At 35.2% G+C, this 70,400-nt stretch overlaps 7 protein-coding genes, 1 long non-coding RNA gene and 1 other non-coding gene across 17 annotated transcripts in view; 4 read left to right on the forward strand and 5 right to left on the reverse strand.

Moving 5' to 3' along the window:
* Nucleotides 1-7,661: 7,661 nt before the first annotated feature.
* LOC129320927 (glycerophosphodiester phosphodiesterase GDPD1, chloroplastic-like) lies at nt 7,662-10,369 on the reverse strand. Of its 2 annotated transcripts, none has more exons than XM_054966613.1 (7): nt 10,204-10,369; nt 9,928-10,110; nt 9,083-9,150; nt 8,711-8,992; nt 8,505-8,600; nt 8,216-8,412; nt 7,662-8,115 (listed from the first exon to the last, which is right to left on the reverse strand). In XM_054966613.1, exons 1-7 carry the CDS (start codon nt 10,298-10,300, stop codon nt 7,884-7,886), a joined length of 1,155 nt encoding a protein of 384 aa, XP_054822588.1. In that variant the 5' UTR covers nt 10,301-10,369; the 3' UTR covers nt 7,662-7,883. The 2 variants fall into 2 exon arrangements, with proteins under 2 accessions (XP_054822588.1, XP_054822593.1); XM_054966618.1 differs by having other exon boundaries at nt 9,083-9,142; nt 9,929-10,110; nt 10,204-10,368.
* A 13,375-nt stretch (nt 10,370-23,744) lies between these two features.
* LOC129305163 (uncharacterized) lies at nt 23,745-25,019 on the reverse strand. The gene is made up of 2 exons (XR_008591917.1): nt 24,357-25,019; nt 23,745-24,279 (listed from the first exon to the last, which is right to left on the reverse strand). It is a non-coding gene; the product is annotated as an uncharacterized LOC129305163 (long non-coding RNA).
* LOC129296586 (U6 spliceosomal RNA) lies at nt 24,428-24,530 on the reverse strand. The gene has a single exon (XR_008589842.1). It is a non-coding gene; the product is annotated as a U6 spliceosomal RNA (small nuclear RNA).
* Nucleotides 25,020-26,939: 1,920 nt separating the features above from the next.
* Nucleotides 26,940-31,461, reverse strand: LOC129322198 (probable protein S-acyltransferase 7). Of its 2 annotated transcripts, none has more exons than XM_054968343.1 (5): nt 30,677-31,461; nt 29,476-29,658; nt 28,362-28,658; nt 27,815-28,048; nt 26,940-27,724 (listed from the first exon to the last, which is right to left on the reverse strand). In XM_054968343.1, the coding sequence occupies exons 1-5, from the start codon at nt 30,773-30,775 to the stop codon at nt 27,194-27,196; spliced, it is 1,344 nt and encodes a 447-aa protein (XP_054824318.1). In that variant the 5' UTR covers nt 30,776-31,461; the 3' UTR covers nt 26,940-27,193. The 2 variants fall into 2 exon arrangements, with proteins under 2 accessions (XP_054824318.1, XP_054824326.1); XM_054968351.1 differs by having other exon boundaries at nt 29,476-29,585; nt 30,677-30,718.
* A 5,046-nt stretch (nt 31,462-36,507) lies between these two features.
* On the reverse strand, nt 36,508-42,145 carry LOC129316858 (uncharacterized). The gene is made up of 7 exons (XM_054961231.1): nt 41,454-42,145; nt 40,501-40,663; nt 39,886-40,086; nt 39,561-39,806; nt 37,789-37,936; nt 37,357-37,579; nt 36,508-37,246 (listed from the first exon to the last, which is right to left on the reverse strand). The coding sequence occupies exons 1-7, from the start codon at nt 41,788-41,790 to the stop codon at nt 36,909-36,911; spliced, it is 1,656 nt and encodes a 551-aa protein (XP_054817206.1). The 5' UTR covers nt 41,791-42,145; the 3' UTR covers nt 36,508-36,908.
* Nucleotides 42,146-42,347: 202 nt separating this feature from the next.
* On the forward strand, nt 42,348-45,305 carry LOC129316846 (exocyst complex component EXO70B1-like). The gene has a single exon (XM_054961221.1). It carries the CDS (start codon nt 42,444-42,446, stop codon nt 44,457-44,459), a length of 2,016 nt encoding a protein of 671 aa, XP_054817196.1. The 5' UTR covers nt 42,348-42,443; the 3' UTR covers nt 44,460-45,305.
* A 2,324-nt stretch (nt 45,306-47,629) lies between these two features.
* Nucleotides 47,630-55,867, forward strand: LOC129313807 (uncharacterized). 5 transcript variants are annotated; one of them, XM_054957231.1, is made up of 8 exons: nt 47,630-47,996; nt 50,275-50,359; nt 51,364-51,611; nt 52,024-52,162; nt 52,269-52,391; nt 53,419-53,558; nt 53,641-53,676; nt 54,546-55,867. In XM_054957231.1, the coding sequence occupies exons 2-8, from the start codon at nt 50,284-50,286 to the stop codon at nt 55,338-55,340; spliced, it is 1,557 nt and encodes a 518-aa protein (XP_054813206.1). In that variant the 5' UTR covers nt 47,630-47,996; nt 50,275-50,283; the 3' UTR covers nt 55,341-55,867. The 5 variants fall into 5 exon arrangements, with proteins under 5 accessions (XP_054813206.1, XP_054813211.1, XP_054813217.1 ...); XM_054957236.1 differs by having other exon boundaries at nt 52,275-52,391; XM_054957222.1 differs by having other exon boundaries at nt 47,631-47,996; nt 50,206-50,359; nt 52,024-52,143; nt 52,235-52,391.
* A 5,903-nt stretch (nt 55,868-61,770) lies between these two features.
* On the forward strand, nt 61,771-62,492 carry LOC129303949 (glutaredoxin-C3-like). The gene has a single exon (XM_054943578.1). It carries the CDS (start codon nt 61,834-61,836, stop codon nt 62,206-62,208), a length of 375 nt encoding a protein of 124 aa, XP_054799553.1. The 5' UTR covers nt 61,771-61,833; the 3' UTR covers nt 62,209-62,492.
* Nucleotides 62,493-65,434: 2,942 nt separating this feature from the next.
* Nucleotides 65,435-70,400, forward strand: part of LOC129308851 (membrane-anchored ubiquitin-fold protein 3-like) — a 5,103-nt gene continuing 137 nt past the window's right edge. Inside the window, exons 1-4 of one of the 3 annotated variants that reach the window (XM_054950239.1) lie at nt 65,435-65,892; nt 65,995-66,264; nt 69,769-69,936; nt 70,198-70,400. The exon at nt 70,198-70,400 is cut by the window's right edge and continues 137 nt beyond it. In XM_054950239.1, the coding sequence (XP_054806214.1) occupies nt 66,135-66,264; nt 69,769-69,936; nt 70,198-70,253 (354 nt within the window). In that variant the 5' untranslated portion in view covers nt 65,435-65,892; nt 65,995-66,134 and the 3' untranslated portion in view covers nt 70,254-70,400. The remainder of the gene's footprint in view (nt 65,893-65,994; nt 66,265-69,768; nt 69,937-70,197) is intronic. The other 2 variants (XM_054950243.1, XM_054950235.1) reach the window with 2 other exon arrangements.

Here is a 70,400-nt window from a genome sequence, read left to right on the forward strand (position 1 = left end):
GTGCTTAAGCTATTAACAACACATCTTGTAATTTTATAATAAATTTATTAGCTTGGCTTGCATCGCATGCAACATATATTGACAACTATCCATATCATATTGACAATTTATGCTTGGACTCTTAACAACACATATTGCCATTTTATAATAGATTTATTAGCTCAACCTGAACAACACATAACATATTGACAACTTATACTCTAGCTGCTAACAACGCATCTTGCTATTTTATAATAAATTTATCAACTCAATCGAGTAGCACTATAATCTCAAATACACTATTACAAATGCAAGGTCAATGACCACTTTCAATAGACATACCACATAGAGAGAGAGAGAGAGATGACTCACATGACTTTATTTGACCAACAAACAATGAAAGACCAAATTAAATGATTGGCAGATAATACATGCAAGCTAATCTCATCATTTACCTTGTCTGGCATGGTCATGATAACACTAAAACTGAAGGTCAAAGCTGGGCTTTCTTCCTTGATGAACTCCTACAATTATAGACACTGAACATACTTAGAGGATCGAAGGTACAACAATATGGGAGGGGAGGATGACAATGAATTCACATTTTGGTTAAAAATGATCCTACCTAGCTCACTTTATCGAAGACAATCGTGAGAGCTCAACTTATTACCTTCATTGCATGTGAATGCTTTCTCTTTCTTTGTTCTTTCCTTCTGATCCAATTAGGAAAAGTGAGTAATTTTACTAGTCAAACTATTCACACCAAAAGGATTAAGGGACTGTAGAATATTTTTTTTATTTGGCGAGACTTAGTTATATTTTTATATTTGCTATATGGGACTTGTGTATGATTTTTCCCAAATTATATTATATCATATTTATTATATTTTTTATTATTAAAAAAACTTTTCAATAAAGCCATGTATTTTTGGGAAATGAAGGATTACGAGTTTAAATCCCACCTTATTAACTCGATTGGAGGAATAAGCATATCGTTGATAGGCCATTGTTGCCAGTGACCTCACCATCCACGATGTCTCCATTCTTGGTGAGACGGCGATGACGGTGAATTAGAAAAGTATTTTTGAAAAATAAAGAACAGTAAAAAAACACAATTTCAGTTCAGATCTTGAATATTGTACGATATTTCAAAAGCTAATGGTTTTTATTTCAACTTTGTTAGCTGTAGGGGTCCTTTTATCAAAGCTCTCCCTTTTTAATTTATAAGAATACTCTTTAAATATTTTTCCATTTCACTATATGATCTATACCGTATTGATTTGGCGTGTTGCATTAAACAAAACGAAAAGGCAAAACAAGTTTTCATTACTCAACATCTCAACCTTAGGGGCCCATTTGGTTTGCTTAAAGTGACGAGGAAGAAGTAGAAATGGAAATGCAACTGAAACCTTAACACATTTTGCTTGCATGCGTGACTTTGAGCTTTCATGTAAAATTGCATGACTTGGCAACTCAGCGCCCCAACCTCAAGTTTTTCACTAGCCATGGAAACATATTGAAAAGTAGTTTACTTTATTAATAATAAATTTGATACATTTCAATGAATTTGAAGAATGAACCAAAAAGAAAACACCAAGCCTATATTTGTCCTTTTAAATGTCCTTTTTTTTTTCAAGTTGCCCCTGCGTGTCAACTGTCCAGTGTCAAGTGATTGACGAAATAATAGCTTACACAACTTTGGTAGTTTCAATTCCCTAATTTATATCGATTCAAAGATAACATCATCATTGATTTAATTAATAAGTAGTTGTGTTGTAAATTCTCTTAAAAATATTCTTTTGCCATTATAGAATTAGATATTCTTTCATATATTTCATCCACAATCATGTCAATTAACTTATCATTTAGGAATGTTCGTGGCACAATTATGGCCTTCAACTATACCAATGTTGCTTCCAAGCGCAAGTAATTAAATATAAGAAGCACCACCATTGAATCATATCCAAAAAAAAAAACCCACCCTAGGACAGCTAAAAAGCTTAAAATAATCCTCGAGATTTTACATTTGGCGTATTGTTTTAAGGCATTTGTGAGCAACCAAAATATTTGCACGTTACTTGATTCTCAAAACCAGAATATAGGATACATGACATAAAAGATGATCAACTTCACAAGAGAAATTAATTTTCAAGTGTAACTTATATTTCATGACAAAAAAATACAAATATTCAAAGTTAGCAGCAAATCTCCATAAATGCAGAGGTGGAAAACATGATAGAGTTGAGAAATAGACAAGCCCAACCTTTAAGGGTTCAGGTTCTTGAGCTTGATTTTTTAAAAAATGATCAATTTTTGAAATCTAATATTTATTTAAAAGGCCTAAGATCAGGTTTGTAAGCTTATTTTTTTAAGTTAAAAAAATAAAAAATTTAATAAAATAAATAAATATAAATATAGAAATAGAAGCTTAATTAAATTTTAAAATGAAAATAAATTTTTTTAATCTAAATCAACCTTATTAAATTTGATAAATGTAAAAACTCATGTATTATAAAGCCTAATATTAATCAAAACTAAAATATAGTCCTTATAAAATAATCGCATTTATAAGTTAATAAAAAAAATATGTCAAAATTATAGTAAAATAAATAACAAAAGAACCGACATTAATTTTTTTGATAACACAATATTTAAAAAATTATTAATTTTTTAATAAATAAAATTTTAAGAGCCATTTAAACTCATGCCTTTTTTTTTAAGGGTTGAGTATAAAAGTTTAATTTTTAAAAAATTATTAATTTTTTTAAAATAAAATTTTAAGAGCCATCCAAACCCGTGTTTTTTTTAAGAGATGAGTGTGAAAGTTTAATTTTTATTAAATATTAATTTTTTTAAATTTAAACTTTTATCTAAATAAAATCTTTAAATTTAATCCTTATCTTTGACTTCATGGATGAGTCACGAGCGGCTAACTGGCGCAGGGACTTTTTCTGCGTTTCGGCGGATAAAAGTAAATGTCAACGGGGCTAATGATGGATCAAGAATAAAGCAAAACGACAAGAAGGACCGTGTTTGACACTCTATCCCTTTGCTTATGATTCTCGGTGTGTGTTTGAATTGCTCATCAATCAATTTTTTGAGGGAAAAAAAAATCGATTTTGCAATTAAGAATCCAAACGGCAATTTTTTCAAAAAATAAACTTTAAAAAAAGGTATTTTTTTCACAAAGCTATGGGAGGCAGCTTTTGTATTCAAATTACAAAGATATATAAAAAATTATAAACAAAAGTTAAAAAATTATAAAAAAATATAAAATTTAATAAAAATAAAATTAAACTCTCTTCTCCTTTTTTTTTAATAAAATTCAAATTTTAAATCCTCAATAAAGTTATTACTATAAATTCTTATCAACTATCACCCTCTACTTAGCACTTATTATAAAATTAGTTTAAATAAAATATTATTTCGTAGAGGAAATTAATTTATTTTAATTTAAAATTAAAAATTATTACAAAAATTGCTACAAAGGTCTACAGAGAGAGAGAGATTTTGGGTCATTTCTTATATTGCTACATTTTTTATGTTATTAAAATTTTTATACAATGCTTCACATTTTCGTTAAATATGGCTCATATTCATGATACTATTAGAGATCAACTTGTACATTATCATCTTTATTAGTTACTATAAAATTGATGTTTGGTATTTAAGAATAAAATCTTTCTCTTTTATTAAATTTATTTAAATTAAAATATATTGAGTTATTTATTTATGTAAATTAAAATTATTAATATTAATATAATTTAAATGTTTATAATTAATCAAATATATAATTTAAATAATATATTTTACTTTTTAAATATTAGATACGAATTAATCAATAATTTAATTTTAAAAAGCAATATTCTTTACGGTAATTTAATTAAAATTGATTCTGAATAAATTATTCAAACATTTTCAATTCTAAAATTAATTTTTAAAAATAGTAACCAAACAGATTGGTTATAATATACATAATTATAATTAAAATCTATCATTTAATCAATTATATTCAATAAAAATCCAACTGAGCATTCACTCTCCCTTGCAATCTTGAAATGTTAAAGAACTCGCACTTCTGCTTCCGTGTTTTTAACATTGAACGCACCATCCTTTTCCTTCCTTCCTTTCTTTTTCCTATTCAAGTACTAAGTTAAATTTAAGCATTATTTAGTGCAATTGGACATATGTATTTCAAAAACATCATTTGTATTCATACACGTTCAAACGCAAAATCTGGTATTTAGATAGTTGGAGTCCCTTTTGTTACAGCCAGTTTTTTCTCAGTTTTTCATAATCAAGTTTTCCTTGTCCGTTTTAGAAATAATAATAGTTAATTATACACTCCCCAAGTCTTTGTCGTGGGGACGATCAATACAGCATTGTTCTCTTCTGCTCTTGAAATTGCCAATGCAATAATATTCAATACAGATTCTCTCCCATTGATCGTCGTGATCTTTAAGCCAGAGAACAAGTGTTGAACTTATCTACGTTGTGTCTTGGATTAACTAAAGCCTATCTTAGAATAGTACGGTTACTTTAATAGACGCTAGCTAGCTCAGAGTTGCCTCTTCCACTTATTTTCTCAATAATTAATGCCTTTGAAAGTTTAACTCGACATATCATTAATTAAAGCTGCGCGCAGACTCTATATATGATCTAGAAAAGGGTCATTAATTAGTTATAGCTCGAAAGGAACAAAGAATATATTGGTAAAATCAAATCTATTTACGGGTACGCAGTGTTGTGGCCAGACCACAAAGATAGATAGTGAAAGTGAAAGTTGATGGGTCGAATTGAATCTGATCCCAGTTGCAAGGGGGATGATAATAAGATGCCAAAGAGCCTTTGCGTCCAGGCACTTCTCAAGTGTAGGCCACGAACTAGGAACCCCACTAATACACCCTTGTCATTATATATAGTAACATGCCATCACCTTTTTGTCTGAGTATGAATCTCCGGCTTCACATTGCTAGAGAGGAATCTGAAAAGGGAGGTGGCCGCATATATTGCAGGCGATGGATCAGCTAAACTAGACTAATAGAAGCATCTCGGCGTAGGCTTAAATTAATTATTTTGGGTTTGCTGTTTTGCTTCAGTTTTAAGAAAAGAATCTTAAAAAACTCTTCAGGCGTGGTAGTGGACTTTTGGCTCTCAAAAAATGCCGGAAATGACATGGCTTTCCAAGTGATGAATTGCTGATTTATTAATGCTTACGACGATTCAAGCCCAACAGGATGAACATATCAGGAAGTTAAGTGTTTAATCCTGTACACTATGACGTGCTTTGAACTTGCTAGTATCTCTCTCAGGTATTCTTCTTATCTCTCTCGTAATATAGTCGCTGAGGTCAGAATTTGCCGTTTGGCTCATTGCTTTTGGTGTACTTAGCTTGCAGCAATAAATATGAACACCTCGGTGAAGTCAACAAGTTGCTGCGGCTCATGGAAAAAATAAGCGAAAAAAAAGGCTCTTGAGAGTTGAAATATTGTCAGGAAACCGTCTAGGATATTTAAGAAAATATACCACCAAGATGAAGCGAGAGTGAAGAAGTAACGTCCCAAGGAACCTAATACTGTTTTACTTTAATTGGCCACAGTTACTTGGAGGAGTTCATAATTGTAGGTCGCAAGAATCTGATGCCGATTTTGTATATATGATGTTTGCTGGCTTGTTTGTTGCCTGCCTGATTCAGATTCTTCTTCTTGTTGCAATGCAACCACAAGACAGTTGAGGTTTTCTTGCGATTTAAGGAACTTTCTCCCATCGTTGCTTGTGATCCAGATGATTCGTCTCACTGTTACATATATATAAGCTTTAAAATGGGTCTTGCTCATGCTGTTAGTTTTGCAACTATCTTGCCGTTGGAGTCAAAACCATGTTCACAAAGTTTTCTCATACCTCTTAATTAATACCTTTCCAGCCGATGACAACAGTAGAATTGGCCAACTTTGCAGAAGTAAATCTACCTTTTAGGGCAGAAAGATGGAAGCAGGGGTTAGCAAGGAAAAGAAAGAAAAGATGAGCACATAGCGACAATAATGAGAAAAAGGGTCTGGCCCAGAAAAAACAAAAGAACGAGGAGGGACGGAATTGGTTTGGAATCTGAGCAAACTCCATTACCCCCCACAGAATTGATCCATCCCCTACCCTCCAAGGAAAAACGAGGGATTAACTAAACCCCAAAAAAAAAAAATCAGATAATAAATTATGGATCACCAATACAAAAGACAAAACAAGATGGTGTGAGCCAGCTCAATTAGCATTGGTGGTGTGGTTTATGAATGCATAAGATGATGGATGTGCTGACGTTATGGCTGAGGAAGCTCATAGTATTGATCAGTCGTTGTTAGCTGGGGCTCCCCTAGACTGTTTTGACTTTTATCTTTATGAAATTTATAGGCCCAATAGGGCTTCTAACTGTAACTCTAAAAAATCTATACCATCAATAATAATTAACAGCTATAATTAATATCTTACGGGTTGCCCAAACGCTATCGAATTTTCTGCTAAATGCTTTTAGAAATGTCATTTTCTCTGAAAAATTGTTAAGAGTCATTACACAAAACTAATAGAATACATGTGCGGATGTGCTTAATGGTTATGAGGTGGTTTAATTGATATCTCAATATTTAATAAATTTATTATGCCTTTTTAATAATTAAAGATATAAATTTAAATAATTATAGCTATCCCACATTCTACATCGATCTATCTATTATGTCATTCACAATTCATAATTTGTATTGACTTTTCCAAAACTCCATTGTTTATCTTAATAATCAAAGATTCATACCCAGTAAAAAATATTATAGATTGGGAAAAGCCGAACGGATTTCTATGCGTGACCCAGCTCTAGCAGCGTTCAAATGGCCAACATTTAGCATGGAAATCCATTTTTCAACTTTTCAAATATAAAAATTGTTTGAGTGCTTTTCAAATGAGCAAAATGATTTTTTAAATATAGGTTGATATCAGGTTTAGATGTGAATTTGCAAATTCTATTTTTTTTTTTGGTGGATATTCAAATTACAAATAAGAGTTGAGAGCAATTGTGAGACTAATAACTTTGTGCCTACTTTTATAAATAATCATAACATCCTTATAAATAATTTATACCTACTTTTATAAATGACATATCTATTTTTTTATTCTTATTATTTAATATATTAAATTTTATGTTAATTTAATTTTTTATATTTTTAAAATATTTTTAATATATTACATTTGTATAATAAAAATAATAAATTATCATAAATTGATATCTTTTTTAATCATTACAACTTTAAAAATACATTTTAAAAACACAAATCATCATTAATTTAAATAATTTTTAATTTGTTAAATTAACTTTTACAAAATATATCCATAACATAAACTTCATTATAACAACTTATTTTCAGTAAACCAACCTTTGCTAAATGGAGTTTCAACAAATAAACTTCTAACAAATTAAAAATCAAATAAACACTTAAACATTAATCCAGTTTTCGTTCAGAAAAGGATGCCAAATCTGAAGCTAAGCTATTACTGCTGATTGATATGTCGCAAAGCAGTTTTTAAAAAAAAAATCATTGCTTAATTTTCAATTAATATCGAACTTCCGGCTTGCCGGTGTTTATGTTGGTCTCAATGATCATGAGCTCAAGGCCTAAGATTGAAATTTTTTCTTCGCAATTAGATACAGCACAAATCAACACCAATTCAATTGGGAACTCCACGTGTATTTGGGATACAATCAAACACGAGTATATGGAGGACAACCAAACTCTAGTTACATTCATTCTCTACTTCTTAGGAAATAAAAAAGAAAAGATATTTACAATGGTCAGGGTATAATGGTTTTTAACCAGTGGGTCAGGGTATAATGGTTATTGGTTACCTCCATTTTTTTTTTTTTTTGCCTAAATCTGTATCAACTCTGGGATTAGCCTCAAAAGAAAAGTCAGCTCCTGCTGAGAGAATTGAGGCTTTGAGTTCCCCTTCCTCTTCTCTTCAGTCATGATACCCTCCTCTTCAGCCACCATTGATGGCTTTATCATATCCGAAACCGCCTGCGTTATTTCTTGGACCAAATCCACAATCACACCTTCAGTCCCCATCAAATGTTGCATGAAAACTGCCTCGGGAACATTACTGCGACACAAACCCAGAAAAACTTAGTTCATGTTAAATCCGTTTCTTGCCAGGATTGACAAACAAGCAAGAACAGTAGAACACAGGTGAGAGGACATACTTCAATCTGCCGTAGGTAATCAAGGAAAGCTTAGATTCTTTTATCTTGGCTACCACTCCAGGATTTCTGAAGACCGCTCTGACCTCGGACACGATTCCCTGCAGGCCGTTCTCCAGACAGTGTTTTAATGCCTCCTCCAAGGAATTTCTTCTCACATCATAATAAAGTTCATTTCCTCCGTTCGTCAAGAAGTATACCTGTTATGACCCAAAAAGTAACCATTAGACACTAAGAGGTTTGCGACCGATAGCTGAATTTATTCGCTAATATAAAGTGGCAAGGAGCATACAGGATAGGTGCTCTGTAATTTACGAAGGAGTTTTGCTGCATCGGGATGAAAACTTGAGAAGATAATGGGTCTGTCCTTGGCATACTCAAACACGACCTGTCACAAAGGTTCAATGAATCAAGAGATGTATCCAGAAAAACACGAGAAAAGCAAAGTTCTCCCAAGACTAGGAAGGATCAAAATACATTTCAAAGCAAGTGTTATACCTTCAAAACAGCCTGGAGGACTCGAACGAGATACTCGTCCTCGTAGACAATGTGGTCATCAAATTTAAGCTCGATGTTAAAACCCAGAGTGAGCTCCACCTTCTGGAAAACTTCTTGGAGGGTGCAGAGCGGATCATCTTGTTCAACATCCCACTTGAGTATTTTTCCATCCTTAGTTTTTCTTAGCAAAGGCTTTCCTTGCTTTCCGGCGTCTTTCTGAGGACCATAGGACAGAAACTCTGACAAACTCAGGTCGGTGACTCTCTTCTCAAATACAGTTCCCTGAAAAATCCCAGCACAATCAACGAAAGATGCAAGACGAAAACAGTGGAAGCGGACAATGAAAAAAAATTGCGAGGACGACGAGCATACATTTTCTGCAGAGAGAATGAAATCATCGTGGAAAATCACTGGGCAGCCATCCGTAGTCACCTGCAAATCATATTCGCTCTCGCGTCAGGTTTGAGTAAAAGACCGCCAAAACAAAATGGGTAAAATTGTAAAAACATAGCCCCGTGGCACATCAGCACAGCCGTAAAATGATATATATATATATATATATATTTTAGTGATAAAAAAAATGATAAAAACGCAAGATCCACGGCGCCTTTTTGGGGCACAATATATCATTACACTTGATTACGAAAGAGGACACACGGGCCGGACTTTCGACTGAGAATTTACTATAGAAACATTTTTTACCGAAAAAGATATTCACCAGGCCGGCCCAATAATATGGAGCAAAAACCCAATCCTTCCGGGCTACTAGCCTACTGCATTTTAATATGTCACGAGCTGATATTAAAAAAAACCACTATGTCATGAGTTGTAATCAATGAACAGATCCTCTTCTACCCATAAAAAAAAAAATTAATGAACAGATGAGATGAGGGGGATCCATAAGGTGGGTCCCACGACCCTCATCTCCTAAGTCCTACGAGATGTATCTGGATCTCACTGGCAAGGAGAGACGCGGCGACGGTGCACCGCTAAAATCACCAATTAACTAACGTTCTTTCCATTTCCGATGATATCTCTTGAAAAGAATATATCGAGGTTTGAAACAAGAAAGAATAAAAAGTCGAGGGAAACGTGAGAAGTTAAATCCGTCAGGCCCAAAAAAACAGAGGGAAGTTAAATCCGTCGACACAAAAGGAAAAAAAAACATCGGCGGGACAGGACACCGGGCAGAAAGTAAAAGATGAGACAACAAATGACCTGAACGTCAAATTCAATAAAGTCGAGGGGGAACTTGGCGGCGGCATTGAAGGACACGATGGAGTTCTCCTTGGCAGCTCTCGTTCTCCGATCCGACGACTGCAAGACGTTCATGCCGTTCCCCCGGTGTCCGATCACCAGAAACTTAGGGCTGTTTGACCCGCCCCGACTCAAATCCACGCCTGCAATGGAAACGCCATATTCAGCTAACGTTGATTAATTTTATGAAAAATGAAGAGCGAGAGAGAGGCGGGATGGGGAATAGAAGAACGAACCGGTGGGAGGGCGGGTGGAGTAAAGGGAAAAAGAGGCGTTGTCAGGGACGTGATCAAGGGAAGGGACGTCGGAGACATGAACGGCCTTGAGAGCCATTGTCAGACTAGGGAATTAGGGAGGGAAGAAGGCAGGAGAGAAGGATACGGGAGGAATTTTGGAGTTGTTGGGAGCGAGAGAGTAGCTTGCGGGTATTTAAGGGACGAAACGGGGACGCCATGGGATCTTCCCGCCGAATATTCTCCTTCCATGTCATATGCCGCGGATATTCCTCCACCCCCTTTACCGTTCTTGCCGAAGTCGTTTCGCTCCGTTTGTCCTAAGTTTTGTGGGAATGACAAATAGGCTTCAAGAAATGCATTTAATCTCAATAAATTCTCAAAAAAATTCTAAAGCACTAGTAAAGTCCTTAAGTCCTTAAAATGGATTATATAAATAAAATCAATTTACCTGAATACCTTTGTTCAATTTTTTAAAATATCATTCTTCTTCCTCCAATTCGTTCACATTTTAAATTCAGAAACCAAAATCGAGAGACCATAAAAGATGCATATCTCACCTACAACACTTACTCTCAAGGCTACTTTATTGATGACATAATCCTTTGGCCAAGGATTTCACTTAAAAATTAAAAAGAGAATTGTATTCTCATAGTTTGAACTGATATCGCTATCGTCATATTCTGCAAACCTAGCAAAACTTACCCAAACAAACTTGTGGGCCAAGCTCTCTTCAAACATGATGTGGCTATCATCATAATTGGCTCTTGCCCAATCTTTATAAAGAAGTCTCTACTTGAGATAGTGTAAAGATTATAATTTGCTCTGTCTTTATAGTCCCTGTAAACTCTAGTTGATGTTTTTATTTTTTTTTTAATATAGCAACCCCTCTTTTGTAAATTTAAATTCATACTTTCATGTATGTGAAGTACTTATATATGTAAATGCACTAGAAGAATTGATACATGTAGTTGATATGTACAATTCATATATTTTGTTCTCACTAAAGTGTTTCTAAAATTTTGAAATGGAGTTGCAAAGTTTAGTAAAGAAGTTGCAAAATTGAAAATCTTAGTTGCAAAACACTAAAATTTTCGTTTGAAATAATAACTTGATTGCTTTGCAACTGAAAAATAAATAAAGTGTTTCGTGTCAAAATTTCAAACTGAAGTTGTAAAATTTAAAAAAAAAGTTATAAAATTGAAAATTTCAGTTGTAAATTATTTGAGCTTTCTCTTGAAATAATAATTTAATTTTTTGATTTGCAACTTCAGACATTAAATAAAGTGCTTCCTATTACAATTTTGAAATAAAGTTGCAATATTTTCATAAAGATGATGCAAAATTGGGAATTTTAGTTGCAAATTACCATAGCTTTCTCTTAAAATAATAAATTGATTACTTTGTAACTGAAAAACAAATAAAGTGTTTCATGTTAAAATTCCGAAACCAAGTTGCAAAATTGAAAATCTAAGCTGCAAATTATTAGAACTTTTTCTTGAAATAATAACTTGATTTTTTGCCTTGCAACTTTAAACATTCAATAAAGTGCTTCCTATTAAAATTTTGAAATGATGTTGTAAATTTTTCATAAAGAAATTGCAAAATTAAAAATCTCAATTGTAAATTACTGAAGCTTTCATTTGGAATGATAACTTGATTGCTTTGCAGTTGAAAAATAAATAAGGTGTTTCATGTTAAAATTTCAAATTGAAGTTAAAATTTTTTGAAAAAGAAGTTGCAAAAATGGAAATCTTAGTTGCAAATTACTAAAGTTTTATTTTAGAATACTAAATTGATTTTTTGCTTTACAGCTTCAAACATTCAATAAAATGTTTCCTATTAAAATTTTGAAATGAAGTTGAAATTTTTTCGTAAAGAAGTTGCAAAATTGAGAATCTCAATTGCAAATCACTGGAGCTTTCTTTTAAAATAATAACTTAATTGCTTTGCAAATGAATTGTATATATTAACTACATGTATCAATTTTTCTAATACATCTGTACATATAAGTACTTCACATATACAAAAGCATCAATTTGGATTAACAAAAAAAGAGTTGCTATACAAAAAAAATTTGAAACTATCACTATCACACACACACACACACACATGTTAACTAAATCCAAGTTAATCTAAGCCCAAATTAAATAAACATCAATCAGAGTTCATGGAGACTGTGAGGACAGAGCCAACTGTGATTTCTATATTAGCTCAAACAGAGGCTACTCCATAAGGATTGGGTTGGAGCCAACTATAATGCCATTCACACTATCTTCAAAGAGAGCTTGGCTCACAAGGTTGTTTAAGTAAGTGTCGCTAGGCTTGTAGAACATGACAGCAGTGATCAGAGCACACTATAAGGCTGCAAGCCTCTTTGTAATTTTTTAACGAAGTTCTTAGCTAAAGGATTGTGCCCTCAATGAAGCATCATTGAGAGTGGGTGTTGCAAGTAAGACCTGTACCTTCCATGAATTCATGATTTTTGTTTTAGACTTTGAGATGTGAATGAATGGGAGGAAGAATAATGATATTTTGAAAAATTAAACAAGAAAGATATTTAAGTAAATTAATTTTGTTCATATAATTTGCTTCAAGGACTTTGAGACCTTCCTCGTGCTTTGAAATTTTTTCTGAGACTTTATTGAAATTAAATGTATGTCTTGGGACCTATTTATCATTCCCCCTAAATTAATCCGTCAAGTCTGCGTCTCTTTTTTTAATGCCGTGCCCATCTCGTCCGTCAACTTGTCAACTAATTGACAATGCCCGAGGATGACTCGTCCCACCTAGTGTTCAAATGCAAATCACCTGACACGATCCTGTTTTTCTAATTTCTTTCGCCATTTATTAATTCCTAATTTCACGGAACGTGATTACTCAGACAATCCATCATTCCTGTTTTCGAAAATTATTGTAAACAGTTTGGAGCCGGATTTGTAATTCTAGAAGGTCGACCGTGGAGAAGCAGTAAAATTATTCCATAAGATGAGGATGGTTCTCCAAGTTTTGCCCTGTATTTTTTTTTGAAAAAAAAAAGTAAAGATAATTTGCTAATGACGATTCAAAATAACTGGTATTAAAAAATACCAGTGTTTGTTAGAGCGACAGGCGTCAGCGGAGACCAGCATCGACGGACTATATTTACAAGTGTCGTTTATTTGAGAATAGAAAAGAATTTTATTTTGAAAGACGGAACATATTTACAAGTCTCATGAGGAATATATTAACGGATTAATCTGAATTGACGGTGATATTATTATTATTTGGGAAATGGAAGAAAGAGTGAGGTATGCTTGGGGACGCGGATTGGTGGTTGATTAAAAAGAATGAAAATAGGAAAGGAGAGAGAGAAATGAATGGGGGGTGACGGTGGAATGAGGTGGAGGATGAGACGAGAAACAGGAGTGGCCCACCATATCCTCTTAAATTGGAGCATTAATTCTTAATAGTAAGCCATAGCCCATACCTAAGGTTGAGTGCGGATGATGTGGAGCCACCAAGACATCAACCTCTTGCCACTGCTGGCAAAATTTTTGACGATCGCCAAATCTTTGAAATCTTTCGAAGCATTCAACCAGGTTTCATAATCTTTTAAGATTTTCAAATTATTCAATTTTAATTTAAACTGATTTTTAAAATTTGATTCATAATTCCTAAAGTTTAACTACAGATTTTTAATGATATATCTTTAAAGATCTTCAAAACAAGATTTTATATTTTACTAAAATGTAAAAAATCTTTATGAATTTTGAAACAGTTATATAAAATTTTCTCACTTTTAAATGTTTAAAATTAAACCTCTTCAATTTTAATTTTAATTGTTTGTAAAAAAACTTAATTTTAATTTTCAAATCCCTTACTGTTAATTACTTTGTTATGTTATTAAAAGAATTTGCCATGTCAAGTTAAGAAAAGCCACATAGAAGCTTATGTGTCATTTTATATAAACAAGTAATATATGTATGCTCCATTCATAAAAAATGTGAGATATTTTTTAAAGTGTCTCTAAAGAATAAATCACTTTACATTTATTTTATATATATATATATATATATATAAGATAGTAATAGTTTGAAAATAAGTAAGTAACTATTTTATTGAGAATTACATTTGATTAAAAATATCTTATATTTTTTAACAAATAGAGTAAAAATTATATTATTTTTTAAATATTTATTTCTGCACTAGTTCTATTCATATTTTTTGTTATGCAAATTTTTCTTGTATTAAAATATAAAATTTTATTTATATAATTTTTTTATCAATAATAGAATATTTTTCTTTTATTTGTTCAATATAAAAGGATGTTTTAATTAATAGAAAAATAATAAAATTATAATTTTTCTCTTAAATTATATTGACGGTGGTGAATAATGAGAACAAAATCTCTTGACTAAAAAAATAGAGCACTATCATACATGCTAAAAGTAAAGATTGCAATTTTGCACCTCCTTGGATTGTGTTAAAAATTCAATAAAAATATTTTTTTTTTCATATCATGTCATTAATTTGATATGAAAAATTCTGCCAACAACATAAGACAGTTAATCAAGGGCAAGGGGCTTCAAAAAACAAAATTAAAAATTAGAAGAATTAATTTTAAATATTTAAAGATAAAAGAATTTATATACAAATGCCTCAAAGTTAAGACAGATTTTATTTATCTAGCGGGAGACATTAGGGACAGAGTCACGTGGGGCTGGGGCAAATTTCTCATTCTCCATGTCCATCACAGCATCTCTTTTACATACTTGCATTACATTATAGAGACAGACTCAGGCCTGATACATTATTTGATCATGATGGTCCAATTAAAAACAAGTGTGAATGTTATTAGCGTCATACTCTTAGTATTAGCAGATCGACAAATAAAAATTAAGCAGCAGTAGTGATGACAACCAAATTTCCATTGCCAATGCCCATGGTGGACGCACATGCTGATTAACAAGTTCAAATGGCCCTCCCATCAATATTTATGTACATGGATACATATCTCTACGTGTGTATAAAATATTTGTACAAGCTATAACGTAAATCACATTTTTTTTTCTTTCACACCTAGTATCTTAAAACGTTTGAGTATATTAGATTTATTGTCTTTCTAATTCACTCCAAACTAATCTAAATCCCCACTTAGATGAGATTTTCTTTGAAGAAATTTCACAGATACTATTGACAAAACATGTTTTACGTGCCTAGCAATGCTATATGTCTTGAAATTCAAACATAAAACCTCAAATTATACTGTCCAAATCCTTTGATCACTTGAACAAAGACTCGTTGGTGTATAAATCACGTTGTTTCAGGCAAGTCATGTGTAACCATTAAAGGAATGAATATGATGGTGAGCAGAGTCCGACTTAGCAGGGCGTGGTGTCAGAGAACAATACTTTTCTTTTCGTAGATGGGAAGTCATGGGTTAATAAAAAGAGGTTGTTAAGGCTTGGGGGCCATAATTTACCACGTGAGATGTGATCCTTTGGTTTACCACTTATGTGAGAGATTCACGTAATGTAGTGTTACTTAAGCAAAATGCCTTTTGCTTTTCTTAATTAGCTAGAACAAGTGAATAAACATAGCGGCTGCTCTGTGTTCGTCTTCCATACTGTTGTGTGTTCAAATTTGAACCTATACTTTGCATGTAAATATTTGAACCTTTGCTTGTCACAAGTATAGGTTCAACTACTTATAATTCGAAGTTTAGAAGATAACAAGTTTTAATTTCTATGATTCTCTAGGGTCCACCAACCTCATTTCTAGAGATTGCGGTTACTGTCATTCACTCAGAGACTTGGTTTGCGAGATTAGAGATGTGATTCCAGTCTATTGTTGTGAAGCATTCACCGCTGGATTTGAACAGATGAGCAGATACCATTGCAAGACAAGCTCAGGAAAGCAGCAGCAAACATCTGATCTTTTATTCTTGCCCAGCTTTTTGTATTGATTTGTTAATATTTGATAGACTCAGCCATAATTAGGCCTATACCTTCGAGCCTTGGCTTGCCTTTTGTACTGAAAAAAAGTTTTAACTTTTACAAATTTTACAGCAGGTTCCAAAAAGCTCAGAAATATGTATCTAAATGAAGGATAAATAAACCCCTTTCAAGGTTTTCTGCGTAACTCTAAGTCAGTATATGGAGAGCTTATACAGTACAAAAAAATTAGAAAAAGAAAAGAGGGCACTGAAAATGGTCAAGTAGGAAAATGAATACCTTACAAGGTGGGAAAATGATCCAAGCATTTTTTGGCAGAGCCTTCGTCGAAGCCGAAATCAAGAGCTCTCTAAATGAGTTTTCAATGTTCTGGGAAGAGGAGGGAGAGAAGAAAGGTAATGAGAGGAGGGAAGGAAGGAAGACAAAGAAAAAGAGGAAGAGAGAGGAAGAGGAGAGGAGGAAGACAAGTTTAGCTCATCCAATATTGGTTGATTTTGAGAGGAAAAAATGACTAGAGACATTCTAGATTATATTGGTCTTATATTCAATTTTTTCTCTTCTGAAAGCTTTAGATGAGATTCTCTCATTTATATTTAATTGTTTTTTTTGCTCCATTCTCCTTTCATCCATGTTCACAATTATCTGATAGTGTAACACTCTTATTTTATTTAAATGTTATATTTTCACAGTTCTTTTAAGAGTATGATAAGAAGTTGTATATAAAAGAAAAAAAGGAAAAAATGTCGTCAAATACGATTCATGTAGTAACAATAAATTAAGATTTTTTTTTTTCCTTTAGACGATATCAGTTATTTAACCATTTCTCTACGAATTTGATGATTTCGTTAAAAACAATTTATATAAAAAGCGGAGGAAGTGGCTTTTATATTTATACTTAAAGTGAGTTTGGATATATAGAATTTTAGATTTAATTTTGGAGTCTGCTTGGATACTCCAAAATCACCTATTATGGGATCCAAAGCCAAAGTTTTGAAGAAAAGAAAATTAAGAGCCTGTTTGGTTTTTGTTATCGTTTTTTATTTTTAAAAATTATTTTATAATACAATTTTTAAAATTATTTTTAAATCAAAATAAAATAAAAATTTGTTTGATTATATTAATTAAAAAACAATTTTAGAATTTAAAACATAAATTGATGGTAATGGTTATAAGAAGTTACTGATGATGATTAATAATAGAAATTAGTTAAGATAACTATAATTTTTAATAATTAAAAATAGTATATTTTAAAAACAAGAAAAATAAAATGAAAATAAATTAAAATTATTTTTATTTTTTATTTTTAAAAATTAAAAATTAAAATAATTTGGAACCAATTAAATGAAAAACACTTATCCAAATAAATTTTTAAAAATTATTTTTTATTTTTAATTAAAAAATAAAAAATAATTTTAAAAAAATAGAAAACAAACAGGCCTGAACATCCATACTTCCATTGTGCTTATCAATATTTACATTATAAAAAATATGTCTTTTATTGTTATTTGAATGTTTAAAATTGATTTTGAAAAATCATCCATATATTCAATTTTATCAAAACTAATTCTAGAAAATATTACCCACACATCATCAAGTTGAGTTAATCAATTTTTTTTTCAATTGAAATCCAAACACACATTGAATTTAAATCAAATCCTTCATCTAGATACATTAATTTCTTTATATATGAATTTGATCCAAATTCAAGTTCATGTTTTATTACAATTTTCTTGTAATTTCAAATTCTCTCTAAATAGTATATATTTTAAATTCAAGCTATTTCAACCCTTCATTTTCTTCATTTCTTTTCTATTGATGCCTATGTTATTCTTGCTGCTCTAATCATCTCTCGTTTTTGTCCATCAACGATTGAGATGTAAGCTCCTCACTTCCAATATTTTGTTTGTTTGCTTTTTTGTTTTTAAATTTATTTTTTGAATGATGTGAAAAATGAATTTAAAAAAAACAATTGTTTTTGTATTTTTAAATTTTAAGATTATCATGCATCTTGCATCATATTTTTTAAAAGAAAAAATTGAAAGGGGTTTGTAAAATATTTACTTTCATTATATCTATGATCTGTCTCAGGTCAGAATTTTTAATCATTTAACATTAACATAACAATTTTATAATATATTAAATCACAGTTATTAAAATTATGGGATAAAATTAGAAAAGGTGGAGGAGGAGGAAACCAAATCTATTTATTTTTGTTTTGAGCTTTTGATTAGCAATCCAAATTGACAAATTAATGCGGTGGAACTTTATCAATGAAAGTTATGTCTAGTAAAAGAGTTTAGTCCCTTAGAATATAACAAATTAATATTTAAATTATTGTTAAAAGTTCTTACCAAAAAAATTTATTTTTAAAAGAAATATTTATATTTAATGTCTGTAATATTTCAAGTAAGATTAGCTCTACTGCGCAGGGTAAAAATACTCTTTTATCATAACTATATTTAAAACACTTGTTAAATTACATCCCAGATGTCACTCCCGGGTGAGGCAAGTGATGCACGCCAGTTGTGTAAATCAAAATAACAAAATAGTGCATAGGTTTTCTTTTTTAGCAGAATATTGCATAGCTATTTACTGCTTTTAAATATAAAGACGAGAAAATGTTTCGTGTGATACACGAAATTTAGAGTAAATTACATGCTTATCCTTTCTTCTTTCATTAGTCTCTAGATATTATATTGATATGTATATTTATGAAAGATTTTGATATAAAAAAAAAGTTTAAAAAAGTTGGATCTTAAAAGCTTCTTATACTTAAGGAAAAATTCTACTTACTAGAATATGACTTTTTTGTCATAAAAAAAAAAGAATGCGCTTTTGTATTGTAAAACTTATGTATCATAGATAAAACATACACATATTTCTAGTCTCACAATTTTGAAATTACAGCTTTGTGGCTTTTAAACTTTTGAGCCGGAGACTCTCCTCATATAGATATGCGAGGAAATATGTGGCTCATGAACACAAAATATTAAAAGAATGATCAATGATCAATTGAATGTCAAAACAGAACTTTTATCATTTATTATCTATTCGGAAAATTAACGTACGTGATCGGGCATTTCAATAACAACTTGCTATTTGTTTAATTTATTATTTTTATGCATACTAAAAATATAAATAGCTTATTTTGTTCTTGAACTTATTATTTATGAAAAAAATCTTAAAGTAATTTCAAAATTATATAAATAAAAAATATATTAATATTTAATATGATACCACAAAAATACGACATAAGAATATGCTTTGATTTATGAAATGGAAAGTTGAAAAAAAAAATTATATGGACAAAAAGACAAGAATGACAAAATGTTTTAAAAACAATTGAAACAAAATCATTGCAAAGCCCCACTCGCCACTACAACGTTGATTTTGCTGTCTAGTAAACAGTTTAAATAATTATACTTTAGGAAGAAAACAGTTAAATTTTAAAAGAATGAATTAATGACATTTAAATATTTGATAAAATTTTTTACAAAAAAATTATAAATATTAATTTAAACAGTTATAAATAAAATTTTTTGTCACAATCTAAAAATTATATTTAATATTTAAATACTTATTTATAATTAAAACTCCTATATTTATAATAATTTGAATTAATATTTTTAACTTATTTTTAAAAAAAGTTGTCAAAAATTTAAATGATATTAATTTAGTATTTAGAAACCTAACTGTTATTCTACCTACATTTTAGTATATATAAAATATGTTATTTTAGAATTTATTGTTTCCATGAGCTCCAAGTATTATAGATTATTTTAATAATAATGTGTTATTTTTTAATAAATTACTATAATTTTTTTATTTGTTACTCTTATACATACCAAATATGCAAATATCTTGTTTTCTGGAAATTATCACCAATGTTAAACTTAAATTAAAAAATGGTTGAAGACTACCTAATTTTTTTATTAATATGACATTATAAAAATATAATATACTCTTATTTGTTAAAGGTTGAATATTAAAAAATATATCTTTTATAATCATTATAAATATCCTTATAAATGACTTTTTTATTTTATGATAAAGCATCATATCAAATAAAAATAAATATAAAAAGATAGAGTTAATTTAAAGATAAATAATTATTTTATTAAAATAAAATTTAATTAAAAATTTTTTATATTCTAAAACAGATTGAGTATTTAAATTATATATATTTTATTTTTTAAAATAAATTTTAGAGAGATAGATAGAGAGAGAGAGAGCGCGCTATTAAAATTGTTTAAAAAACAAAAATATTCCGCCCAATGCTTCTAGGTCCTCCTGTTTTTTTTTTTTTTTAGACCCTGCTTTATAATGTGCCAAGAAAGATAAGATGAGGTCAAGGTTGGGGAGAAAAATTATGGGCACTGTTTAAAACAGCGAAAACACTGTAGAAAGAAAATAAATTCAACGACCGAGGAGAAGATCATTGCCAAACTGCATTCCCAACAACGTTGTTGCATTATTGATTCGTTTAACTTCCACAGTGTCCGAGTATGTTTTATGCCTCTATGCCTCTGTTGTAAACGAATCTGACGTCGTTCTTAAATAGACGTTCCACGTCAACAGCTTAACATTATTCAGATTCCAACAAGAGCTGTTGAGTCAGATGACCCAGTCATCGTCCAAGTCCTCATCCGCAGGCTTCGAAGTTCTTTTCTTGTCTGTCTGCTTCTTCCGAAAGGCATCCGAGTTCAAAACTACAAAAATATCAGAACTAGCCTCCACTGAATTCTCCTGTCTACAGCACTTCATCATGAAAGGTATAGCAAAAATTAGTGAGGCCCACATTACATCTCCCACTATGGACCTCCTTCGTTCTGTTTTGGAGGCATGAACCAGCGAGGAATGACGAAGTTAAGCTTAATTCTTAAACCCAGGGTTTGAATCGCAGCCAATGATTACATAGGAAATACTGAGGAACGATGTATGAAATGGTTAGCTAGACAAAAAGATATATCCCCCTATCTCACTTTGCTGCTCAAAGAGACGAAAATAAAAGGCTGGGCCTTGAAAGATCCTGGAAAAGAAATACTCATTAAATCACCTAACCAAGACTTTGAACCTTGAGAACTTGAACGCTTGGCATTCCAAATTGGAGAATTTAGAGAACAACTAGCTTCAGCGAAACCAACTGTCTCTTGAAACACGACCTGTAAGATACAAGGGCAAAATTTAACGAATGCTAATCGATCTGAATTCCAATTTTTTATTGCGTGAAAAAAAATCTTAATACTTATTGAGTTAGCCCAAATAAATAATCAACTCATTATTCTGTCAAGTTTCTATGTCATTAAATAATGAATGTAAATGGCGGGCCCGAGAATGTGATCATAGGGTCAAAAGTCAGGTTCTATGGCGCGATCATACAATCCTACATTAAATTACCATTTTAAATGGTTTGGTTCTTTTATTAAATTTTACTTCGTCTGTTCCCAAGTTATAGTTTGCCTTCATTAAAAAATATAAAATATTTTATATTTTTTTAAAAAATTTGATGTTAAAAGATATATAATATTTTTAATCTTTTAAAATGTAATCTTTACATTTTTTTAAATTTTTTTATTAATAGTGACTTTATATTTATTATAAGGTATTTAATGAGAGTAAATATGAAAAGATAAGGTTAAGTTAAAAGTAAATAACTATTTTATTGAGGTAAAATTTGTTTAAAAATATCTTATATTTTTGAACTGAGAGAGTATATTAATAAAATATAATAATTTTTTATAAATTTCTTTTTTAAAACAACATTATAAAATTTTAAAAATATTCTCACATATTTAATCATTACATTATAATATCATTTTAATTCATTTAACGGATAATATTAAAAAAATATTATTAATAAAATTTTATTTTTATCAAATTATTTTATATTTTAAAATAACAAAATAACTTTAAAGTTGTTTTGTAATTTGCAATGAAAGGAGTATATTGTATATCAAATTAACAGCATAAATGAAGTGTGCTGGTTAAAAAAAAAAAAAAACAGTATACATAAAGCATACACTACAGAGATGAGAGAATAAATGAGCAAGCCCTCCAACTGATTATATTTCACAACAAAAGGAACTAAATGATTTTGCAATCGTAATAACATTTGTTTGTGGTCAATAATCATTGCAACAAAATTATCAAAAAAAACATAATCGTTACAATATTGATGACAAAGGAAATATAATATACTATTAAGGGCCTGTTGATTTTTGTTTTCATTTTTTATTTTTAAAAATTGTTTGATAAAGCAGTTTTTAAAATTATTTTTAAAATAAAATAAAATAAAAATTTATTTAATTATGTTAATTAAAAAATAAATTAATAGTGATGATTTTATCCAGTTAATAATGGTTATTAATAATAAAAAGTGGTCAAAATAATCATAATTTTTAATAATTAAATGTAGTGTATTTTAAAAACAAGTAAAATAAAACAAAACAACTTGAAGTTGTTTATATTTTATATTTTTTTAAAAAAAATGAAAACAGTTTTAAAAATAATTAAATAAAAATATTTATTCAAATAAAATTTTTATATTTTTATATTTTCAAAAATTAAAAACAGTTTTTAAAAATTGAAAATAAATAAACCCTAAATTTCGATTACCCATTTTCATTTTTTTTTTGTGGGGTGTTTATGAAGTTGTCGTTTCTAAACGAACGAATAGCACCACAATAAACTTTGGCCAAAAAAAAAAAAAACATAACACCACAATAAATGCGAGGACGTGAATAAGTTGGATTATCGTGATGTGGCCATACCAATTTCTCGAAGCCATTCAAGCAATTGCTTGAAGCCCATAATGCCATGTGTCTTTTGTTGATTTGCTGCCATGGCATTTTACTATCACTGTCTGGATTTTTGTTTTTGGGCTCATGGTACTATCAACTCCCAGTTGCCCTTGAATCATTACAAACCAAATTCCAGCCTCCGTGTTCTGTCCGGGGCTTTTTAACTAAAATGTTGCGAGTTCAAACCCAATTTTACTATCATAAAATACTTTTAATTATTTAATGTATCTTAAAATATATTAATTTTTTAATATTTAAAAAATGTATATTCATTTTTACCTTTAATTTTAAATAATAATATAATTATATTAAATACTTTCATTTTAATTAAGAAGGAATAAAATTCAAAGAACAATCTAATTATTATAAAATATCTTATATTTTAATTTAAAAAATGCTTTATAAATAGACGTATTTCCCATCATGCTACAATACAATTAGAACTTGGCTTCAAGCCTTCAACAGGACCGATCTCCAACCAAATTAAAAACGTGTGACATCACCCTCCCGACTATTTATTTCTTGTTTTAAATTAGATTTGCGTGGCTAAATTTGTTCTGGTAGCACCCGGAACCGAATGTTGTTGGGATGAAATGAATTTGGAGAAATTGCATTGTCGGTAACTGATCACCAGCTAGAAATTCCTCCACCATCAAAAAGAACAATCTCTTTCCAAAGGCGAATATTTCATTTCCCATTCTCTTTCTGGCTTTCATGTTGCCCTCCACTCCATCTCCATGCATGAGACTTCTCCTATCACTTTAAAACTCCACATAAACAAAGAGCCTAAATATCAAAATTTCAGACGAACCATCAAGATTCCACATTGAGCTTCATATATGTGCTAACACGCACTTGTATTGTATCAAAACAAAGGGACTCATCATAATTGCCAAGACCAAGAGACTTTGCTCAGAGTAAACAGAAATTTGACTTGTTTCAGCAATTCCTTGAATTTGATTTTTCTCATAATCTATTCGTCAACATTCTCTTGTTAATAAATGTTGAACCACAGGACTACTTCGCACAAAGCTTCAGCTGTAATTGCCCAAACTAAGCAGCACCGCAACCGAAATTTATCAGATCAACAGCTTGAAACCAAGGCCAAATACAATGCTTTTAACATACAGTACCAAGAGCAAACGCACAAATTTCGTGTTCTCTGCTGCTCAATTCTTTTCATGAGGAAAGTAAATAGAAAGAGAGAAGTGAGAGAAGGAACGTCAAAGATTTTTTAAAGGAGGACCGTGTCTACCAAAACAGCGAAAATCACTTAACTACAGTCACAAGTTTCAGGCAATGGAGACCACGAATCGGAGGATTGTTCTTCACATGAAGAGCACCTACACTCGGATTTGTAATAAGCATCAGCCAGCAAGCTTATAAAATACGTGCCATTCACAGTGTAAATGAAACTTACCACCGCTCACGCAAAGCTGCTTCTCTCTGGAAAACCAAGAGCGGATGAAAGACGGGGATGATTTTTGGCAAAAAAATTTGAACCATTTCTCGATTTGTGCGTGTCATCCTTGCGCAGGGGCCATGCTAATCTTCTCTGTATCGTTCCAATTTTATCGGATGTCCCCGAAGGGACGACTTTAGCGGTGCACTAGTCCTATATACACATTATAGCTTGTCGACGCTTATCCGATGTGGGACTGGTACAGAAGGAACCCTATACACTACTCTCGCACAGAGTCCAACTTCAAGGAGACGAAGAAGGTCGAAATGGAAATCAACTAGCCAGGAAGAAGATGAGGGTCGTCGCAGACGGAGCCGTGGAGGGAAGGTGTTCGTGAGAAAGATAGAAGTGAAATTGGGTGATTCATTTGTTTTTGGATAATAAAAGAAGTCTGTGTAGGGCAGGCTAGCTTAGCTAGGGCAGGAAGTAGGCTTTTGTTCACATAATTCCTCTGCAGACTGCAATTCCGCAGCTTCTCTGTTATGTCTTGTCACAAATTTTAAAATTTCAATTTTATTATTATCATTTCAAAACATTCTTAATCATGTTTTAATGAGCAACTTAAGCTCAATCGTGACGTCAAATCACCATCAAACCATCAACCAGGGTCATCATTCTCTCTCGTTTCGTCTACTTTACCCACATTTTTGAAATACATTTTTATTTTTTTTCTACAAAGAGATACTCTTTGTGAGCGCATTAGCAACTCGACTTCGACGTCAAAATACCAAAAATATCGGACCTGTTTGATGACCTGAAACAGTTTTCTATTCTTCAAAATAAAGAAATAAAAAATCTATTTAATAATATATTTTTAAAATGTGTTTTAAAAAATAAAAAAATCTATTATTATTTTAAAAAATAAAAAAATAAAAATAACTTTTAAATATTTTGAGATTATTATTCTAAAGAATAAGAAAGAATAAAAAAATATTTATTTTCATTATTTTTTTATTTTCAAAACATATTTTATAAAATACTAATTTTTAAAATAATAAAATAAAAATAATTTCAAACAGTTCCATCATCATTCTCCTTAAGTTTTTAAAATTAATATATTAGCAGGAAATCGAATAATTAGAAGATTCATTTACAATTACAATTTGCACCCGTAGGCAAGGACTTCCTACAGCTTCTTTTTTTTTTGGACCTGAAGTACGTTAGTATGATTTCATCAGATTTTGGCCAAAAAAAACAAAATGATTTCATTAGATAGAAACAAAATACAACTGCCAATGCCAAGAAAAGAAAATCAAACCAGGACAAGACCGACAAAAACACCCCAAAGCCACACAGCACCTAAAAATAAACTAAACAAATAGCCGAAACTAAAACGCTGCATGTCTGAGGATAGACTAGTGTTATGGATGATATTTTCGTAACCGTGTAAAGACCAAGATAATGAACGGTACGCTGGTTAGCCTCGCACGATATGGGTAAAGGGGGCGACATTAGCATTGGGGGTGTTCTGCCTCAGTCTTCGGACTGTGTGCACAACTGGTCGGGGGCTAGTGCCGCCTCCCTGATGAGCCCATGGCAGGGCAAAATCAATGTGATCCGTACGTGGTAAGGCTTGTCCTGAGAATTATGGGGTCCTCCAGGACGCCGCACGGGCGCCGTGTACTGCGCCAGACTCTCAACCCGTGACACTAAGCTCTTGTCTAACATGATCACAAGAGACAGGCAAGTAGAAAGTGGTTGTCTGAGCACATGCTCAGTGGAGCCTGACTTTTTTGACGCCAATGCCGCACAGTAAATTGCAGCTCAAACAATCCTTCTGAAAATAGAGGAAAGGGAAACCTAAAAATTAAAAATAACTTTATGATCATATTAATTAAGCCCCCCTTAAACCATAGACAAAAATAATCTATGAGTAATGGCAGAAATAAAGACAGAGGGATACAAAACACAATACACAAACAAAACAAACAACAACAACCTAAACAAAGCAAAAAAGGCAACAAAAGAAGAAAAGTTCAACCAAAGAGCCCTACTAAACAGAGCCTCATGGGCCATGGCCTTTGGGCTGCTGCAAGACGACCACCAAGCTTCACAAAATTAAGTCGTCCTTCCTGCAGCAGATTCACATCTTCCATATTGGTCACTTTCCCTTTTCCTATCTCACTCTCCGTAGGACCCCTCCCTCAGCATCCAAATCGACAAAATAGGATCCCACTTCCTACCCCCTTGCCTCACCATTGCAGCAGCCTTTGGATCTCTCGGCCAAAACCACTATCGATCCCCTGAATCCGCTCTCACTCAACAATAATGAGAGAGAGGACCCACTAAAAACCTTTGCCGCCATCACCAAAACCCTAGCCATGACCAAGGAAAGAACCACTCAAACGGTAGCAGAGAAACTGTCCCGTACAGGGAGAAAAAGCTCACCCTAAAAGTGAGAGTTGTTCGCCTTCTTCCGACAACTCATTCAAACTAACAATTATAAACAAATACTTCCACCACCAAAGTCTGGTATGTGCTCCATGCAACTCCAGTAATGCATTTGGCAAACGTGCAGATATACAAGAACAGAGGACGAGGTAAGTTCAGGGATGCAAATTATAATTAGTTGGCAGGTGTGTAATACAGCACCAGGGCAAAATAAAAACTCACTCTGGAAACAACACACAACTTCTATCTTATCTAAAAGCACCATGTGTGACACAACAATGACAATCCACCAGCAAATCCCCACAACGCCCATATTATGCATGCAAGTACAACTATTTGGATGCATTGTTTTCTTGTTCGTCACAGCCAAATTAAATCCTTTTACGTCCACTAACAATTGACTACTACATATGGCGGTTTTGGTTCTCATTTGGTAAGCTGGCGCTGCTGCTACCTCCACCCACCCGGTTTGGTTCCCCCACTCTGGCTGCCAAGGCAAGAACTTCAGGTGACATTTCCCAACTTCCAGTTTTTCTTCCCCAGCTGGATCGCCGGGGATGTAATCCACCGCGATCACTCGCTTCATCAACCGTTGCTCTCAATTCAGCAGGCAAGTCGCTCAAGTCACCATCTTTGATAGTCACACGTTCATTGTTTAACTGACCTTCACCACGATCCATTCCACCTCCCATGTCCCCCCACACTGTTTTCCTCCCCATTTCTATGTCATCCACAGCTTTTCCCATGCTTGGGCTCATAAACCCTCCACCTACTGACCGGGTTGGCAACACCGGTTCCCTTGACACCTTCGCCCTGAAATTGTGCTTTGATGGGGGTATGGTACTGCAGAATATCTCTGCAAAATTGTTCAACACTCCTTTGTTGTAAGGGTTCGCTCGTTGATCATATCTGTATCTGAAGTTCTCATAAGTAGTCTGCAAAGGATATGGAAATACTCGTGAACAACTAATTTGGGAAGGTAACTTTTGAAGGATAGGGATAATATCTAAAGATACAGGAACTACCTGATTTGTGCTTATCAGGTATAAATGGAATGCAGTAAGGCCACCAACAAACCAAATAGATATGAAAGTGTAAGCTATCAATACTATGGAGGCCGGAGTTTTGCTCATTGCCTTCCAGATTGTTGTCTCCTCTGACTTCATAATTGTTCTAATATAAACCCAGCAAAATGCAAAAACATATATACAAAGTAGTGTGGTTGAGAAGACAAACATGAAGAAGAAGCGGTAGTTACGCTGCATGGCAATAATACAATTCATTAGGAAGGACATGAAGAAGGGGAAAAAAAGCAAGCCAAAACGAGAACAGAACAGAAAACTATAGCCAAACCCTTTTTAGTAAGGGATGCAAAAAAGTTCCAAAAGAAAAGAGAATACTTTTAACATACACATGATCCACAGAGAGTTCTTTTAAATTCTCCATTAAGCACTAGTCAACCTAGGTAGTTGAATTTTGAAAAGATTTGTAAATGGAAACAGTTTTCCATATGACCGAGGAAAGCCTCATAGGACACCTAATAAGAGATAAAAAGTAATAGGGTCAACTTACCTGCCCAATACACTGCCCAACCCAGGGGCAGTGGTGATCAAATCGTTCTACACAGTTATTACAGATTGAGCAGTGTGAACACCGAGGAGGCCTGTATAGCATGCAAGTATCACAATACTTAATTTTAACTATCATACCATTGACCTCCACTTCCTTCATGCGAGGAAACCGCAATTGATGAGTTTGACCAGACCCAACATCTAGATTACCATCAAAGCCTTCTGGCTCTGGAGGATGTGCATTTCGTGGAATTATACCAGGATCTCTGCCAGATGTTAACAACAGAAGAACCAAAACCTGGAAAGATCATAGCATCAGCACAGAATTGGAAATTAGAGCACAGCACCGTCCAAAACTATCGCCATCTATTAAAAAAGGTAAACTAGAGCCTTCTACACCTTTTTAAGACAAAATCACCAAACACCAACGAGGCAGCAACTAAAAATTCAATGGATGTGAGTAAAACTTTTCCAGCATGACATTCAGCAGTCAAGTTGAAAGTCCAGCACCAAAAGAAAGAACTTACATGATATGTATCAAATTTAGCCATTCAAATTAATTGATAAATCATATTTGCCAACTTAATCCTTCTAGTTCAAAATTAAGACATCTTAAAGTTAGGTCTATCACAATCTAAAGCAGAAACAGTTGAGAGAATCATTATTCTGGAAGGAATACTTCGCTTGTCTAACAAAAAATGCAAGCAGATTCCACCATATAGTAAATTCTACTGTCCCACAGTTTCACAATGAAAATGTTGACCAGATAACCGCTTAACCCTTACATTCTAATATTTTGTTTCAGCACAACAAATGAGCCAAATTCAAGTATCTCTACATATCTCAATGCCTAAACAGTCATTTGACTCAAAAGAAGATTTATAGACGCAAGAATCAAGCATTGTTGAGAGAAAGCAGTTCAGTCATTGCAAGGCATTCAACAGCAATAGATTCCAATAATACTCAGTTTCTTGTTTAAACTTGAACATGCAATCAAGTTCCAGGGAAATACTTCTTGCAATGAAATATGATAATAATAATAATAACATAAAGAAACATAAATTGTGCCTATATCTACTTGAGAGAGAGAGAGAGGGATAGGGATGAAGACCCACATAAACTGTAAAAATGACAGCCACAGCCATTATGGATATGCCCCAGTGATCAGAAAAGTCATCCATCAGTTTTCTCGCGACAAAGACACAGAAAACTGCGACAGGAGCAACTATAAGGAAAATTGTCAGTGCCAGTGATCTTACATCTGGTCCAAATATGAACCTCCCCTGAAGAAAAAATTTCTGCAAGAAAATTTTCACATTCACAAAGTGGTTAGACCACGGCAATATGTTTCCACCAACAATGCACCAAAGATGTCGAAATATTTTTCTTCATTTATAAAATAGCGTGACATTCAAATGATCAACTATGGCAAATCAAATAAAATTTACATTCTAAAGAAAAAAAAATTGCCTTAATATAATAACTTTGACCTCACAGGCCACTGCTATCCACAAGGGTTCAGCAAGAGAAAATCGCTAGCAATTTTTTTCTGGTTCACAATTGAAACCTGTGGCTGATCAATCTACTGTGCTTATCGAAAAACTCTTTACAATATTAAGCTTTTCCAAAACTCAGTCCTCAGTCCAGTCACAAGTGCCCAATTTCAAGATTCAGAGACAATGGTCCAAAATCAAGGGCCATATTAACTCTATGGCTATTCATGTATCTTAGAGGAAAGTTAGTTTTCCGATATTTCATCAAAGAGAATGCATACCCCACAGCAGCAAAAGAAAACCATGGAAATTCTTTAACGTGATATTAAAATATGCAACAGAAACGTGTGTTGATCCGGTTTCCAAATCATACAAAAATATAATGAACAACTTACTTCTAACAAATTAATCAAGCAAAAGACCTTTCAACAAATATTGTAGGCTTCAGAGCTGCCTAACAGAAAGAGCACCTTCTAATATCCTTATGAATAACCTAAGAGGAGCCCGAGAGTTCCTTGACAGATTTTTTCCCCTACTACACAATTTTACTGACACTCTGCAGAGCCTATTTCACCATCCGATTCCTGGGTTACATCATTGATATCAGATAAATTCCAGTACAAACATAGAAATATAATCAGCAATGGAGGAGTAACCTATATCTTAAAGAACTGCATGTGCTTGAACAAAGAAAGAAAGAAAGAAATAGCTGTCCTGTAACAAAATCATGCCAAGCTTAACAACCAATTCGAATATTCAACACCAAAGAAGAAAGAGACATGAAATCAATGCAGAAGAAATAAAACCCAGAACCAGGACTCACATTACTGCCTTTCCACGCTTGGTATACCCGCAAATCACTGGGCCCGCCGGTGGATCGTGAAACCAGATCGGTCCGCTGGGGCGGAGGAACCACATACATATCTATCGTAAAGGTATAAAATTTACCCAATCGCTTTCACTTCCAACTCCCCAAATAGTTTGTAAAATCTGCAGGCAAGAACCCAACTCCCAGAAGAAACCGAAATGCTGAAAATGAAAAAGGTTTGAGCTTTTAATTCTCTTCAAGGTTCAAAATTCATGGGCACGGCCAAGAACCAGAACCGGAAAGCTCTAAAAGCTTCCCGGCGAGCTCAACAGGTTGGGGTGGTTCGCCGACAAGGCGTGAGGGGTCGGAAAGGGTCTTTTATCGCTGGTCATGAGTTGTGGTGGTGGAGGAAGCTTGCTTTTGGTTAATCTGCGGGGATTCTTCTCTATTTTCTCTCACAGTATTGCTGCCACTGTTTGTGTCTGTCTGTGCTTTACAGCATAGAGCACGTGACGTGGTGGCTTTTGGAATCAAGTGTTAAGCTGAGTCCTGCTTTGATTAACAATTAATTGAGGCAACCCTTACCCTCCCTTCTATTCTTAGCCTTCTCTCTCCCCCTCTCAATGTGATGTGGATAAATAATGTATCAGGCCTGAGTCTCTGTCTCTAATGAAATGTCAGTGTGTGAAAGAGATGCTGTGATGGATATGCAGAATGAGGAATGGCCCCAGCCCCAAGTGACTGTCTCTCTAATGTCTAGTTTCAAGTTAGATCGCTCATCGGTTAGGTTCTTCATTCGCTATTCTGGATGACCCTTTTCCTGATAGTAACTAGTTTGACAGCGAAATTTCGATTATTTCGCTCTGTTGTTATGTGGAGGGGAGAGGAAAAGCAGAAAAGAAGAGGCAAAATATATAATGAGTTAAAGCAGAAAAGAAAAGTTTAGCAGAAAGTTTGCAAAGCCAAGTGGATTTGTTTGTGAGCTTTTTTCGAGGGAGGATGGACCTCGTAATAGCTTTTCCTTTTCTCTTTTGAGATTTTTTTTTTTTAGTTTTGTTTTTGAGGGATGGTCCATTGAAAAAAAAGAGAGAGTCGGGGGTTGGGAAAGAGATGATTTTGTCTGGGGATTAATCATGACGGTCCAATTAAAAACAGGTGTAAATGTTATTGGCGTCATACTCTTAGTATTAACAAATTGATAAGGAAAAATTAAGCAGCAGCAATGATGACAACCAAATTTCCACTGTCAATGCCCATGATAGACGCACCTGCTGATTAACAAGTTCAAATGGCCCTCCCATCAATATTTATGTATATGTATACATATCTCTACATGTGTATAAAATACTTGTACAAGCTACCAAATAAATCACGTTGTTTCCGGCAAGTCATGTGTAGCCATTAAAGGAATGAAATGATGGAATATGATGGTGGGTAGAGTCCAACTTAGCAGGGCGTGATGCCAGGGAAAAGTACTTTTCTTTTCGTAGTTAGGAAGTCATGGGTTAATAAAAAGGGGTAGTTAAGGCTTGGGGGCCATAATTCACCACGTGAGACGTGATCCTTTGGTTTACCGTTTATGTGAGAGATTCACGTAATGTAGTGTTGCTCAAGCAAAATGCCTTATCCTTTTCTTTGCTGGCAAGAACAAGTGAATAAACATAGCGGCTGCTCTGTGTTCATCTTCCATGCTGCTCGTCGCCTTTTCAATGCACGCAAGCAACGGCGTATTGGCCGGTGCCCACTGCCCCCAGTCAAGAGATTCACATCTCGTATACTGTTTCAATGGTCAGATATTTGGATTGGAATTTTTTTTTTTCATTTGGTAATTGGCTTTTTGTATTTCGGAAATTGCGTGTGGCTCACTTTTCATGGACTATAAATTATAAATTAATCTGTGTTTCTTCTGTGTACATCGGATACGCTATCAACGACACTATAAGAACTCTTGAATGGTATTAAAAATCACACCCCCGAGCACACAAGCCATAGAGACTTTATTAAATCCTTTTAATGACCAGAAAAAATTAAAAAAGCGATGTAAACATATCGACTTCATTTTGTTGAATTTATCCAATTAAATAACTAAATTAATTTTAAAACACTTGAATAGACGCATCAATATATGCTAAGTGTATGTCTGTAATTGAAGACGACGACTAAATCGAATTTTAAATTAGATTTGCAGTTCCAAGACTCTCCCTTTGCATCATTTAACTATTCATAAATCAAAATTCGCTTACGAGTACGGTGGTGGTTAAATTATACTATTGCAATTCAATTGATGTACGTGCAAATCAATATATCAAAAAAAAAAATTGCAAAATCAACGTATTCAAACACATGCAAATCAATATATTAATTCATAAATTAATATCCATATATCTGGTCTTGTAGATTTATTTTCCTAATCTTCCAACCATTTTCCTTCGGTCTCTCATCGGTGGGCCTGCCTGCAAACAAACATCATCGCCTCACCAAGCTCCCTGTCATGAGGGAAGAAGTTGTATCCTTACGCATCGGCATCATTCATATGATCATATGCAATCACGCACTACCTATATATCTGTGAGTCATTGACATTACCCACTCAGCAAGACATTTCTCACGGCCGCGATTTTGATCGTAGGCTTTGCGTCCAGAAATAAGCTCCAAAAACACGATCCCGAAACTATAGATATCAGACTTCGGTGTTAATCTTCCATTGGTGATATAACCCAAGGAACTTTGGTGGAGACATGTGATTCATCTCCAGTCGGACCAAAGTTCGCAAGCCCGAAATCAGACAGTGCTGCAAGAAAACCCTTATCCAATAATACGTTAGAAGATTTTAAGTCCCTGTATATATGACTGGCTGGTTTGACTGTTGATGCAGATAATTTAATGCTTTTGCAGTTTCAGAAGCTATCAGAATTCTTGTATCCCAATCAAGTGTCGCATCATGAGGCCTAAGGTCTGCACAAATATCATAATCAGATCATCACGATTACAGTATGGGAGTAATAGAACAGAACAATTTACAGGAGCACGAGATTTTGAATCACAAATGAAAGCGATGCCATGGGGCCAAACCCAGATGCTCGTATCATATATATATATATATATATATATTACCATGTAGGTGAGCGTTTAAGGATCCCAAAGGTAGGTACTTACCTTGGCCGATCAACAGGTCCAAATCCACGAGCTTGCCCGATAAACAGGTCAGGACTAAAATTTTGTGTTGCTGCGGCCAGCTCTTGGTCCAAATACCTCATAATTGGTTGACGAATCCGTCCCTCGAGTTGCAGACGATCGCGAATGCAGTCCTGTGTTAAAAAAACCATGCATCGTAAATGCGATTATTGCTAATAGGTAAAGTTTATACCTGTTCAAATCAATGATTGTTTCCACAATCCGCTTTCCACACCCTTCCTGTCACTTACTCTCTCTCTCTCTCTACTAGTATTAGTAAGTTGTACTCATTGGATATTAATGTTGAAAATTCAAGCGTGATCAGATAATGCCATGCATCACAGTGTCGCTAAAATGAAAGTCAAAGCAGAAATAAGAAAAGATAATTTATTTTATTTAGACTCCCTTCCCTTTGCAAGCAATTCATGAGCTTCCCCTTTAAGTAGGGGATCCTATAAGCAAATCACTGGACTTGTAATTTCTTTCGGAAGCGGATAAGAAGAATTCATTCGATTACCGGTGGATTTTGGATTAAATCTGTATCTCACCCTAATCTTAATCTCTTGAATAGTTTGAGGATACTCAATCACGCGGCCAATAAAGGCCTTTGTACCTGAACCTAAAATGCCAAAATTATTGAAAAATCGCAAGTTTCGAGAGATGCATTCTTGTCGTGGTGCAGTGACTTTTGCGACAGTCTGAAGCCCGAAGGATGTAAGCGAAGAAACGAACGTGTTATCATATAGATTTTAAATAATATAATAATAAATTATTTCTATAAACTAAAAATAAAAAAAGTATCATAAAATTTAAAAATAACTAGCTAATAATTATTTTTTATTATTTTAATCAAAGATAAAGGAATATCTGTTTTTGATAAAATCTCTATAAAATAAATCTCTTTTTATAAAATATTTAAACTACTTAAAAATTATTTATTTTTAAATTTTAAACTAACAGCTCCAAAATGCACTATAGTTAAAGGTCCATTTGTTTTAGCTTATTTATTTAAAAAATCACTTATGTTTGCAAAAAAATCTATCTTGTGAGTTCTATGGTGTTTGTTTAACTTTTAAAAATAATTCAAATCTAAAAAAAATATATTTCTGATTATTCTAAGAAGCTACTCTAAAAATAATATAATACTGTAGATGAGAGTGTATGCTTTAAAGAGATGAGATATGCAAAGTTATTATAAAATTTTAAAATAATATAATAATAAATAATTTTTATAAAATAAAATCAATGAAGAAGATATAAAATTTAAAAATAATTAACTAATAATCATTTTTATTATTTTAATCAAACATAAAATAATGTATATTTTTTATAAAATTCCTATAAAATAAATCTTTTTTTATAAAATCTCTAAATTATTTAAAAATTATTTATTTTTTAATCTTAAACAATCGTCCCTGATTTTTTTTAAGACAAGCACCAAATGGAAAAATCACCATGAGGCGGTATCCAATTTTACTAACTGATGTGCCTCCAAATTTGAGGATGTTTCTGTTATTTAGGCCATTTAGTATGAGTAAAGGGTAAATTTTAATTCCCCCGCCCTATAATTCGACCTAAACCCTGTTAATTTTTTAGAATATTTTGTAGGTTTGAAAGTTTTCAACGTAATTGGTTGCACTTTATAAAGAATTGAAGATTTATTTAAAATGAAAGATCAATTAGAAGTCAATATACAAAATATCTTATCAATTTTACATTTCCTAAGTTGAACTTGCGTTATCTTTTAAATATTATTAGATGTTAAAAATAATTAGCTGCAGCTTAATTTATTTCAAAATTAACAGAAGTTTAGTTTTCAACCCTAATAATATAGACATGATGGGGATCAAAATTGCGGGACTTTAGTATTTTTGATACCCCATCTTTTAGCTGATTAAGGATGGTTGGTTTATTTTTTTTTTTTTTTTGTTTTGGCTCCTATATTTGTTTTTACATTCTGTTGAATAAATATTTCATGTTCATATTCGAAAAAAAAAAATCGCGGGGCTTTGAGAATTTAAGTTGGCGTCCTTCCCTCAACTCGTAAGTCATAACAGAGCAACAGGATCTTTGAATGGAGGAGGATTCCTTGCGAGTCCCATCAGCTTTTTTATTTTTTTTGGGCTCTTGACCATCGTCGCCATTGACCTATCTATGGTGATAAAGCCTACTTGGAGCATCAGATGTTCCCAGTAGGAGAGACACAGAACGAGGATGTGGAAAAAGGGCGCCATTCCAAGGACAAACCAGAAAAGGACGTGAATTTGTCATCCTAGTCAGGCAATTGACTTAAATTGGTCTTTCCTGCAAAAGAATGGACAGATCCACGTGGTCAATGGCGCAGACTGGGCCTCCGACCCCCCCCCCAAAAAAAAGCTTAAAATTGTGGTATTCAAATAAAATATTTTCATTAAGTTACTTAATGAGATTTACCCACTAACATTATCTCGAGCTTACTCTTGAACCTGTAAACAAATTTGAATTTCAATAACAATACACGTATGTGCAGCGTGCACATTGATTGAGTGCAGATCAAGAATTAAAGAGGGAATAACCAGTGTGTAAAGTTTTCCATATTATCTGGCCATCAAGGAGTAATTGAGAGAAGGAAAGAAAAATGAAAAAACAACAGAGAAAAAGAAACAAGAAATTTAAGAAAAATATTAATCAAGTTAAACTGAATGGAAAAAAATACATGTATAACAGTTATTTCACAGACAAATGTACAAATTTTCAGTGAATTCCCTAATTCTTAAAGGTACAAAATTATGATGAACAAAAAAGACCTAACATCACCGCTATGTGTACATAATTACATGCTACGTAGCTGCCTCCTTTCCCTTTTAGGCGACTCCACCAGGGAACTCGTGCTTTCTTCTTCTTCTTATTCTTTTTTAATAGAATATTCTGCTTCTTGTTAAACCATATATTTCTAGGTCCTTGATATTTAATAAAATTGGTAGGTAATGAACTAAGAAAACTTAAATTCAGAAAGGAGCGAGATATCTAACGCTACCGCACTGATTATTACGATCATCCAAAAACGAATGCAATGGATTGTGATTTGCAGAAACTAGAGTTTGATAGGGATGGTTTTCACAACAGGTTTCCTTGAATTACAGAAAGTCTGAAGAGAATCACTGTCCACTGTGCCCAAAGCAGATACCTGCATGCCATAGGAAGCCAGACGATTAATATCCCGCGGAATGGGAGATTGCCAGAGGCTATCCCACCAAGCTGGAGGGATTAGAGGCGCAAAGGCGCATTGATGGGTTTGGTTGTGACAGCTCAACGGCCCGGCGTATCTGTTCCACACATGGCCCCAACCAATCTGGTTCTTTAGGCCCTCACTCAACAAGTTACTCTGGAAACTGCTCAGAAAGGAAAAGCTTGAACTGGCAGAGTTATTTCCTGGAGTAAACCATTTTCAAGCGCTTCAGCAGTATGTTTAAAAAAATAAAGATAACGAAGTCACGGATCTGTATTGAATAAGTCGGAAGAATCAGGCAGTGGAGGTATACCCAGATTATATGCTGCAGCCAGTGCAGCAATTAACTGAGCATAGGTAGTCCCAACACGCCTGTGAGCTCCAGAAACAACAGCATGTCTTGCACGAGATGCAAGAAAAAAGTCTACGAAAGCAACCCATCTGGGTGCAGGGCCCCAATCCTTCACTCTAAAATCTAGACGGGACATTCCTTTAAATATATTTCCTCTGTAATTTTCATAATCAAATCGTTGGACCTGAGAAAAGCACATGAACAACTGTTAAATGCACACAGATTTTACATTCATAGATGATGGCCTCACTGATCATGTTTGGGAAGTAGACTACTAAAACTCAATAATGAAAACGCAAGAAACTGGAACCACAGAAGATGGCATAATCCCATTATTTTCATCATACACTGGCATTTACATGACTTAATGCCAAATAAATAACGAAAATTCACCTCTGCAAATTCGCTTATGTTGGGCATTATACTTTTAACAAGAGAAGGTGTATCTGACACCAGAACCACCTTTGGTCTTGAAGTAAAGTTTTGACTCTGTATGGCTTTTTTAACACAACGCAGTGCTGCCTGTACCGCTCTTACGGACCTGTCAAATAGGACATAAAAACCACCACCATTCAATTGAAGAAATATCCTGCGAGCCAAATTTGCTTGTGTTTATGCGCTACTCTGAAGGATTAAAAAAATATCTTCCTCCAAAGCATGGAAGACGAACAAACATTAGAGGTACCCAAAGCAGCATCTCTTGACTACTTAATACCATTTATAATGTCTACACTGAGAAATATTTATCAGCTTGCTACTTCAAATACTTTGCCACAAAAGGGTCGATGCAGTAGCAATGAATACAGCACCAAGTCAAGGTTGCTGTTTTTCTTTCTCATGATTATTTCTTTTAATTTTTATGCCAACAGATTGGAGAATATAGAACCAAATAGTGCCACAAAAGATAATGAGATGGTGATGAGGAGGGACAAAAACAAAAAAGATTGCTTAAGACATGATATTTGACCAGGAACTATGTTGATCAACTCAACAATTGGCTTGAATCTAAAGTGAAGCTCTGTTTTGAGGAAGTACTATCAAACCGAGACATATCCCACAGTCATCGAATCCTAGAATAATTTCTGAATGTATGTCAGAGGGAATCAAGCATCATGCAGAAGGGAGTTACAGATGCATCTGAAAGGGAAAACAATTTAACAAACGAAGGGTCAAGATAATGAGAATCAGAAAAACTTGTGTGCCAAGAATACGAAAACAGCAGCTTCCCTATATTATAGCCCATGGAGACAAGCCAAAAAAAATGCCCCTGCAAAGGTAGGAAGTTTATTTACACACATCAAAATTTTATGATTCAGACATATACAAATGTAGATTTATTTCCATCTGGATACTAGAATACTATTAAAGAAAGAAAATGACCCATACATACCCATATATAGAAGGAGGGGGAGGAGGACAAAATATAATCAAAAAGTAAGAGAAGAGCATATCTGGCTCCGGTTGGTTGACAAGGAATCCTCTCTAAAAGAAAACAGAGAGCTAAATTATCTCCCAAAAAGGGGAAAAACAACAAAGACATTCAATCTCTTTGAACTTAAAACCCTATTTGGGTCTTCTAAAGATGCCCTCTGTTAATATCTCCTTGCAAAACGGACACAAAATAAGTGATTGACCTGAGCTTTTAATTTGGAAACAAGACAACAAAGGAGGAGATAAAAAGTCTTACCCTAAAGTTAGTAAGTGTTATCGCTTGCAAACTAGAGTGGCATGCAATGCCTCTATCAAGAGAGAAGCACTGCATGAAATCTGCAAATTTGCTACAAACCATTTTTTTAATCCAATTAAGTAACATCGCCCAAATGAAAGACTTGAGAAGGAGCTCCGGACTTCCAAAGAAAATATGTGAATATATATTGATGCAAAAATGTCATTCATGGTCATCTTATTACCCGTATATGCATCATACTTAGGCCATTAACAGATTAAAATAAGGTTTTTGATCTACATAAAATTTGAGGAATATCCGCAGTCAAAGGTTAAATCCCACTCCATTAATTAATATAAACAGCAAGAGGACAGAGATAGGGAGCATAGGCATACTAAGAAACAAAACTACGACCATGTCAAGAAAGAGGCGCCACAGACCTCAAACATCAATCAAGCGCGATAGCCCTCTCAATGATACTGGTTAGTACTCAAATTACCTATTCATAAGCATTCGCATATGTAATGAGATGTCAGGATCTTCTCCACCATTGATAACCCAATTGACAGCTTCCTGCACTTCTTTTGTAGGGGATATAAGAACTCTCATGAGCTCCCCAAATACATTAGGGCGAGAGTCTAGCACTTTTGGATCACCAAATAAATCAAAAGCAGCCATTCTCATCTGGGAGTGTATATTCTTCAAGAAAAATTGAGCAGCTACAGCATCAGTAGTTCCTTGAAACCTATACAAAATAAGGCCAATAGTTCTTCATTGATGCTTGAAAATTGTAATATTGATGAGTATAAACAATCTTAATTTACCATATGATAGGAGGCTCCCATTCCTTCCAATTGCTACATAGAACATTAGTTTCATGAGGTTTTTCAAAATCATCAACCCTCATAATCAGTTGCCTCCCATATTTGCTTTCACATCCATGGCTTCTCCATAAATGCTTGATCTCATTCATGGTAAAGGTGAAGTTGGAATAAGAAATGTAATCCCCAAAAGGATATTTACCTCTGAAATGAAGAAGAAAGGTGGTGATGAGACGAACGAAAGATAAAAAATAAATAAATAAACCAATCATCCATATCGACAGTTGATTCCAATATGTCATTTTATCAGGCCAGAGTATCTTCACAAATCCATTAATGGCAGACTGACAGTTTTCATATCTAGTGGCATAAACAATCCATTTAAACTGACAAAAATCACAAAACTGCATGAACATAAATTGGTATTTGCAATTGCTCAATGTTTCTGGGACCAGATACTGTTAAAAGCTAACACATAGGAGTCATGGACTCATGGTCAATGGACTGTGCATATCCTAAAATGAACCATTTGTTAGAACTTAGAAATTCAGATGCCAACAAGAGAGTAACAGCTATTTCTTAAATGAAAAAGAAAGGCTTGAGAAAGAACCAATATGCCTGGTTTGGCCAATGATCAAGGATCGGTTTAACATCACACTCAGTGCTGCAGCAGTTAAGACCTTGTACACTTCATTCCCAAAACCTGCCTCGGCAGTTTTCCCCAGAACAAAACCATGACTACAGAACTGCTCTGAGGGGAGATCCCTGACTCTTGAAGCACCTGAAACATAATTAATCTGTATCACTGTCCAATTAAGAACTGTTGTTTACAGAAGCATTCCCATTTAATGTTTATGTTACTATTGTGACATTGTTATTACTATTTACAGTTTTTTTTCTAAAAAATAATTATAATTATAAGAATAGATACTATAGTATAAAATAGTTGGATTTAGTATTGATCACCAATGCTTACAGATGCACAATCCATCCGATGGGTGTAAAAACTGTGTCACAAGTACAAAGAAATAGTCTTGCCGTGAAACATATGCACGTAAAACTTGGAATAAAAATCACAAGCAAAGAAACATGACATAACAGAGCTATCCAGTATTGGCCTCAAATTAGGGATGGTGCTCATTCTACAGACATCACTGCTGCTAACAGAACACCGTTAACTAAGGAAATTGTAAACAGTAGGAGAATTTGCAAATGCATCAAGCATATTATCTAGGAAAAATGTAGATGATACCCAGTAACAAATCTATGAGCCTAGTTAAAGCCGGTAGTTATGTTGCAATCTTTCTTCGTTATACTTTTAAAGAGAAGAAGCTCAGACGCATCCACCGACAAGCAATGAATTGATTGAGTGGGTAAAGCTTATGCTTATTAGCCTTTCAATTTAATGGGACATCTCCCAGAAGAAACTTGAAAATTAATTGCTATACGTCAAACAAACAACTGTCTCATACTCTCATCCCACCCAAAATCATTGGGCAGATAACCAATGTGGAAAGAGGTAAATCCAATTGTAAAAATATGAAGAAAGGCAAACAAGGAAGCGAGAGTACCATTCATAACGAAATGGTTTTCAATCATTGTTCTCACTCTCAGGTTTTCGCTCCAAACACCTCTTCTGAAATCCTTGCCCATCTCTTCCACTGTTGCACATGGTGTTACTCCACTGTTCCTCGGCTTTCCACCACCACCATCCAAACTCGAGCTATCCAAATCTTCGAGTTCGGAGTCTCCAGGGAAATCCACGCGAATCGGAGGATCTAACGGCCTAAGAGCAAGCATGAAGAGCCCGAAGCCAGCTAGCATAGCAAATAATAAAAGAAATGGTTGCAGGAATGGTCTTCTCCTTCTACCTCCATACCTCATTTTCTCTCTGTCTTTCTCCTTCATCCTCCTATCACCAATCCTTTCCAGCTCAAACCGCTTTGAGGTCAGCTTCCTTCCTGTTTAACTGGATCTGAACAACGATGATGATTCGGAGTGAGGAAAAATTGTCGGCTGTCGAAAACGAACTTACACTATATCGTTATAACCCGGACCCAATCCGTGAGTGGCGCGCATTACGCACCGCCTCTGACAACAAGGGGCAATGATGTATTTTTAATTTTCCTATCAGAAACAAAAAAGAAAAAGAAAGAAAGAAGTTAGATAGTGGGAACTGGGAAGCACAAACACCCGTTTTCCCTTTCAAATGAATAAATAACTTTAAATAATATGAGTTGGTACGGAAAGTCAACAGTCAACGCTTCTTAAACAAGAAACAGGGTATAGTCTCTCTCGCTGGAGCTTCCGCAGAAGATTCTGTCCGTTCGTTTCCATCGGCCATATTTCTCGCCTTCTTTTGTCACACAAATGCACCGTACCAATGATCAACGACCATTTCAATCCAGTGCCCCCTAAAAAAATGGAAAATAAAAAAGCAGCGAGAATTGAACAACGTGAACGGATAATTCTCCTCCGTCTTCGCGCTTGTCATTTTGAAACATTCTCTCTTTTCGGTTTTTTTTTTCCAAGAGAAACGAATCATATTTGGCACAACCACAATGGAGAAAAAGCTTGCCGAAAATTCTGACAAAGACGAGGAGAACAACGCCGGCGAGACGCCTCATCATGCATCATTGGAACCAAGGAATCCCGACGATGATAACATTGCCAAACACGATGATCATGCTAAGGCGGACTCTGCTACAGAGGGAGAGGCCACAGATGAGGTGCCTAAGTGTCCTCTCAACCTCGGCAAGCTTTCGGCAGACGTGGATTCATGGGTTGTTGAGAGTATGCTGCACCAGAATGCAGATATCACGGAGATCCCTGATTGCGTTGATAAGTTCTTGGATCTCGTCGAAGAAAATATTGTCACGTACGACGCGGGAGAAGGCAGAACGAGATGGGGCGAGGTGCCGGAGCAAGATTCTTCCTTCCTGGAATCTGTGAATCGGATTTATAAGCTCTCCAAGATGCTGAGTCAGTCGCAATGTTCCTCGCAGCATGTCAACGAACGGAAAGATTCGTTGGTCAACCGCATCGGGGTCATGCGACAGGGGGCCATGTCGTATTTGGAGGAGGTGCTCCGGGTGCTCATGGAAGAATATCGAAATCAATATAAAGGAGAATTCGAGTCGACTGGTTATGATCCGAAAGGGAAGCAGGTAGAGCATGACCCTTGCGCACCGCCGGACTCTGAGCATTCGGATTTTCCGGGTTATTCTGAGGACACCATAACCAGTTTGAACAAGATAGCCAGGGAGATGATATTGTCTGGATATGAATCTGAATGTTGCCAAGTTTATATTATTTCAAGGAGAAATGCATTTGAAGAGAGACTGCATAAGTTAGGGTTCGAGAAAATCAGCATTGATGAGATTCAGAAACTGCCATGGGAATCGTTAGAGAAAGAGATTCCTACGTGGGTTACAACCTTCAAGGAATGCGCCTGTAACTACTTCCCCGGCGAACTGAAGCTCGTGGAATCCGTGTTTAAAGAACACCCGTCGGTAGGGGCTGGCCTCTACAGCAATCTAACTCGTGGCGTCGTCATACAGCTTCTCAATTTCGCAGAAGGAGTAGCCATGACGAAGCGCTCCGCCGAGAAGCTATTCAAATTCCTCGACATGTGCGAGACCTTGGGGGTGGTGATTTCCGCCTTGAACCGTTTACTCACGGAAGAGCGTGGTGGTGAGCTCAAGGCCGAGACGGCGTCGGCGAGAAGTAGACTCGGAGAGGCCGCGATAAGCATATTCTGTGACCTAGAGAATTCGATCAAAGCGGAAGCGGGAAAAACTGCGGTTCCCGGCGGAGCGGTTCACCCACTGACTCGCTACGTCATGAACTATCTCCCGTACGCTTGCGAGTACAAGGACACCTTAGAGCAGGTTTTCAAGGAGCACGCAAAGCTTCAGGGCGCTGACCCAACCAGGGGATCACACCAGAATCATCAGGAGAGTGATCGAGACGACGGCAAGGAGGAGTCGCCGTTCGCAGAGCAGGTGATGAGGGTGATGGAATTGCTGGACGCAAGTCTCGAAGGGAAGGCGAAGCTGTACAAGGACGTGTCATTGGGTTGCATCTTCATGATGAACAACGGCAGGTACATACTGCAGAAGATCAAAGGGTCGTCGGAGATATACCAACTGTTGGGGAACACGTGGTGTCGGAAGAAGTCTTCGGATCTAAGGGCGCAGCATAAGAACTACCAGAGGGAATCATGGAGTAAGATATTGCGTTGTCTAAACCCTGAAGGTTTGACCGTGAACGGAAAAGTGCAGAAGCCAATTCTGAAGGAGAGGTTCAAGAGCTTCAATACAATGTTCGATGAGGTACACAAGACGCAAAACTCGTGGATTGTGAACGACGAGCAGCTTCAGTCAGAGCTGAGGGTTTCGGTAGCTGGGCTGGTCATTCCAGCGTACAGAGCGTTCGTGGGGAGGTTTTCTCAGAATTTGACTGCGGGGAGACAAACAGAGAAGTATATAAAGTACCAGCCTGAGGATATAGAGACTTACATCGATGACCTCTTTTCTGGGAATCCCCAGTTCATGTCTAAAAGGAAACTAGTGTAATATAAATTATACATCCATACGTATAATTTTTACTTAAAAAAAAAACAAAGAGACAAACAAGGATGAAGGATATAGATATGTATGTATGCGTATGATCAGTCCGTAAAAAGGTCCTAGGCTCGATCTTAGCAGCTAGGATGAGTCCGTTGTTTGGGAAGCAACGTACGGCAGGTTATTTGCATCGCACAAATTATCAGTTTTGTTTCTGTAAAACTTAGTTTGAATTTCTGGGCATGGTCTCAACTCTGTATCGCCCTTTTTTATTGTATTCAAAGTTTTTTTTAACCAATTGTATTCCAATCTTTAAACCACATTATTGGAAAGGTGATCCGGTGTTTTCCAATGCTTTGCAACAAAAAATGCAAGGGTTACTATTTGAAAGGTGATGGGAGTTTACGACATCTCTTAGAGGTAATATGTTAGCACTTGAAGATTAGTTTTCAGGTCAAGAAGACGAGTTTACGGCCGGGGTGAATCAAACTTTCGTCGCAGGCCACAAAATATGGTCAAACAAATCACCCATTATTTAGATTTGAAAGTCAGGTCTGGAAGAAACTTGGCCACTCGAATTTTGCTTCGATAAAATTGGTCTTCTTCTTCTTCTCTTTTTTTGTGTTTGGGGTGTTGTGCGGGTGGCAGAGGGAAGGGAATGGCAAAAATTTCTTCGCTAGAGTCCCTTGGATGGAGACGAGGACCTTATCACCGCTCCATGCAAGAGTATTATCTGGAAAAATACCAGCATCAAAGATCATTGGGATCTTCTAGATATTAGTAACAAGTCTGGATGGACTTGAAAGTAAATTGGAAAAGCGTGAGAATGACTTCAGTGCCCTTTAACTATGTTAACCAGCTTGGGACTGCTGGCTGACTGTTAACCGGCAGCTGGCTAACAAGTCGTGTTATTTTCAATTGATCATTTTTGTGTCTGTAATTCACAATTTTACACTTTGAAGTTGTCGGAGTTCCATAATTTAATTTACATGCTGTTTTTCTCATGTTTGAAGAGCTCGTGGGAAAAATATATATGTATGATTATTTGTGACTGACGTGATTATACTTATAAATGTGAAAATTAGACTTGTAAGTGGTGTAACTCAACTTGTGAAATGAGAATCTGTTTGCAAAACATTAAATTGTGGGTGTTTAGATTAAACAACCACCAAGACAAAATATATTTATTTGATCAGCGCCATACATGGTCAATATTGTTCAATGACCGGTCAATGCCGATCACCCATCAATTAGCAACAACTAGTGAATAGTGAATGCTGCTCGGTGACCGATCACATGGATAGATATCAAGGGTAATGCGCTTATTTCACACACTTTTAATTAACCTTAAGGCTCCGTTTGGTTGGGGGGGAGGGAGGGGCTCCTCTTCCCTCTCCTCATTTGGTTAGGAGGAGGGGAGGGAAAATTTTTAAAATTTTTCCTTCCCTCCCCTCCAAAGCCTCCCCTTCAAATTGGGGGGAGCTCCCCTCCCCTCCCTTCCCTCTCTTCTCCCTCCCTTTCCCTTCCCTCCTCTCCCCTCACCTCCCCTCCCCTCTCCTTCCCTCCTCTCGAATCAAACAGACCCTAAATATTTGGAAACCTGTTAATAGTAAATGAAACTGAAAGAACTTGTTTTTAATTTGTTAATTGGTACATATATACCTAAAATAAACACTCTTTTGTTCTTATTACAGGACACATTTTAAAAAAATTAATTGATGGTTGGTTCTTAATACAAGGCACCTCATGAAATGTTAATCATATTTTGTCTAATACTATATCTATTTAAACCTGTTAACTATGGGAGGGGATGTAACGCAAATTAAAAAATTCTCTACTAAAGTGGGAGTAAACTTAAAAATTTATTTTATTTTTGAATAAAGTTAATGACTTGATCACTTCTTATTTATTTTAAAGAAGTGAGTGTCTTATAATTGAAAAGGGGAAGATTATAAGCCAAACCATTTGTTTGGCAGGCTAGTCTTGCTTTGGCTCATTTGTCGTCCAACTCTTTAGTTCCATTTGATCATTAGAAAGTAGAGCTGTACAAAAGTTTTTCAGTCTGCTGCAGTCTAGTCCAACCCAAGACAAATTTGATCCTATTCAGTCTAGATAAAAATTAGTCCTTTAAGACCAAAAAAGATCATACTCTTTATTCAAGTAAAACTGGACAAAAGATCAAGCATCTAAACCACTTGGTCTGATCCGATTCTATAAATTTATTTAATATAATTATAATTAATTTATTAATTATTATTACAATAAGTTAATTTATAATAATAATTAGTATTTTATACTTGTAAAGTCATAAATATTGAGTAAAATTCTAGTATTGAGTAATCTCAATATTCTCCTTTTATTGGTGAAATTTATTGTTAGCTTAATGTAATGAATTTTAGACATGTTGAAAGTTGTTTAATTTGAATAATTTGTGTTGTAGCTTAAATTTTGTTGTTGTTGTTGTTGGAGATTGTTGTGAATTTATAATTGTTATCGCTGTGATAAATTTTATATAACTATAAGTAATCTTATTATGTTAATTGAGTTTATCATGTTAAAATAAATTGCTAACTCTCATGGATAATAAAAGAGAAAAAAGTGAGATATTGGACAAGATCAGGATCAGTCTCCTAGTCTTACTAAACCAATTTGGTTTTGTTTAACTTTGGGTCATACAAGGATCAGACCAGACTGCGAGTTGCTTAACTCAATCATTTTGATGAAAATAATCAGATTTCGAGTTAGGCCAAAGTCCTGTAAAGTCAATCTTTCATGCAACCCTATTAGAAAGGAATTAATTAAAAAAAAAATAAAAATAAACTAAATCACCATTTATATTTATGGAAAGCGTGATAAAATTTATTAATATATACTAGAAATGAGGAAATCTTCACATTTTTAAGAAATTTTATGAATAATTATTCTCAATCCTATAAACTAATTCTCTCTCTTGTGAGTGTAATTTATAGAGATCATATTACTTTGACTTTTTATTTTTTTAATTTATTTTATTTCAATATCAAAGGAGACCTTTATTCCCTACAAGTTTTGGAGGACCCGGCTAATTTTTCTTACTTTGCGGGTCTCATTTAATTATTAAAAAACATTAAAATAAAATAGATTGAAAAAATTGAAAACAAAGGGTTTAAAAAAGATGATTCTCATCCAACAGAACCTCCTTACCTTATCCCCTCCCACGTTGTTTTCAGATGACGGATGGAAGCGACGCCGTTGAAGTGGAACAGTCGTCGAACCGCTGAATAAGCACCAAGCACTTGGTAAGGGAGGGAAGAGTCCGACAAAACTTCGTATTTACGCTGCCACCTCCTGGGATAGTCGCAGAGCCTTTTCTTTTCAATAACTTCCATTCTGAGAGCGGTGTTTCGCACACGCACTATCCTCTCTCTTTTGCTCCACTCCCAAGGGCGTCAAACTCAACCAGAAATCCCCAAACCCTTCCGCGCCGCCATGAGGTGAAAACTCCAGCGCGCTTTAATCATCGGCCATTAATTCTTCGCGTATCTCCATCTGCATTCTTAGACACTGGTATGTACCTGCCACGTTCTTTATCTTAGGGTCTGTTTGGTTGCAGGGGAGGGGAGGAAACATTCGATTGTACTCGTTCTCTCTTCCGTATTATGTTTTTGTGCTGGTTTTTTTACCCTCGTTTGTTTGATTGCTTGTTCTTTTATATATTTTTATTTCATCTTTGTTCATTTGTGAGATTCTGGCCAATGCTTACTGTTTTGTGCAGCGGTGCTATTTCTGTTATTTTGGTTTAAAAGCAATGCTGATATTTATCAATTTTCTTTTTTTTGGGGGGGGGGGTTAGGTGGCATTTACGTTGATTATGATTTACACTGGTGGGCATTAATGTGAGTTTTTTATTGTTTAACTAACGATTAAAGAGGGGCTTTACATGCACCCTTAATTTTTCAAGTGACTATTGTCCCCGGCTTTGTCTCTGTTGATGGAATCGTATTAAAAGGATGAGGAAGTATGGAAAAATGTGAGTGAATTGGAAAATTTTGACACTGTAGGTTGACCTGATAGAATGCCCTCCCCTAAACAGGGTGGTTTTGTACTCTATTTGAATTCACGGCCTCCCTATTAATATTGGAGTTGCTGTTTTGCAATGCGAGTTCATAGTTAATAGCCATCTTGGTTATTCTTACTGCTTGATGTTGAGGGGAATAGAGTCAATATAACTGTTTTACCTTGATAGGATAATATAAATTGTAAATAATACAGATACAGATACAGATTTTGATCATTTTACCAAGAAACTTCTATTAGGAAGTCTGAAATTTCTTTCGTAATTGTGGTGCTGATTATCTGTTGTAATGTGATTTGGTTGTCGCTTTGTTTTGATGTCATTTGGATTGCTAAGCATGCTGTGTGAATGTCCATATGGACGGCAATGTGATGCACTCGCTTCAGCATCGAAGGGGTTGAGGCAAAGTGCTATTCAGGATTAGTGCCTCTCACACCAGAAGCGGATTGCCTTTAACCAACCACTGCCAAACGAGCATCTTTAGACTTTTTTCTGCTTTATTGGGAGCTCTTTAATTGCCTTTGTCTAATTAATTGGAAGCAAAAAGGGAATTGCTAGCATATAAGCCTAGCCAAAAAAATAAAATTTAAAAATAGTAGTTAGAGAAAATGGGAAAGTACAAAAACACGGGAGGAGCTGGGATTTAATTGTAAAGGGGTCTGAAATAGAAAAGCATATATAGTATGAAGTTTACATGAATGTCGAGTGGCCAAAAATGTATAATACTTGTATGATAGTACGGAATATTTAACCTGCTAGTCTCCCCTCTCAGAGATTTAAGATTATTGAGAGAAAACCTCGAGGAATTTTAATCAGATTCCTTAAACCTATGATGGTTGATGTGGAAGGCTTATAAACACCTGAAAGATTGATTTTTACTCTAAGTTGATGAAATTAGATTTTGATAGTGGTGGAAAGATTGATGATGAAATGATTTGCATTGCAATGGGCTTAAGTCAACTGGATTTTCCCTGGGCAATACTTGATGGTGAGAAAGAAAAGAATTTCGACCTTTTAAAAATGAAGGGTAAGGTTCAGGCCACAAAACTTCCCCATTATGGGTGGAATTCTTTTAGAATCCATCGGTCATCTATGATCTTCCAAAAAGAAAAATGGATCTAGTTTGACCCTGTCCATTAAGTGTATCCGCCTTGTGGAGTGGATGTGTTCGGAGTGATATTCACAAACCCTAACATGCATGAAGATGAGTGGATCCCAAAACAGTGGCGAGTATTGCCTTGTTCTACCTTGTGGACCTTTTTGACTGTGATGTGTCAGATACCAAGTCTACAACTTTGGTATACTTGCCAACGAAAGTTGTATATCTATCTTTTCCCCCCTCAAAATGATCACTATTTAAAATCAGACTCATGATGAACATATGAAAACCTAGGCTACAAGTGTTCATGCATGCTACTTTAGGACATTGAGTCATCTAATAGACCTGATATGGTATTCCTTTTGGAAAAGTTAAATTTATGAGTTGTGACATGATTACTGTTGGTTCTTTGTGTAAATCTTAAGACTAGGGTCCCTATGTTCCAATATTTTGTTTTGAAGTATTCCTTTGTTTCCTTTGTTTAATTATTTTGATAAATAGCACATATACTTGTATATCATTCATATATGTCGCATATCTATGTGATGTATTCTAACTTATCTGCTAGAGTTTAATTGTTTCCTGAATTTTATGTTTCTTAGGCTTTCTTCTCTAAAGTTATTATAGAAGTTGTTGTTTTTGGTTTGATCGGTTGTGCCTGGTCTATTCAGAAAGGAAAAATGGGTAGCACATTCAATCCGCAGATATTGGTGGAAAAGTTAACCAAGCTGAACAGTTCTCAGGCGAGCATAGAGAGTATCCTTTGAGAATTTTTTATGATCAAACTTTAAGCTGTTTGTGTTCAATATTTGTATTGTTCAAGTTGTTTTCCGCTGTCACTTTATTGAGTGAGCTTGGTCTTGGGGCTTATGCTATCTAATCATTATTTAATTGTGTTAGATTAGCCATGTAAAGTGAATCTACCTTCGGCAAGGGTTGGTAGGCACCCTCATGCCCCTTTTTTTGGTTATCAATTGACACTAGTGTAAGGGTTAGACTCACATAAAATTATCTAAGATAAATGAGATCAATTCATATTTCAATTTAAGATTTAAGTACTTCGTTGTGTAATTTGCCTTTGTTATTCTATAATTATATGTAATTTAATTAATATTAAATGAACAAATAAACTTACATAAGTACACAGCTATTCTACTTCTGAAATCTAAGGTTAAGAGTCAATGGATTTGACCTTTACCCTTGGCCATTTTCCTTGTCCTTTTTAAGATCTCTTTCACAACCTAAAAGGTCCATCTTTATAGAACAAATTATCCAGAGTCCAATGCCTCGCTACTATAAAATATGTGGTGGACAACAGCCTTTTTTTTTTTGGTGTGGTCAGACAGCTTATTTTTATTGTTGGGTAGTACTATCTTTGTTCTTGGTAAATCTTGTTGAGTTATTAAATAAAATTGTTTTTCGATTATTTGGTCATACTCTATTACCAACTTTTTTTACCATGAGATGATAATGAAATTAATGACTAGAAATTGTTATGAGGTTTAAATTCTTGCATGAGTGCTAGTTGTGCCCTCCTTTCTATTTATATAACAAGTTCCATATTGCATAATTGCCAATTTTCCTATTTTAGAAATTAGAGATAAAATAAAATAATATTGAAACTTTAACTACCCCTAAGTATATCTTCTCATCTTTTTATAGACAAAGTCAAAATGTTTATATTGGAGACTTTGTGAAACCAAACACGTGCACAATTACAATAAGATATATATTGGGTTGCAAACCTTAATGTGATTCAGCTTTGTCTCATTGGTGCATTTTTCATATGAATAAAGCCAAACCGGTTGTTGAAACATGGGACAGACAATTCCATTGTTCTCCTCGTGAACAAAGATTGGCATTTCTATATCTTGCCAATGATATATTGCAGAACAGCAGGCGAAAGGGTTCAGAATTTGTTGGTGAATTTTGGAGGGTTCTTCCATATGCTCTTCGAGATGTGATTAACAACGGAGATGAATTTGGAAGGAATGCTGCACTTCGACTGGTACTATCAGCATTTGTTCCCTTAATTTCCAAGCCATACTTATTAAATGGGATGCATGGCTTTTCTTCTTTTTTCTTTCGGAATAAGAATGTTTTAACAGAAGTTTTATTAGGTGGACAAAACTAATATGCAGGTCCTACCTCTTTGCTATTAGTCTTTCTTGTTAAAGAAATAAGTGAGCCGTTTTACAAGAGGAAAGGAACTTCTAATCATGATGCCTAATGCATTGACTGCTTTAGAATTACTCTTAAATTGAAATTCCTTTACTTGAAAGAATGCTTGTATTATGGTATTCTTGATCATGGATAAAATGTCTAGTTTTGTTTTCATTTAATGTTCTCTTGTTTTAGAAGTTCCAAGTGTTGGGATAAAATTTGTTTTTTCCGGCATCATGACTTTGCTATATGAGCAGATAGGTATTTGGGAAGAGAGAAAAGTTTTTGGTTCTCGTGGTCAAATTCTAAAAGAAGAGTTTGTTGGGAGGCATGTGGACAATAGTAGCCGTAATGGGAAATCCATGCCCTTGAAGCTGGTAATATCTGTATTTATGTGTAAGATTATGTGCACTTTTCTTTGATATTTGTTCTGTGAGTTGATCTCCTATGCCCTCTCCTCTTTATTAGAGACCCCCTGCTGGTAATGCATTGGAGAAACTAGTTTCAGGTTATCAAGCTGTTTATGGAGGCCATATAGATGAAGATGCTATATTGAGTAAATGCAGGAATGCCATTAGCTGTCTTGAGAAAGTAGACAAGGAAAATGGTCAAGAAAGCACTTCTGGTATAGATCAATTGCTTATACTTGCTTTGTTTGTTTGTAGTAATTGTGACTCATGTATCTAACTGGTTTTTGTGATCATATATTGTTTGATTATATTCTTTATATTATTTTTCCTTCTTTTCTTGTGATAGGCCCTTACTCTGTTTTTTCTGTGTTAATGCCAAAAAGCTTAGCTGGTGTTTCTGGATCAACTTGGATGTCTGCCTCATTTAATTTTGATTAATTAAATTAAGGCGATAAAGTTGTAAAATGAGCATTTTTGTAAATCCCAGTTGAGCTAGGCAACCATCTTGATACCATCTCTGCTTTTACCCAGCATCTTCTTCTTTTTGGGAGATTCCATAATCATTGAGGAGCTGAAAACTGAGCCAGAAACCTGTTAAAAGAAGTATGCTGGAATTGAAATATTAACCTTTGTGTGTTCTGTTTGCTTGCTTGTATTTGCAATTTGTTTTAGAGCTAATAGAACAAAAGAGTTTTGTTGCTTGAAAGATTGGACTTTAAGTGTTCTTAACGGTTGTTATTGATGTCTTGGATTCTTGTGTGTTTATCTGGTTTGTTGACTTCTTAGCAGTGTGATTTTCCATAAATGATTGCACGGGTTATTGTTCACTAATAAAAAAAAAGTGCACATTTTTCTATAAATGATCCTATGTTTATTATGAATTTGAGTAACATGGTCTTTGTTATATTTTAACTACATTTATTAATCTATAAACTGCCATTTTAGACAAAAAGCAATATATGATGATGAACTTCAATAGTGTAACTTTAATTTTATGACACAGGTGCTTGCTTATAAAAATTAAGCCAGAATTCTTGCTCTAGTTGTTGTTAATTTGACTGACCATGTTAGCTTGATATTTGATTTTAACTATTCATCAACTTGGCAGTTATCTCATGCTCTTCACAATGTGTTTCCTGCTTAAGTTAGAAGGACTAGGATATAGTCCAAGTGACACTTAACAGTTACTTAGCTGGAATACCTTTTGATTTCACCTTTCTCTTCAATTATCAATTTGAGTAGGGAAGATCCATGGATCGACACTAGTAGATGAGCTCCGGGGACATGACACTGTATTGAGGGACTGCATCGGGCAATTAACAGCTATAGAATCATCAAGAGCAAGCCTTGTGTCTCATCTGAGAGAGGCTCTCCAGGATCAGGTTCTTTCTAACACTGCCTTTCTTTAGAAAAGTAGTAAAACCTCACTTAAGGTATGCAATTCTTACAATGTTTTACACTCAGGAATCCAAGCTGGATCAAGTCCGTAACCAGATCCAGGTTTGGAGTTTATCCTCATTCAGTATTATATTCTTTCATTTTCTTTTTTTATTTAGATAAGTTTGAGATGCCAGTCCTACTGTTATGCATGCTGAAAATCGTTGGGCAACAAGGTCAAATGAAATTTCAAATTTGTCAAGGGTTAGTGGGCCCAGGCGTGCACAATACATACTGCCCTTTTGTACACTTAATGTAATTTATTACAACCATAACAAAGTGCTTGGCTTTGGAAGTCTAAATTTGTTTTGATATTATTTTTTTGTTTTCTCTGCAAATTATAAATGACCCTATGGATGAGCAACTTTGATAAGAGGATGCTAGTGTCTTTAGCAAGCAGCGAAAATAAAATTTCAGTTTATAAAATCCCTTTATAACTAAAAGATGAAATACATTGGTGAAAGTGAAGATAAGTACAAGTGAGTAGGTAAGTACAAGTGAGTGAACCTTTTTCCCAGCCCGGGAGAGATCTGTTGATATGTCTGGCTTGTGTTTAGGAAACATGTGGAACTATTTGTTAATTCTGTGTTTCACCACTTGTGCAAATATTGTTCAATTTCACAATGAATGTGTCGTAGTTCACACTGTATTATGTAATATGAAAAGTGCCTGCTGATGTAGGGTTAGATAAAAGTCAAAACTCAGAAGGTATTCCCACTTTTAACATATTGTTGCTGTTTTATGTTTCTATGGTAATTAATTTCTGTTCGAAGAGGTGGATGGGGCCAAGTAGGCTTCTTTTTCAGTACTGTCGACTGGGGATAAAGGACATAGATTAGTTTCGTGACTGTCTGTTGCTTGTGTTAGAAATTTGCAATTTGATGTGGCACTTTCATCTCTCTGGTATCTGACTATTTGTGTTGATGCATCAGGCAGCACGTGTTCAATCAGAACGAGTTGGTAATACCTGCCAGCAATTACTAAATGACAGTAACATTCAGACATTAGCTGAACAAAGCTCAAAGGAAATTCAAACCTCCTTAACTCCTCCCGGCTTTGTTCCTGGAGATAGAGAGCAGTCAGCTCCATTGATGTATACACAGCAAGTATCTTGTTCCCAAAAATCTGGACACACTGAGGAAGATACACGCAAGTCTGCTGCTGCTGCAGTGGCGGCCAAGTTAACCGCATCAACATCATCTGCCCAGATGCTATCTTATGTTCTATCCTCCTTAGCATCTGAAGGGGTAATAGGTAATTCAATTAAAGAGTCTTCTGGTGGTGATTATCATCCCGAGAAGAGGACTAGGCTGGATAATGACCAGTCGTCTTATATACCATCTCATAATCCTCAACAACCGCTTCCTCCATTTTCTCCTCCTGAATCTCTACACAGTGCATCCACAACCAATCAGCAATCTACTCTCAGTGAACTCCCGCCTCCACCTTCATCATCTCCTCCACCGTTGCCCCCACTACCGCCAATTCCACAGTACCAAGTGCCGCAGTTCATGCAGGCTGCTGGATCAATTAACAATTTAGCGTATAGCTATAGCATGACACAGCAGCCATCAATGGCAGCCTACCCTACTGTTGGCGCTTCCTTGAATAGTATTTCACCTTATACACCAGCTCCAGTGGGTACCTACCAGGGTTTTCAGGGTTCAGATGGTAACTACTATAACCAGCCCCCATCGATGCCTATGGCCCCAATCTCTCGGCAATGAGAATTCATGTTCCTATATCTTTTTAGGAATTAGGGAAGAAAAGGCTACTCGGAAAAGCTGTTCCCCTTTCTTTGCTCGCGACCTTCTTGTTGGGGATATTTGCGGAACTGCACATAGATAATGCTTTGTGATCTTCGTCTGTTACCTTTTAATATTTTATCTAGTTAGAAGGGTTTCGTTATAGGAGTCAAATCAAGGATAACGATTTTGTTGAGTGGCTTTGTTAATCCTTTTCCGTTTGTAAGTTAATTGATTTTATCGCCTTGGGGCTTTCCCCACAAATTTTCCCCCCGGTTGGAGAGGGTTGTGGGCACGCCGTAGCTGAATTACACGTGTACGACTATCTGCATCTTCGCCAACAAATGGGCATTGGTACTGACATGTCCTCAAGCATTTGCATTACTATCATGGGCTTGTATGTTAGGATGCAGCTAAAACAAAGTATTAGATCTGCCATTTAATATGAGCGTAACATTTTTCGAGGATTTATAACGCTTTTATGTATATCATTTTTTGTTTTGCATTAATTATTTCTGAGAGCAAGGGTTTCCGATTTTAAACTGATGACAAAGCCGGTTGTGAAGGTCACCCAAAAAAAAAAAAACACTGAAAGTCAGGAAGGTTTGGTTCGCGGGTACGTGTGTACTCAGAGAACTAGCATTGGTCGGCATAATTTACGGACATTCTTGGTTTGAGAATGACTGAATGAGAATTGGTGGGCTGGTGGGTGAGAAAAGTACGTATTTCGGCTTGGATTCAAGTTCCCTGGATGAGTTATTGAGCTAGATTGCCTAAAGCCTATGAAAGACAAATGTCTATACCAAATCCAACATGTAAAAGTTAGTCTATTTGATTATAAGGTTACAAGGTTAAATCTTCTTGTCAATAAAAAGATTTTATTGATAAATAATCTGTAAATATTTTTTAAGTTTAGAGATATATCTTGATCATATTAAACCTCTCAATCCTACTCATCTAAATTTTTATCTATCAAAGAATAAAAATAAATTCATTAATCGATCCTTTTATTTACTTATTTATTTTAGTTTTTTCCTCATTGCAGTCCATGGTGGCATGTCAGCCTCAGCTCGTTGAACAAAGTGAAGGTGCTTGTCCATGAGAATAGAATCCTCAAACCAAGGGGAAAGAATTATGTAAAGGGCAGCGGACCACACCTCATGGTCAGAAACTTGGACAGGACCGCACACACAACATGATAACTCCTCATATCTATGTATCTTTCTAGTCAAATGACGAATGAGATGAGAGTTCCCATGAATTTGGGGATTAAAACTTGGTTTGATGAAAGGGATGGATAATTAGAAGTCAGGACCAAATTTAAGCTCATGTATATCCGCATTACCAGAGAGAATACTTGGGAGACAAAAAGCTGATACGGGAACGCAACTAACTAAAGTTTCAAGCTTTTGTACTGTTGGTTCTCGAGCATGATCCATCTTTTTCTCTCAAGTCAAGTCACTCACCGAAGAGAGATATATATATATATATATATATAAAATTAGTTTCTCTCTCATACTTTCTTCCAGTGCCCTGGTCAAACATAACCCTAGCGAGAGCCTTTAAGCTCACAAAAAATGTAAAAGTTCCTTTTAGATTCCATTGAATTACAAAGTTCAAAAGAAGCAGCCTCTGTCCAAGGATTTACGAGCATATATAGCATGCGCATGCATACGTTGCTGCAGCTATTTAATTCTGCTATCTATGACACAGAAGCTAGCCTCTCAAGTCTTAACAGTAAATTCATCAAAGCACCATTTTATTCTGTTGAGTGAAGGGAAAGAGAGAAAGCAAGAGATGGAGTGTTCAAAGAAGGATATGTAATGTTGGTTAGCAATCAAGGGCAGAGGGAACAGACAGACATGCCCTTAACTCGAATGACAGTGTGGAGACACAATGCGAGACAAAAGCACCGTCTGATCCCAATACCGATACACCTTCTTGTCCCTTAAAGGTTTTGAAACTGCAAAAAATGGTGTTGCATGCTACTCCATTTATTTAATCCTGAAAAGTCGAGTATTGCTCACTACCAGCATTCATGGACTCCTAAAAATAAGGGGAACACGAAGCATTGGGTGTTGAAGCCCCCCATCTGTAATGAGGATTATATCAATGGAACTTAAATGCTGAGTTCTTGGGAGGTGGGTGTTTCTGTTCAAAGTGAAGACGACAAACACAAGGACACAGTCACGCAAGTATTAAAAATTGAAAAATAAGATCGGGAGATTAAAAGCAGTCAACGTTGGTGTAACGTCAGCTCGGGGAACAAAAGCTGAGAAAAGCCGTCATCCTTGTCTTTTGCATTAACGGCTGCATCAACCAGAGTTGTTGTTGTTGTTGTTTTTTTTTTTTTAATGTTTGTAAAGTTAGGTTTCCCTTTGGTCTCATAGTTCATATTGTATACCAAGCAAAAAAGGGTTTTGCGTCAGACTTTGCCGTGCTCCTCATGAATCATCTCAATAACACGCACTACGTATCTCTCTCTCTCTCTCTCTCACACACACACACAGAAAGTATTCGAGAGCGTGCTTCCCTGTCTGCCTAAATCTAAAAGAAGAGAATTCAAATTAAGCGCATTCATGAGACCCAGAGACTGTGAATCCCACATCCTAATTAGTATTATACCCTATAGGCAGACCGATGTTTCTCAGACATCCTTGCTTCCACACATGATTGCTCACTAGTTTATTGATAACCTAGGACATGAATCTTGATCATGGTCGATGTCTTACTACTTACTAGCTTATCATCATAGAGCACCGTATGTGAGTTGATCGTTTTTGACGTAAACGAAATTAACTACACACACACACACACACACGAACATTATAACAACTGAAATTATTGATAGTCATACCCTACTGCGACATACTAATTATTGCAGTGCCTGCATGAAGTATAGCATCATTATAGTATATCTGCATGTGTCTTTGAGGATTTTTTCTACACAAAAATGGGGGTTTGATGTTTTCTTTTTTCACCCAATGGCCATAAATGAGGCACCAAATAATGTGGTTGCTTCATCACGCAATTGAGGAAACAAAGAAGGAAGAAAGAAATGGCCGACACGCAATGCGTTGCCCTGTCATCATTTCAACAGTTCTCGTGAGCAGAGAGACGCGGTGTCGCTGCCTTTGTGCGGCGACATGTTTCTGTTGCCTTTACCTTCCCCAAACATTCACCATTATCACATCACTAACTTACTACTCCCTCTCCAATTCCCCATCACTGTATGTGAGTGACTTCATCACGTGCTTTTTCATTAAAATCTCCTTTGTCTCCTCCAATTTGCTTGGGATTTTGTGATGAGGATCAACAACACTATAGCTATTATTATGGTTAGAGTAATACGTAATAATTTGCTCGGTTAATTAATGTATATATATAGTTATATTTAATGTTTATGAATCAGTCTTTCTGTAAATTTATAATTAATTTGGTTTCTCTTGTTGAACATTTTTAAAAAAGTTCAGTCTTCATATACTGTTAAATTAGGGGATGAATGAGATAATTTAACTGTTAATTTTTTAGTATCTGCATTCTTATTAACTTAGATTCAGTTATTATTCGAGGAGTGAAATTTAATTATAATTCCTCGCATCACATACACCATGATAAACAAACGTGGCTTATCGCTTGGAGAAGAATTTAATATTAGACAAGCTCTAATGGTAACTTTATTGTAAAACTAATAAGAAAAACAAAAGGCAAGAAACAACATTAATTAGTGTTAGAGCTTGATTTAATCATTGCGAGTAGAATTTGAAGCAACCTTAGTCAAAATCGATCCATCAGTGAGAGGATAACACTCAAATATGTATAAGCATGTCTGGATGATGTCATATCCCCGTAAGAAAATTCGACATGGTTGAGTCACAGGGTCAGTCAAAGAGCGTATACTAGAACTTAAAGTTTCAAATGCTTTAGCACGAAATAGAAAGAAGAAAGGGATCAAAGACCCGCAGCATCTCTTATATATGCAAAGAAAGAAGAAAGGGAGGTCGGTTGGCCCCACCTTGATGAGACGCTTCGTGTAAAGTTCTCAGTCACTAGGTCTCATCACAATCCCCACATCTTTTTGCCTTGTTTCCCCATTAATGGTGAAAACTTCTCTCTGGGTTAATCAGATCTTCAAAGCATCAATTATCCATGTACTTACCTGATCCGGACCCCATCTCAGCATCAGACCCATTTCGGAACGAAGATTTACTTTACTAATCACTAGTTCCTTTTAGAACTGTCTATTTACTTTTGACCATAAAGTTGATATTCCATCACCAGATTTTGCCTTTCCCCTCAAAAAAATGGTCAAAGAGTGTGAAGAGAAATGAAAAGAATAGTTCCATGGGTGCACCGTACGCACTTCACAGTTATTGTTATGGCATTTCATTTCATAGCTTTTCGGGTACACGGGAAAGGAGAGCCGGATCCGGTGTGCTTCAGACGCAGGCTTTATTGAACACGGCCTCTCACTATGAAGGGTTCAGTCGAAAAGGGGGAAATAGACAAGGGCATTCTGGTCAATATTTTATGTCATAACTCTCACCAACGTCACGGACACACAATATTAGGTCTGGGGAAAAAGAAAGAAGAAAGGAAAAAGGAAAGCCAAGCCGACAAGCACAATCGAATAATATCATTATCTTTTTCTTCGCCCATGAATCTCTCTCTCCCTGTCTCACCCCATAGCATGCCCCCCTGTGTGTCTGTCCCTTGGCTTCTTTCTTCCCTTCCAAGCTGCACCAAAAGGCTCAGCTACGACCCCAAATACCAAAAAGAGTAACCTTCTTTCACTGTACGTACGGATATTTCTCTGTTCATCATCAGTCTGTCACTAATAATCTCTATCACCACATACACATACTATATGATCCTCGTGCTTCCTTTAAAGCGAAGGCTTATTCTTTGTTGCTTTCGTATTGAAAAACTCTAAACTATGCTCACACACTGTGTCTCTGTTGTTGATGCATGCTATATTAATGCGAGAAGGCTGTACAACAGTGAACATGCTGCGTACATATCTAGGCATATATGAGGCATGCGTGTTGTGAACCTGTGAGCCATGGCAGCCCAGCATGTGCCTCCATTCACTAATTAATTGTAGGCATGGGCATTTAATTAGTTTATCAAATATATACAGTCTACTCCACAATAATATTTTTATACCTTGCTTCTTTTCAGCACGACTTTACGATCCTCACACACACACACACACACACACACACACACACACACAACCATGCACCTTGCAACTTGTTTGGTTCATCTACAAAAAAAAATTATATTCCTTTTTGGGGCCATATCGTGCTCGGAAATGATCATGGGACATTAATTTTGTACGCGTATATGCAGGCACATGCATTATATGTCTCCATTGAATTTCAATTTCATTGACTAATGCGTGAAGCTATTTTTGGCCGTCTACATGTGACCGAATGATGCTCGATATTCCCCACGTTATCAAGAAAAAACGGGAGATGTGTGAGAGGGTGGTTAATGGATCAAAGTATCAACGAGGATGGAAGTATATATATGAATTTATTAAGTGATGAGATAGACATGTGCTAATTATAACTCGAGATCTCTTTGGCGTTCTTTTTGATTGTTATATTCCTCAATATATGCCTGAGGAAGATGCTGTGATTGATGTAGATATAGTATATATAGATTATCCTCGATAAAAGATTACTGAACAGAAGCCGTACCTAATCCATACTATACATTAATTATTATTCAGGCATTTATACCATGTACGAGCTTTCAAGTTTCCAAATTCTGAATTCTAGAAGCTGCCTTGTTCAATTTTGGAAGAAGGTGACACTTTTTTCCCCCTATTCATGGAAGTTGTGAAGTTAACTAATACACTATAACTGGCCAAGCCTCAAGTATCCAAAAGAAGAAGGTGACGTCCAACAATTAGATTGCAGAAGAAAAGGAAAAAGAAGAAGATGATGGGGTAGGACCAACGAGGACGACGAAGAGGAAGCAGGTTCTAACCCAACCTCCTGCAAAAGCCTGCCCTCTCTGTTTCTCTCTTAATTCCTTCAACTTAACTGCTCTCTCTTTTCTCCTAACAATATTGTTAATGCTTGTTAGTATCTTCTCTCACAATTATTCACATTTCCCTTCCCCCCAACATAATCATTGCCCAAAAAATTGCCTGTTCCTAGCCTAATCTAACAACCTCCTCACTTATTATTAGCCAAACCCAACAATAATAAACCAGGAAAAAAAACCACATAAAGTCCCCTCTCTCTCTCTCTCTCTCATATAAGCTGACGACTACTAAAGGGTAAAGAAGGGAAAGAATAGACCAACTTTATATTTAAAATATATAGAAACATTATCCTCTCAATGCGCTTAAACCTCTATAAATACCAGCTCTCACTCGGCTTCTCTGCACCCAGCAGGCTAGCTTGACACACTCGTTTCTAAGAGCAGCATCGTCATATAGAGACATTAGTATAAAGATAAAATGCATTATCAGACGGCGCCGTCGTGGGGGGGCTACGTGACGACGGTGGTGGTGGGAGACCCGCTGGAGAGGATAGAGAGAATGGCGTCGGAGAACGCGGTGGTGATATTCAGCGTAAGCACGTGCTGCATGTGCCACGCCATCAAGAGGCTTTTCTGCGGCATGGGAGTGAACCCCACGGTGTACGAGCTGGACGAGGACCCCAGAGGTAAGGAGCTCGAGAGGGCCTTGATGAGGCTTCTCGGCTGCTCCTCCGTCCTGCCGGTGGTCTTCATCGGAGGCAAGCTCGTCGGAACGATGGACAGAGTCATGGCCTGCCACATCAATGGCACTCTCGTCCCTCTCCTCAAGGAAGCCGGGGCTCTCTGGCTCTAGACGCTTCTTCTTCTTGTTCCTAACACAAACACACACTCGCTCTCTTTCTGAGCGCCACGAGTTATCGTCCCTTTTCCGATTCTCTTCTGTTTTGGTCATACTTGTCGCTACTACTGACTTCTCTATGAATCCTTCTGTTACTCCATTCCTAAGTTTTGATTTTTGTTTTTTATTTTTGGCTCGTCGGGGGTGATATTTGGTTTTGTGATGCTTTCTTTGATTTACCCTCCTTTCTCTGTAAAGAAGATAAGAGTAAAATGAAAAAATATATATGTTTTTTTACACTTCGGTTCCCAAACACTTTCCTACTACTCTTGATTTATCCTACTGTTCTTGCAAATGGCTGCATTGTCTCTGCTTTGGGTTCGTTCCTAATAATAGCTTAACTTCGCAGTGAAAGCCACAGACCGGTACGAGTCAAAATTTTTATTGCTCTATCCAATTTGCTTCCTTGTGACTTGCTGGAGCGGAATTAGGATTTAAGAATATAGGAGTCAAAATTAAAACACATATATACTATTCCCAATCTTCGCCACTTTGACTTGCTCCCTCCATCCTTATGAAGCACCAATACAAGTACCGCAATAAGGCATGACACACGGGCATGACAATTTTAAAAAATTTTAGGATATGAATTTGATTATATAAATAATTAAATAATAAATATTTAGGATATAAAATTTGATTATATAAATAATTAAATATTAAATATTTAGATACACATATATTTTCAATACAATTTCCTGCAATTTTAATATGAGAAGCGCTAATAAAATTTAAAAAAACAAATGAAATTATAAAAATTATCTTTTTCAAGATAAAAAGATCAATTTATATTCACATAAAAAGAAAGAAAAGAAAATAAGACAGAAGTTATCTAAAAACACGTGTGATTGTGAGCATGCCGCAGACCAATGAAAGAGGCAAATTTAAAACATGGGTCTGAGTGTGTAAATTCAGCGAAATATTATCCTAATCTGTCCATCGTAATAAATTTAGAACATGGTTGTAAGTATGTAACTCTATGAGCATGCCATTAACTAATGAAAGAAATAGAGGGAAGATGTAAGAGATCAAGAGAACGACGAAGGACGCAGGCAAGAAGTGGACGAAGTTGACAGCAGTTTCAAGGTGACTAGAGGAGACAAAGTCGACAAAGCAGATCAGCTGGCTGAGCAACGCAGGTTGACTAGCTCAGGCGGAGGCAATGTAATTGAAGAAGTATGACAGAGAAGGGTCAGATGACGAAGCAGGTCATCTGGTTTTTTTGTTTTGGGAATGAACTCAGACGAGTAGAAAATGCCGAACGCGAAGCAGGGTCCCAACTCTTGGAATTTCACCGTCAGAGACAGAGCGAAGCAGGCGATGAGGGATTTGGGAATGAACTTGACGAAGCAGGGCATCTCGTTTTGATAGAGAGAGAGAAAAAAAAAAAAGGAGCCAAAACGTCGCGTCCTGTGTCCAACCCCATATCCACCGGTACTTGCCCGCGTTAGAACGTATTGACAAAAAATAAAAACAGTCGACATGGCGCGCCCATGTTCGGGATGCACACCCCTGCTTCCTCGCTCCGTTCTCAGTTGATTTCCTAAATTATAGTAATTTTTCAAATTTATTTCAAATAATATCAATTAGTATCGTGATGATGATAAATAAAACATACAATTAATATCTCTTTTTTTTTTATTCAAGACTTATTTAAAAATACCACGACAGCCTTTTCTAAAAAATGCCTTGTACATGAAACGGAGGGAGCAATGGGACCACAAAGAAACGGCGGTGGATGTGAGCCGTAAGAACTAGGCTTTGTTCGGTGTATGAGAAAGGTTGCGTTTTTCCTTCTGAGAATTTTGCAATTTATAATTATAATATATTATAGTTATTATTAATAATAATTTTCCAACTGAGAATAAAGGGAATATGGGCTTATCTCTTGCGAGTTCTGAGCAACAAGAAAGAATATGGTCTGAGATTATAAGGGAGGTTGAAGCTGCTACTTCCCCCTCATATAAAAAACTTCCATATATTCAAAATGAAGCTAGCCAATAGAAGATATTTCTAACAAAGAAATCATATATTATAATAAATTATAAAAATAAATAAATCAATCGTCTATTAACAAAGAACCTCGCATAAGATACTCCCGAGAATTGATGCCTCCCTTTTTCAAGTGATCGTCGTATTTTAACATTAATTATCAGCTACGCTGTGGACTCCATCAACACCCCACCCCCAGAAAAAAAGGACTGAGTATTCTCGATATTCTTAAATAATAAACAACATATCTCATTACCAGTAAGCCAGGTCATCGAGTTTTTTTTTTTTCAATAAAAGCTATGGATTTTAAAAGCTTACCAAATTTTTTGAAAAATCTCAATTTTTTTAAAAATATTAATTGCAAATTATTTATCATCAAAATTCAACAAATATTGAATCCTCCTAATTTTGAGATTTAGGCTAATCACTTGTCAACACTCAATATGTACTTTCGAAACATGACAAGCCTCATAATTTTTAAAGCACTTATAAAAAAAATTATAAATTATATCAGAATAAAGGAAATATTTATAAATCATCCACTAAGCCTTTACATGCTTAGAGGGTAGACCATTTTTCTTGGCAAATCTTTTTATTTGTGAGCACAGGGAGAAGATTCCTGCCGACAGCGGAGATTTTTTTCTTGAGATACTGAGATTCAATAAACAATATGTGGGGTTCTAAAGGACTCACTTTTATAGAGCATAAATAACACCCTTTGTTGCCAACAAGAATTATCTCGAAATGTTGAGAGCAAGATTTTTCCTGGCAATACTTTTGAGTCCTGAACAATGCCTCAAAGACTCCAATGAACGTGGGCTTATGAGGCCCAATTTACTCCATGACAACGATTAGCATCTTTTAGATTTCCAGAAAAGGAACATTGACCCACAACTTGTACCTTATATAATAAGATTATGTGTCATTTATACCGTCATATGCCTGTCATCAAATTTTTAACTAAAATCTAAATTACTGCACTAAAGTTATATATTCTATTGCTAATTTTAAAATCTATTTTTTTTCTCAATAAAATCCGAGGATAATTATTGGTATGGACGAGAGGTTGTGCAATTGGAGGAAAAAAAACTGATCTGAAAATGAAATCCAAACAGAAACCAACCAATAAAATAATAACAATAAAGCCCAGCTGCAAAAAAACGGGTAACCAACAAATCGGCACAAACGTAGTAACTTCCCTTATCTGTTCTTCCCACCCATTAAATTCGAGGTTGCCATGATTGGTTCAGAGATTCACCTTACGCGCCGACGGGATCTTCCTGTTGCTGCTGTGACTCCTAACTTCTTGCCTTCCCACTCTATTCACTGACACCCGCAAGATTCCAAATCCATATCTCACTTCTTTTCCTTCTTCCTCTTTTTTAAATGCGCTCGGTGCAATAAAAAGTTGAATACTTCGTAAAATTTAAAAATGGAAGACCAAGAAGATTGCTTTGCTTGACAAAAGCCCCATCATCGTTCAAACCTCAAAGCCGAAAAGAAAATAAAGGAAAGCGTCAATATGGGGGTCTAGGGTTCATTCTCTCTCCTTGATGCCGATAAATTTTTCCTTCTTCAAGCACATCTTGTGACCCTTTTGTAGCCATCAGCTTTAGTTTCCTTTTCTCGCTACTACTCTTGTTCAAGGTATTATCTTTTTTTAATTTCGTTCTCTTTTTCCTTAATTCAATGAAGTTAGTGTCAAATAGACTCCGAATTGCCTGGTTCTCGGTACTTTTACGCGTTTAGTTTTTGCAGGAAAAAGAAAAAGAGTTGCTGATCGATCGGTCTGTTTGGCTGCAGGGGCATGCAGGTTTTAAGGGAATAGTTTTGGTCCGAGGTTGGTGGTACTGTCTTGTACACGAATTGAATTGGTTGAAAAAAATCAGATGCCGGACGAAGACTTAGTGGAGCTTAAGTTTCGTATCTTTGATGGTTCAGACATTGGGCCCTTCCGTTACCCGCCAGCTTCTACCGTGGCCATGCTGAAGGAAAGAATTGTTGCAGAATGGCCAAAAGGTTACCAGCTACTCTTGCTTTTAATCTGTAAATTGTTCTATGTTCGTGAACAGTGTGTTAGAATGATAATTGAATATGCTAGGAAATGCACCAAGTTGTCTGGCTTAAACAAAGTTAATGTTCCTACACTTAGTGCATTTTATTACAAGGCTCTGTTACGTTCATGATAATCTAGCAGTTTCTGATGAACAAAGGTCCACATGATCATATTTCCTGGCAGCCGTATGAACAAATCTCATTCTGGTAACTTTTTTAAGAAAAGATGCAGGTGTTGCTAGAATGAATTTGGCATAACTATACATTCCTTGCTCTTAAATTGGCAGATGGGTTGGTGAATTATTTGTATTTCAGTTGTTTGTGCATGCCAATTAAGAAGCCGGATGAGCATACACAATGACATTTCTTGCTTTAGATGACAGTTATTTGTACTTGACATATCCTTTTAAATAGAATGCTGTTGGTCCTCAAACTCTTGTGGATACTTATAATATTGACTTGTTCTTATCCCTGTACCTGCAAATTTAGATTCTAGGATGCTAGAACTGGAGCAAGAGCTTTGCCAACAAGGCAAGGCAATCTTTTCCATAACTCCATTTTGTTTTCTGAGGATTGAATTCAATTAGTTTGCAGGACTACCTGGATCAGTTCTCATTTGCCTGAACACTCTAATTTTCTTTGATAAATTTGTCAAGTTAGATTGGCTTTAATGTAACATTTATTGCCATATTAATTTCTTGTGTTCATTAAATAATGTTATCCTATAATGTTTTCTGAGGAAATCCCGAAATGTATGCTCTTCGCGGATGATATAGTTCTTATAGCAGAGACAAGAGAAGAGGTTAATTGCAAACTTGAATTATGGAGAAGGACATTGGAGTCGAAAGGTTTTCGTCTGAGTAGAAGTAAGACGGAATATTTATATTGTAAATTTGGTAAAGGACTATTCGACAATAACTTGGAAGTGAAATTGGGAGATCAAATTATATCTCAAATGGAAAAGTTTAGATATTTGGGAGCCATTATTCAAAATAATGGCGAAATCAGTGAAGATATTTCACATAGAATTCAAGTTGGGTGGTTTAATTGGAGAAAAGCTAAAGGAGTTATTTGTGACCATAAGGTGCCTAATAAACTTAAAGGAAAGTTTTATCGCACTGCTATCAGACCGGCAATGTTATATAATAGTGAATGTTGGGCTCTAACGGGACAGCAAGAGTATAAAGTTGGAGTAGCAGAGATGAGAATGTTATGATGGATGTGCGGACATATATGTAAAGATAAAATTCGAAATGAGCACATACGCGAAAAAGTGAGGGTGGCACCTATTGAGGAAAAAATGGTAGAAAATCGGTTGAGATGGTTTGGGCATGTACAAAAAAGACCAAGGGAGGCACCAGTGAGAAGAATGGAATATATAACTTTGAGTCCGATTAAGAGAGGTAGAGGAAGGCCTAAGAAAACACTCTTGGAAGTTGTTGAACGCGATCTCTTAATTAATAATATTCCTAAAAGCTTGATAAATGATAGAGCACAATGGCGTCTTGCAATCCATGTAGCCGATCCCACCTAGTGGGATAAAGGCTTGTTGTTGTTGTTGTATAATACGTAATCTCTTTGGACCATGATATAAGACATTGATAACTAATTCACGTTTCTCGAAAAATGTTAATTGAAACCTTAATTATTAAAAAAAATACATATTTTCAATTATACCCTCCTCAAATACCCTATATAAGTGCCTTAATAATGACAATTGAAATTTTAATGCATCATTTTCCTTAAAAAGAGTGATAAATGAAGTAGGAGTATAGTTGAAAAAATAATTACAAAAGTTACCAATACCCTATATTTTGTACCATGGAAGCTTCAAGAAGATGCTTTATATTGTGGTTTGGAGAGAGTAAGGCATATCATGTTATTGTATTTGGTGTAATAAGGAAGGAAGCAAGCTAGCTATAATAATCCTATGTTGTAGCACTGAATGACAAAGCTTATCCAGTTTTATGTGAGAGATGATGATGTTTAAGTGTCTTATGAAAACCTTGAAGGTAGACTAGATCGATTATGTTTACATAATGCTTTTTAAGTTCAATTTAATGACAACTTTTGATGAATTCACTACAAAGAAGTCTTTAGACCAAATCCGCATGAAAGGGATTTAAAGGGGAATATTGCTGTATGTTCACCCTTTTCATTTTCTGGCCTTTGCATTTGTGTGTTTTTTTGGGATTATGATGCTGTTGGATAGTTTAATTGGAGTTTCTTCCTTAAGTAAAAATGATTGAGAGAAGGAAATAAGAAAAAAAATAATAAAAATACCATAACCAGTTCAGGTTGTTTAACTATGGAAGTATGCAGAGAGATCATTTAAACCCCCCCCTCTCTCTCCTTTTCTCTTCACCCCATAATGCACGAGAGGTATTTAATTATTGACGAAAAAAAAAGAAGAAAGAAAAGCAACGTGTAATGTTGAAGCCACTGGAATCAGCATCAAATGATGAAAGGAGCTGTGGTGGTGTGAGATCTTAATGAAGCACTTTTTCCTCACTAATAGAGTGCTTAGTTCAAAGGATCAACTGGTTCGGACTGATAGATTTTTGAAGAATGGCTATAACGTTTATGCTGGATTTTTAATGTCAGAAATTAATTATATGGCTTTTAAATTGCTATCGTAATCTAAGCTGTATCTTTGTATGAACTTGCTCTTAAAAAAAAAAAAAAACATTATGAACTTACTCCTTTAGTGACTGGTGATATTGAGTCTATTATGTTCTTGCCTAAAGGGGTCTTTTGGTTGATTGCATGGGTTTGTGAGATGTGTATAATAGACTGGTGGGAAAGGAACCTGTGATTAGACTGCTCTCAGTGTAGAACTTTATTAGAAGTTAGATAATATAAAAGAATAGAATAAATTAAGTATAGTTTTTAATTGTTCGCGTTCAACTATCAATAGATCAATTTATAGTAAGCTGCAGTATTCTCAAATTATGAATAATGCGGTTCATTCCTTAGACACTGTAATTTAGTAGACAATTTATCAAGTTTTATCTAGAACATGAAAAGTGATTTTTTTTTTTTAATAACTCAGCACTACATGATTGGGTCTTTTAGAGAAGTTCCTCTCCCTGTCATCTTTGTATGAAAAATCTTATCTGACAGCACACACCTGAAGTCTTCAGATGGCTAGGTCTCTGCGATTGCTTGAATTTTACTTCCCCTGTAATATATCATGTCAGCATCACTCTATATGCGGTCATGATATTCTGTTTCCAGCAATAACGTTGAACTAAATTACTGAAGAGCGATTAAATTAGATAATCCCATGTTTGGTTGGATTACATCACTATTTAGTGGATGGTTGAATTCTGTAGCTGTAGGACATTGCATAGTTCCGTTGCTAACATTTATTTTATTTTCTTCTTGCTGTTCTGTATTCAACTTTTCATCTACGCGCACACTCTTCTTTAACCTATCTGAATTTGAATCTGTTCTGATCGTCCGTAGGCAAGAAGACTATACCGAAGGCAGCTAATGACATAAAACTTATAAATGCTGGAAAAATTTTGGAAAACAACAAGACAGTTGGTCAATGTAGAGCACCTTTTGGTGAGCTTACTAGTGAAATCACCATGCATGTTGTCGTCCAGCCATCTTTGGCAAGATCAAAAGCAGGTACACTTCATTCTGAAATATTTCGTGTCAATATTGTCTGTTAATTTTCAATGAATGACATGTTTACTTCAGATACCAGTGCCTTATGTCTGCACTCGTGTCATTGGCTTGTATAGCAAGCATCAACTATGGAAGATGAGTGTGTATTAAGTATGGGAATATGGTGAAGCGAAGTATCAGGGATCATTTCCTTCTAAAATGTGTAGATGCATAATTATCTTTCTTTGGAACGTTGAAATTTGCTTTCCTTGGTTTGAGCAGAGAAAGATGTTGATGAGCTCCCAATAAAACCCATATGTGCGTGTGCAATATTGTGAGAATCGACCATTATCCAGAGTGAAGCTGCTGAGTTTTGCCTTGTGGATGCTAGGATCTCTCTGAGGTCGTGGGAATGCGTAGCTGGATAGACAAATGTTTGTTGGAGGCTATTCCTGACTTGTCTTCGATAGTTTTCTTTGTTGTAT

This window comes from Prosopis cineraria, unplaced genomic scaffold, assembly GCF_029017545.1.
Source record: "Prosopis cineraria cultivar Desert tree isolate PC_DT_omini unplaced genomic scaffold, ASM2901754v1 PC1, whole genome shotgun sequence".
NCBI classification, from domain to species: Eukaryota; Viridiplantae; Streptophyta; class Magnoliopsida; order Fabales; family Fabaceae; genus Prosopis; species Prosopis cineraria.

Bases quoted from the DNA above. Each gene is read 5' to 3' on its own strand.
- LOC129320927 (XM_054966613.1), bottom strand. From the start codon at position 10,300: ATGGCTCTCAAGGCCGTTCATGTCTCCGACGTCCCTTCCCTTGATCAC. The intron at 10,111-10,203 runs GTTCGTTCTTCT...TTTCCATTGCAG, and splicing joins CTCCACCCGCCCTCCCACCG to GCGTGGATTTGAGTCGGGGC. The intron at 8,116-8,215 runs GTATGTCCTCTC...TTTGTGTCGCAG, and splicing joins ATTACCTACGGCAGATTGAA to TAATGTTCCCGAGGCAGTTT.
- LOC129322198 (XM_054968343.1), bottom strand. From the start codon at position 30,775: ATGTATGTGGTTCCTCCGCCCCAGCGGACCGATCTGGTTTCACGATCC. The intron at 28,659-29,475 runs GTGGGTCTTCAT...TGATCTTTCCAG, and splicing joins CTGTCATTTTTACAGTTTAT to GTTTTGGTTCTTCTGTTGTT. The intron at 28,049-28,361 runs GTAAGTTGACCC...ATTGCCATGCAG, and splicing joins TTGGGCAGTGTATTGGGCAG to CGTAACTACCGCTTCTTCTT.
- LOC129316858 (XM_054961231.1), bottom strand. From the start codon at position 41,790: ATGAAGGAGAAAGACAGAGAGAAAATGAGGTATGGAGGTAGAAGGAGA. The intron at 40,087-40,500 runs GCATATTGGTTC...TCTTCATTTCAG, and splicing joins TTGATCATTGGCCAAACCAG to AGGTAAATATCCTTTTGGGG. The intron at 37,247-37,356 runs GTATACCTCCAC...GGTTTACTCCAG, and splicing joins GGCTGCAGCATATAATCTGG to GAAATAACTCTGCCAGTTCA.
- LOC129316846 (XM_054961221.1), top strand. From the start codon at position 42,444: ATGGAGAAAAAGCTTGCCGAAAATTCTGACAAAGACGAGGAGAACAAC.
- LOC129313807 (XM_054957222.1), top strand. From the start codon at position 50,284: ATGGGTAGCACATTCAATCCGCAGATATTGGTGGAAAAGTTAACCAAG. The intron at 53,559-53,640 runs GTTCTTTCTAAC...TTTTACACTCAG, and splicing joins GAGAGGCTCTCCAGGATCAG to GAATCCAAGCTGGATCAAGT. The intron at 53,677-54,545 runs GTTTGGAGTTTA...TTGATGCATCAG, and splicing joins AAGTCCGTAACCAGATCCAG to GCAGCACGTGTTCAATCAGA.
- LOC129303949 (XM_054943578.1), top strand. From the start codon at position 61,834: ATGCATTATCAGACGGCGCCGTCGTGGGGGGGCTACGTGACGACGGTG.